At 40.5% G+C, this 72,089-nt stretch overlaps 1 protein-coding gene across 3 annotated transcripts; it reads left to right on the top strand.

Moving 5' to 3' along the window:
* Window positions 1-46,901: 46,901 nt before the first annotated feature.
* Window positions 46,902-71,785, top strand: NPY (neuropeptide Y). Of its 3 annotated transcripts, XM_061414343.1 has the most exons (5): window positions 46,902-46,992; window positions 49,326-49,397; window positions 65,916-66,103; window positions 69,719-69,799; window positions 71,587-71,785. In XM_061414343.1, exons 2-5 carry the CDS (start codon window positions 49,383-49,385, stop codon window positions 71,609-71,611), a joined length of 309 nt encoding a protein of 102 aa, XP_061270327.1. In that variant the 5' UTR covers window positions 46,902-46,992; window positions 49,326-49,382; the 3' UTR covers window positions 71,612-71,785. The 3 variants fall into 3 exon arrangements, with proteins under 3 accessions (XP_061270327.1, XP_061270328.1, XP_061270329.1); XM_061414344.1 differs by lacking the exons at window positions 46,902-46,992; window positions 49,326-49,397 and adding an exon at window positions 64,837-64,986; XM_061414345.1 differs by lacking the exons at window positions 46,902-46,992; window positions 49,326-49,397 and adding an exon at window positions 65,699-65,799.
* The last annotated feature ends 304 nt before the right edge of the window (window positions 71,786-72,089 follow it).

Raw genomic sequence — 72,089 nt, 5'->3', positions numbered from 1 at the left:
CAAACAACTAATCTCAAAAATATATAAGCAACTCCTACAGCTCAACTCCAGAAAAATAAATGACCCAATCAAAAAATGGGCCAAAGAACTAAATAGACATTTCTCCAAAGAAGACATACAGACGGCTAACAAACACATGAAAAGATGCTCAACATCACTCATTATCAGAGAAATGCAAATCAAAACCACTATGAGGTACCATTTCACACCAGTCAGAATGGCTGCGATCCAAAAGTCTACAAATAGTAAATGCTGGAGAGGGTGTGGAGAAAAGGGAACCCTCTTACACTGTTGGTGGGAATGCAAACTAGTACAGCCACTATGGAGAACAGTGTGGAGATTCCTTAAAAAACTGGAAATAGAACTGCCTTATGATCCAGCAATCCCACTGCTGGGCATACACACTGAGGAAACCAGAATTTAAAGAGACACGTGTACCCCAGTGTTCATCGCAGCACTGTTTATAATAGCCAGGACATGGAAGCAACCTAGATGTCCATCAGCAGATGAATGGATAAGAAAGCAGTGGTACATATACACAATGGAGTATTACTCAGCCATTAAAAAGAATACATTTGAATCAGTTCTAATGAGGTGGATGAAACTGGAGCCTATTATACAGAGTGAAGTAAGCCAGAAGGAAAAACACCAATACAGTATACTAACGCATATATATGGAATTTAGAAAGATGGTAACAATAACCCTGTGTACGAGACAGCAAAAGAGACACTGATGTATAGAACAGTCTTATGGACTCTGTGGGAAAGGGAGAGGGTGGGAAGATTTGGGAGAATGGCATTGAAACATGTAAAATATCATGTATGAAACGAGATGCCAGTCCAGGTTCGATGCACGATACTGGATGCTTGGGGCTAGTGCACTGGGACGACCCAGAGGGATGGTATGGGGAGGGAGGAGGGAGGAAGGTTCAGGATGGGGAACACATGTATACCTGTGGTGGATTCATTTTGATATTTGGCAAAACTAATACAATTATGTAAAGTTTAAAAATAAAATAAAATTAAAAAAAGAAAAAAAAAACAAAAAAACATCTAGCTTCCTTTTCCTTCATGTGCTTCTAACAGATTTTTATCATTTGTTGTAAGAGTTGAGATCTTTTTCCTTCTAACTCATAAATCAAAGAAAGTGAGAGGAGAGAAACAGAAGAAAAGAATAAAAGAGGAAATAAAAAAGTAGAATGCCTTGAGATTAGATTAATCAAAAGTGATAATAGAAAAAAAAAGGGGCAGGAGTAACTTGTACGTTTTGCTCTCTGTAATGAGGAAGTGTGTGCATGCTCTATAGCTCAGTCATGTCGAATTCTTTGGGCCCCCATGGACTATAACCCACCAGGCTCCTCTGTTCATGGAATTTCTCAGGCAAGGATACTAGAGTATGTTACCATTTCCTCCTCCAGGGGATCTTCCCAACCCCGGGATCAAACTCACATCTCCTGCATTGGCAGGTGGATTCTTTACCACTTGAGCCACCTGGGAAGCCCATAATGAGGAAGGTGGTGGTGGCGGGGGGCGGGCGGCAAGTGGCTACAGAAAGAGGTGGGAGGAGTAAGAGAAAGTTTCAGAAGATGTAAGGGACATCTTGATATAGAAGTTTAATTGCATGGCAGGTTGTGGTCTTCAGAGGTGACTGTGAACATCTCTCATCTCACATGCTCTTCTCCAAGGTGATAACCTTGCCACTCTCCCGCTGAGGGGAAAAAGATTAAGTCTCCCCTCCTTGTCTCTGCATGGGTTTATGATTCACTTGTCACCAATAGGAGGCAGTCGAAGTGATGCTGCCTGACTTCTGAGATTAGATATTAAAGGAAATGCATCTTCCACCTTGTCTGCTGGGATACCTGCTTTTGGAGTCCAACTCCCCTGAATAAGCCACATGGAGGCTCTCCTGTTGATCGCCCCTGTCCCAGCATTAGACATATGAGTGAAGACGCCTCTAGATGATCCCAGTTCCCCTGCTGCTGAGTTGCCCCCAGACAGTCAAGGCCTCAGACATCATGGAGCATGAATGAACCATCTCTACCCTTCTTTTTCTAAACTTCTGACCCACAAAATTGTGGCTGTCATTTTATAACCACCAAGTCTGGGGTTATTTGCAGCACACATAACTGGAACAAAGAACAACTCATTTTTATTGGAAACTGTTCCCCCTCTTCCTATTCTAACACTATTTGCAAAGCTAGGCTTATAATACCCTTGCCTCAGAGGAGCAAGGATATTGTGCTCAAGCAAAACCTTCTAATCCTGGGGAAATTTGACTCACTACCATTTAATGGCAAAGCTCTTTAGGTGCCTAGACTTCTTGACTCCTTAGTGAAATAATGTTTTATCTATGTAAAGAAGGTATTTATGGGTAAGGTGAAAGGGCTGAACAATTTTCAAATGAGAAGGAATATGAATCAGAGTTACAGTTAGCATCACCACAACTCACCAGCCAGACAGCCAGTTCTCAATCCATTTATAATCTGTGCTGGAATCCACCAGTGTCACTCACTGCCCCAACCTCCTCAGGAGAGCCTGTTCTGCCTTTGGACCTCTCAGACTGGTAAACACTTTTCCTAGCATTGAGCCCAAGCTGTCTACTCGTAGTTTTTATACTTTGGACTTAATTTTACCCTATAGTTCAGTTCAGTCATTCAGTCGTGTCCAACTCTTTGCGACCCCATGAATCGCAGCACATCAGGCCTTCCTGTCCATCACCAACTCCCAGAGTTCACTCAGACTCATGTCCATCGAGTCAGTGATGCCAACCAGCCATCTCATCCTCTGTCATCCCCTTCTCCTCCTGCCCCCAATCCCTCCCAGCATCAGGGTCTTTTCCAATGAGTCACTCTTTGCATGCAGTGGCCAAAGTATTAGAGTTTCAGCTTTAGCATCATTCCTTCCAAAGAACACCCAGGACTGATCTCCTTCAGAATGGACTGGTTAGATCTCCTTGCAGTCCAAAGGGACTCTCAAGAGTCTTCTCCAACACCACAGTTCAAAAGCATCAATTCTTCGGTGCTCAGCTTTCTTCACAGTCCAACTCTCACATCCATACATGACCACTGGAAAAACCATAGCCTTGACTAGACGGATCTTTGTTGGCAAAGTAATGTCTCTGCTTTTGAATATGCTATCTAGGTTGGTCATAACTTTCCTTCCAAGGAGTAAGCATCTTTTAATTTCATGGTTGCAATCACCATCTGCAGTGATTTTGGAACCCCCAAAAATAAAGTCTGACATTGTTTCCACTGTTCCCTCATCTATTTGCCATGAAGTGATGGGCCTAGATACCCTGATCTTAGTTTTCTGAATGTTGAGCTTTAAGCCAACTTTTTCATTCACCTCTTTCACTTTCATCAAGAAGCTTTTTAGTTCCTCTTCACTTTCTGCCATAAGGGTGGTGTCATCTGCATATCTGAGTTAATTGATATTTCTCCCAGCAATCTTGATTCCAGCTTGTGATTCTTCCAGCCCAGCATTTCTCATCATGTACTCTGCATATAAGTTAAATAAGCAGGGTGACAATATACAGCCTTGACGCATTCCTTTTCCTATTTGGAAACAGTCTGTTGTTCCATGTCCAGTTCTAACAGTTGCTTCCTGACCTGCATATAGGTTTCTCAAGAGGCAGGTCAGGTAGTCTGGTATTCCCATCTCTTTCAGAATTTCCCACAGTTTATTGTGATCCAGACATGGAACAACAGACTGGTTAGAAGACAGGGATCAAGACCATCCCCATGGAAAAGAAATACAAAAAACCAAAATGGCTGTCTGAGGAGGCCTTACAAATAGCTGTGCAAAGGAGAGAAGCAAAAAGCAAAGGAGAAAAGGAAAGATATAAGCATATGAATGCAGAGTCCCAAAGAATAGCAAGGGGAGATAAGAAAGCCTTCCTCAGTGATCAATGCAAAGAAATAGAGGAAAACAACAGAATGGGAAAGACTAGAGATCTCTTGAAGAAAATTAGAGATACCAAGGGAACATTTCATGCAAAGATGGGCTCGATAAAGGACAGAAGTGGTATGGAGCTAACAGAAGCAGAAGATATTTAGAAGAGGTGGCAAGAATACACAGAAGAACTGTACAAAAAAGATCTTCATGACCCAGATAATCACGATGGTGTGATCACTGACCTAGAGCCAGACATCCTGGAATGTGAAGTCAAGTGGGCCTTAGAAAGCATCACTACGAACAAAGCTAGTGGAGGTGATGGAATTCCAGTTGAGCTCTTTCAAATCCTGAAAGATGATGCTGTGAAAGTGTTGCACTCAATATGCCAGCAAATTTTACTCTATAAGCTCATTTCTAATCTCTTTTTCAAAAAAAGTAGTGGAGAATAAATACATAGAGAATGTGAGATCAAATTGTAAGTATTATACACATGGATTTTTTTTCTATCCTCTTTCCACCCCCAAGCATCTTAACCATTATGAAGTATACAGTCCAATGGCATTTAGAACATTCACAATGTTGTACAACCGTCACTTCTATCTAGTTTCAATATGTGGACTTTTAAATGTGCTTTTTTTTCCCCCAGCCTTCTTCATTACATTTCCTATCTTTAAGAGTTCCTCTTTTCTCCCCAGAGCTCTCACTTCAGCGCTCCATTTTTGGAACTGAACCAAGCTGATAGCAATATGGGAGAAAAAAATCCTTGACCCCTATCTTACATTATACTAAAAAATCAAAGCTTGATCAAGTCTTCATCATGGTTTTCTTTCAGAAGTATAATTTCTGATAGAGGTCATAAGAGGCACTCCTGGGATAGTAGGCGCATTTTATATCTTGATTTCTATCAAAATTAACCAGGTGTATTAGCTTTGTAAATCTGCATCAAAGTTACTCTTAAGATGAGCTCTTCAATACATATGGTGTATTTTAACACAATTTTAAAGTCTGGATATTGGGTATAATACACCACACTTCCTTTTATACACACTTTAGCCTTTACAGATGGGTTGGGCAGTGGGCATATCTGTCCTCTACAGCCTCTGGGGAGAAAATCACTCTTACCTAATTGATTTCTCCAAACTTAGCTTCTAGTCATATCACCCCTCATTTGTAGCCTTTCCATAGCTTACAGGAGAAAATGGAGAACTTCTCAGCAAGAAATATGAAAAAACTCATTTTCTAGTGGCATCTTAGGTCCCAGATGTATAATATCTGCCCCCTTCAGTGTCGCATTCCCTCACCTGCAGTCCCCTCCTCTCCACTGCATGGGCCAGTGTGTGGAACGGCTCCAAGTGAGTGGTATGTCTGCATCTTTGCTGTCCCCCATATGTAATAAAACCCCCTCACCTCACCTCAGCCTGTCAGGCTCCTACAAGGCCTTTAAAGACCCAGTTCGTAATCTCTCTGTCTCCCAAAGCTTTTTTGATGTATTAAAGAAGAGCAGAGCCTTCATTTTATACTACCACTTTGCCTTATAGTAGCAAAGTGGCATTTTATTAGTTTTATATGTAACATGCATAAGCAACACATTTAACCCTTTTAAGAAATAAAACTATTTCCATTAGATTAGTCTTCTCTGACCACCTTTCCTAATCCATATTCCATCCTCTCTCATGTGCCCAGAGGCAACCTCTGCTCTGAGTTTGGTGTGCATCTCTGGGGACTTCTCCTCTAAGACTGTATGTTTCAGAGAACTATCTGTGTTGATATATTTAGAAATAGACCCTTCTTGTTAACTGCTGCATAAAAACCTATGGTATGCATAAACCACATTTTATTTAGCATTAATCATATTGATGGACATTCAGTTTGTTTCCATTTTTTTTCTAGCCCAACAATGTTACAATAATCATTTTATTTCTGCATCTTTGCACACATGTGTGAGCATTTCCCTAGAGAGCTGCTGGAAATTGGAATTGCTAAGTCATAGGATATGCAGCAGCTTTTAAAATAATTCTATCAGCTAACTAGATAGCTGTTATTTTTGTTTTTGTAACCTTGAGCTTAGCACAAGGTCTGTCATGCATGTACCCTAGGACCTGGCAATCCTACTCACTGTAGTCGTGACGAGGGAATGAATCAACAAATGAATAGATGAATAAATCAATGAATGTCTTTCAAGGAAATGGATTTGGCTCAGCAAGTATTGATATGAGAGTTCCTGCCAAAAATGTGAGAACTAAGGAGGATCAATTGCATGGAAAAAGTAAAAATAAAACTCTGAAATGAAGCCACACTGAAGTGGGTGTTAAATGCATATTAAGAAGATTTTAAGGAGATGAAGTAATGAGACTACAGTTTGTAGGGGGCAAGACCTTGCTGTGGTCTCTAACAAGTAATGATGACAAAACTTGACCTTGGCAATGACAAAGCCTAAAGCAGCATGCTGTGGACAATGAGGCAGGTGCTTAATGTCCCTGTTTCTATACTGGTACCTGGAACTCCAGCCCTGTTCTTTGTGGCTCTGATGTCTGGTCATGCGTTCCAAGAACAAATGAACATGAGTGGATGTTTTCTCAAATGTTCTCTGATTTTTTCACCCTTTCCACTTGCTCTGTAAACATTTAAAAATAAATTACCCAAGAGGATGCTGATGGAAGTAGCCTATTCCTGGTGTAGGTGCTGCCTCCAGTGGGAGAGACAGCACACAGGGAGAAGGTACAACATGCTCTGTGATCACAGCCGGGTATACATTGGATTTTGCCAAGTAAGAGAGAGTAACAGACAGGCTCAGGTGTCCCTGGCCTGGGAGTTCAGAGTCTCAGGTGCAAAATCGAGTCCTTGTTCATTAAGTTAGCACTACTGACATTTTGACCAGATAATTCTTCAGTGGAGCAAGAAGCGGGGGGAAGCTGTTGAGCTGTCCTTTGCATTGTAGGATGTTTAGCAGTCTCCCTGGCCTCTGCTCAGCAGATGCCAATAACATCCCCCAGTTATGACAACCGAAAATGTCTCCAGACGATGCCAGATGTCTCCTGGAATCAAAATTATTTCCATTCGAAAGGCACTGCTTTCACTTCACTTTCCTGATTCCTTCAAAATCCTTTTAAGATTCATTTACAACACTGACATTATTATTTTAATATTGACCTAGCATATCTCAGTTTACAAGATCAGTTTTACAATAATTTTCCTAACATATGCTGTATGGCAGAGGGTTTCCCCATGTACTACCACCAACAATAACTGACAATGTTTGGGAGATAAATATGCACCCTGGTTTGTACTAACTGCTATTCTTTTATATCATTTAATCCATAAAATGCTCCATTGAGTAAGTACTGTTATTAATCCTCATTTTATGCTTGAGATGCTGAGGCAAAGAGAGGTTAAGCAGCTTGACCCAGGGTACAGAGTGCTTGTAAGTGGCAGGGTCAGGATGTGAACACTGGCAGCCCAATCATCAGAGGAAATTTAAACAAAGGGATCATCTTTCCATTCATTCAGAAAAAGCTATTGAACAAATGCTTAGAGTCAAACATTTTGCAAGGTGCTTGGTTGTAAAGATTAATACAATTTGGCTTTTTGTTTCACTGCTCAATGGGAGAGACAGATAAAAAAGTCACATTCATACCAGGTGATTGATGTTTAAGGTAGGTACAAACTAAGAATGCTGAGATATAAAATGATTAAGACTTGATCTTAAGCATTAACTTTTAAGAATTTAAGTTCTTTTAACTTCATGTGATGAATTTCAGGGCTAGAATGTGGGTGCTTGGCTTCCCTATCAAAGGCTCTAACTATAATATTAAACCAGATTTTCCTGCTTTTCATTACCAATCCCCACAAGCAACTCCATCTCTGCCCAATTATATTCTTTCCTATGATTAAGAGGCTGCTTGGATATGTTCTAACAATTACAGGTTATCACCACTGCAGAGTCCCCTCCAGTAAGGAGAAAAACTAGAGCTGTAGGAAATCTGTAGTTGTTAGGTTTGCAGCAAGAGACATGACACTCAGTGAAAAGTCTGCCAGTACCATCCCAGGTCTCAAGGGGTGAATGAAAGGGACAGTGCTGCTGGAGCCTAGAGAGAGCTGGGAGCTCTAGAAGAAGGGCCAGCAGGTCAGAGTGACTGCTGTGGGGAAACAGCCCGTGCTGCGGCAAGACCCTGGGTAAGATGGGGAATCAGACACCCTGGCCTCCCTTTCTTCCCTCCCTCTGATCTTCCCCTGGCCCTTCCTATTTGACAAACCCAACCAACAGCTGGAAAATGAAAGAGGTTCAGTGACACCCTGTGTAGGTGTCAAGTACAAATTGGCACTTACCAAGAGCATTTCCAATGACTGAACAACAAAGGCATTTGCCATCTGCCTCTATTGAGATTGAACCTCATTCTGCTATAGCTGTTGATCTTCAACAATCCCTGAGGGAGTTCAGGGTGAAGCACTCTGTGCTCCAGGGAATCTGGTGGGACAGGTCTTTGGATAGTTGGATGTTTTTCAGAACAAATTTTATGATCTCAACCATTGCATCTCCTCATATCTAGAGAAGCACTAAATCCCTTCGTGGTGACGTCACATCCTCATGACTAACAAAAACCATTTTGTAAAATGAGTGCTTCATGGTATTGAACTCCCCCTTCACCAAAACATTATATATTGACTTTCCCCCACTGCTGCTTTGGAACAGTCTCTCAGAGCTATCTGAGATGCTGCCTCCCGGGCTGCAGACCTCATTTTGCCCCAAATAAAACTTAACTCTCAAGTTGTTCATCTCTTTTTAGTCGACATAGGTCTGCTTCCAACACTCAGAATAGGGCAGAAAAAGACAGAGAATCAGTAGGATTCTGTGAAAACAAGGGTGATCAGCAGAAATGGGCACATATAGGGTGTGGTGGGCTGGGCATTGCTACTGGAGGAAAGGTCACCTGAGACATATCCTGGTTGGGTCAAGAGTAAAGCATAGTTGAAGGTGGGAGTCCAGGGGAGTTGCTGAAATGGAAGGCCTGAGGATTAAAGAAAGCAAGGACACTGCAAGTAAGGGGAGGTCAGGGAAAGGGAGTTTTCCTGAAGGCTAACAACAATTAGGATCTACTTTGAGTGCTCAGGAACTCCTTTCCTGGAAATCCTTTGAGCCTTGCCACTGAGCTGCTCCACATTGGTGACTGATAATCTGGTCCCATTTGGGATTCTAAGTCAATGACTTTTCAAGTGGCCTGGAATGAAGCAGCTTAGATTAGTACCAAGCCACAGTCAGCTGCTACTGCTGCTGCTTTTTAAAAAATAATCCCTCAATCCTTGACAGGACTTGAGAAAGTCAAACTTATTGGACTGGTTCTCTCTAGGTGTGTTTTACTGTAGCATTTCTATTTTCTGCCTTAACCACTGTCCCTCTCTGCAGGCTAGTATTGGGAAACTCAAAATCCAAGAGTTGACTGCTGTTTTGTTTTCTGCTTTCTGTTCCCTAAGGGAGCAATATGTGTAGGAATGTCTAGATGGTTAAATGGAGGAGGGTCAAGAAGCAGAAGAAAATACTGAGAATGAAAAACAGATCAGTTACTATATATCAAGTTATGTTTTAATCACAGGGTGTTATTAGAAGGGCTACAAAGAACCTTGTTGGAAAAGCACCTGGTCCCAAGCCATTGTCCAGACTTTATCCAGTTCCTACCCACCCTGCAGCGAAATCCCACTTCTCCCTTTGCTCATGGTATCTGCTCTGCCCAGGATCTCCCTCCCTTGTCTCTCCTGTTAATTTCCCACTTATCCTTCAAGGCCCAGGCCCCATTACATAAAGCCTTCTTCAATCCCTGCCATCTATATATTGTGCTTATCTATGATCCCACTTTGTCCTTTGGCCTCATGTGATGGTTATTTGTATGCTTGTCAGCAGCAGCTTCTCACTGTCTTCTCTTGCCCACGGGTTGTAAGCTCCCTGCAACTATGTCCTCTCCTGTGGATGATCTCATCTCTGATGAGACTTTGACTTTCATGAGAATGACCATTTGAGTTCTGTGGTATAAAGCAACAGAAACAGGTTCTGGTTAGCTTAAGTAAAAGGTAGGATTTAATGGAATAATACATTTAATCAAAGAATTAGCAGAAGAGATGAGCCATCATGTCTCTCAAAGGGGCAGCTCCAGGCCCCATGAATGGCAGAAAAGTTCAGAGGACCTACTCTCCAATGCCCTGCTGGGAGCATGGCTCCACCCCTTCTGATCCCATGCTGAGTGCCTTTCAGTTCCCAGCTTTATGTTCCTGGGAAGAACTTTACTAGGTCATTTTCAGCCAGGTGCCCCACTGGATCATTCATCATGAAGCCAGGGGCACAGAGTCATATCAGACAGAAAATGTTGGGACCACCTCTGTGTATCCAGGGATACAGTCATGATGTGGGGGGAGTAGTGGTAGATTTCAGAATTTTGGCAGCTATTCTGCAATGTGTCTCTTTCAAAATAGTCAATTAAGGGTGAGTTGAAGAGAATTGCAACAAATGCAGAATCAGAGAATTAAGACCCAGTTTTGAAGTCATCCTAGTTTCAGACGCTCTAACCTATGGAAGCTGGTGCACATGGGGTCTTGCCTTCAGACAGTCCATCCTAAAAAAACATACTATTCCTGGAGTGTCATGTGAGACAATCCTGCAAACATTAGCATACTTACATACTGCTTATTTTTTTATCTCATTCATTCATGACTTTTACACATGAAATTATTTTGTACATGAATATATACTGAGAACAGATTTTCAGTTGGATCCTCTGGTTTCTAACTCCATGACTTAGAATTATTTGCTTAATGACTCTGAGCCTTAGTTTCCTCAACTGCAAAATATGAATAAGGTAATACTTGTTTGGGGGGCCAACTGAGAGGATATTTGTGTAAAGTTCAATGCCTGTAGTTTATTTTTAAAGTCATAATAATTTTATAACTTCACATACACATATATTATGCACTGATTGAAAAAACTACATAATGAATAAAGCCTACTGTGAATTCAATCATATGTTTAAAAGAATTTGTATTTGAAAAATAATAGTATGTATAAGTTCTGTGAGTGTGTGCTCAGTCGTGGCCAGTTCTTACAATTGTTATGTCTTCCTCTTGGATTGATCCCTTGATCATTACGTAGTGTCCTTCCTTATTTCTTATAATATTCTCTATTTTAAGATCTATTTTGTCTGATATGAGGATTGCTACTCCAGCTTTCTTTTGCTTCCCATTCGCATGAAATATATTTTTCCATCTTCTCACTTTAAGTCTATGTGTCTTTAGGTCTGAAGTGGGTTTCTTGTGGATAGTATATATATGGGTCTTATCTGTGCCTTGTCTGAATGCATCACATTCAGCCAGTCTGTGCCTTTGGTTGGAGCATTTAATCCATTTGCATTTAAAGTAATTATTGATATATATATTCTACTGCCATTTTCTTAATTGTTTGGGGTTGATTCTGTAGATCTTTTGTCTTCTCTTGTATTTCTTGACTATATCAGTTCAGTTCAGTCACTCAGTCATGTCCAACTCTTTGCAACCCCATGGACTGCAGCACACCAGGCCTCTCTGTCCATCACCAACTCCCAGAGTTTACCCAAACTCATGTCCACTGAGTCGGTGATGCCATCCAATCATCTCATCCTCTGTCGTCCCCTTCTCCTCCTGCCCTCAATCTTTCCCAGTATCAGGGTCTTTTCAAGCGAGTCAGCTCTTCACATCAGGTGGCCAAAGTATTGGAGTTTCAGCTTCAACATCAGTGCCTCCAATGAACACCCAGAACTAATATAAGCTCCTTTAATATTTGTTCTAAAGCTGGTTAGGTGGTGCTGAATACTCTTAACTTTTGCTTGTCTGAAAAGCTTTTTATTTCTCCATTAATTATGAATGAGATCCTTGCCAGGTACAGTAATCTTGGTTGTAGAGTTTTCGCTTTCAGTACTTTAAATATATCCTGCCTTTCTCTTCTGGCCTGCAGAATTTCTGCTGAAAGATTGGCTGTTAAGTGTATGGGGCTTCCCTTGTACTTTACTTGTTGCTTCTCCCTTGCTGCTTTTAATATTCTTTCTTTGTGTTTAGTCTTTGTTAGTTTGATTAGTATGTGTCTTGGCATGTTCCTCCTTGGGTTTATCCTGTATTGGGACTGTTTTTGCCTCTTGGACTTGACTGACTATTTCCTTTTCTGTTGGGGTCCTTTAATAGACTGGGACCTGGTAGTCCGGAGGTGACGATAAGAAAGGGAAAGAGAAAAAGAGGCTGATACTCCCTGGTTTATGCAGAAAGTCAATGAAGTCCTTGACACAGGACTAGCATCTCTCATGAAGGCACTGGGAGCCCTCTCGAGGGGGGTGAAGGCACAGGGTGCCTTCTTGAGAGTCTTAGAAACCTGGGCAGGAGAGTGAGCAAGACAGGTCCCTGCACTCCAGGGAATCAGCCAAAGAGAGTCAGAGAGAGAGAGAGAGAGAGAGAGTCAGAGAGAGAGAGAGAATGAAAGAGAAAGAAATACACGGGGACCCAAGCTCTGATGGAGCAAAGGTGCTTTAATGATTTTTCTGTGAGTATATATAGACTGTAGTGCAAGAAGTTTCTTTCATCAATGATAAAGATCAGAAAACCAAATGTACAAATAACCGTTACTAAGGGAACAAGGGATCACAAGGTCCGGAGACAATCCATATCTCAAGAAAGGGGATCGAGACTAAGCAGTTTTGTCATAAAGAGAATGTTTACTAAAGGAGATTCAAGCCTGTCTCACACAATGACCCCAGTTCCTGGGAGGAGCGTGCTGTTCCGCTTAAAAAGAAACAAAGGACTTCTGAGAAACAGCACGTAGGAATCCTCCTGTTAAACATTCCCTGATACTTTTCCATGTTGGGGAAATTTTCAACTATAACTCTACAAACGTTTTCTCATACCCTTTCTTTTTCTCTTCTTCTTCTGAAAGTGAAAGTGAAAGTGAAGTCACTCAGTCATGTCCAACTCTTTTGACCCCATGGACTGTAGCCTACCAGGCTTCTCCATCCATGGGACTTTCCAGGCAAGAATACTGGAGTGGGTTGCCATTTCTTTCTCCAGGGGATCTTCCCGACTCAGGGATTGAACCCGCATCTCCTACATTGTAGGCAGACAGTTACTGTCTGAGTCTTCTTCTGGGACCCCTATAATTCAAATGTTGGCGCATTTGATATGGTCTCAGAGGTCTCTGAGACTCTGTCCTCAGTTCTTTTCATTCTTTTTACTTTATTCTGTTCTTCAGAAGTTATTTCCACCATTTTATCTTCCAGGTCACTGATTTGTTCTTCTGCTTCAGATATTCTGCTATTGATTCCTTCTACAGTATTTTTAATTTCAGTAATTGTGTTGTGTGTTTCTGTGTGTTTATTCTTGAATTCTCCTAGGTCTTTGTTAATTAATTCTTGCATTTTCTCCATTTCGTTTTCAAGGTTTTTGATCATTTTTACTATAATTATTCTGAATTCTTTTTCAGGGAGTTTGCCTATTTCCTCTTCATTTATTTGGACTTCTGTGTTTCTAGTTTGTTCCTTTATTTGTGTAGTATTTCTCTGCCTTTTCATTATTTATTTTTTTAATTTATTGTGTTTGAAGTCTCCTTTTCCCAGGCTTCAAGGAAAGTTTAATTCTTTTCTTGAGGAAGGTTGAATTCTTTCTTCCTTTTGGTTTCTGCCCTCCTAAGGTCTCGGAGAAGGCAATGGCACCCCCACTCCAGTACTCTTGCCTGGAGAATCCCAGCGGAGCCTTGTGGGCTGCCGTCTATGGGGTTGCACAGAGTTGGACACGACTGAAGTGACTTAGCAGCAGCAAGGTTGGTCTAGTGGTTTGTGTAAGCTTCCTATAGGGTGAAATTTGTGCTGAGATTTTTTGTTTGTTTGTTTCTCCTCTCATGGGCAAGGCTGAGTGAGGTGATAATCCTGTCTGCTGATGATTGGGTTTGTACTTTTTTGTTTGTTTCTTGTTTAGATGAGGCTTCCCTGGTGGTTCAGATGGCAAAGCATCTCCCTGCAATGCTGGAGACCTGGGTTTGTTCCATGGGTCAGGAAGATCCCCTGGAAAAGGAAATGGCAACCCACTCCACTACTCTTGCCTGGAAAATCCCATGGATGGCAGAGCCTGGTGGTCTACAGTCCATGGGGTAGCAAAGAGTCAGACATGACTGAGCAACTTCGCCTTCACTTTAGATGAGGCATCCTGCACAGGGTGCTACTGGTGATTGGGTGATGCTGGGTCTTGTGTTCAAGTGGTTTCATTTGTGTGAGTTCTCACTATTTGATGCTCCCTAGAGTTAATTCTCTGGTAGTCTAGGGTCTTGGAGTCAGTGCTCCCACTCCAAATGCTCAGGGCTTGATCTCTTGATCATCTGCACAGATCTTTTCTATTTGAGTTCAAGCTGACAGAGAAGTCATCATATCCTTTTTCTGATGATTCTCCACTGGAGCTGCCAGGCTCCCACCACCTTCACTCTAGGAGCCCAGGACTGCCTAAGCACAAGGGAAAGCTGCCTTCCAGAAAGTCATGGCCGATTCTTTGCGACCCCATGACTGTAGCCCCCAGGCTCCTCAGCCCATGGGATTTTCCTGGCAAGAATAGTGGAGTGATTTGCTGTTTCCTCCTCCAGGGTATCTTCCTAACCCAGGGATTGAACCCACATCTCCTACACGGACAGATGGATTCTTTACCACTGGGAAGCCCCACGTGTAAATACCAGGTATTATATCTGGGGTCCTTGTGAGGTCTCAGTTGTCATTAAGTTATCTGAGACCTCTGGGGCTTTGGGAGCTGCAGGCTAAGGGTAGCTTCCTTGCGTGTATTGTTCTTCCTACCTCTTGGCTGGGGCACACGTATTAGGAATTTCTCCTAAAATGAGGGTCAACCTTCCCACCACCTCAGGGAATTTGGGAGGCAGAAGCTTCTGCCCTCATTCCCACCTTAAATCCCTTGTGGGTAGGTAGAGTCTCACAGCTGGGCCTCTGCACTCTTACTCTCATTATCTCTGAGCTCCTCATCCACAAGCCGGGTTGCGTACCCCACAGGGTAAGTTTTCTGAGACTGGGTCTCCATGACCCCCATGAGTGGCCTGCAGCTCTAGGGTTGATCTGCCTGCCTTTGCTTTCAGCCTCAAATCCAAACTGCATTCTCCATCCCAGTTTTACCAGTGAGAAAACTCATTTGGTTCCCATATGGCTCCTGCATCCAGGTCTGGAAGCAGATGCTATCAGTAGTATATCCATATCTTGTTAGCATGTCTACCTACTGAAGGCTGGCTACTGTGGGCACTTGCGACTCTCTGCCCATGGACTGTCAGTCTGTACAGAAGGAGTTATTAGGTTGGTATAAAAGTAATTGCAGTTTTTTGCATTGTTGAAATTTGCTTTTTGATATTGGAATGCATTCTAAATAAATGTGGTTAGATTACACATCATTTTAAGTGCATTTCTCTCTTTATATTTTTTGATAATAAGTTATTACTTGCTGTATGTTATAACTTGCTGTATTTTATATTTATTTTAGACTATGGAAATGATATTAGACAAAAAGCAAATTTGAGTGATTTTCTTATTAGAGTTTCAAAATGGGTTATAAAGCAGTGGAGACCATTCACAGCATCAACAGTGCACTTGGTCCAGAAAGTGTTATCAACCATACAGTTCAGTTATGGTTCAAGAAGTTTTGCAAAGGACATAAGAGCTTTGAAGATGAGGAGCCTAGTGGCTGGCCATCAAAGGTTGACAACAATAATTGAAAGCCATCATTGAGGCTGATCCTCTTAAAACTATAGGAGAAGTTGCCAAAGAACTCAACATTAACCATTCTGTGGTCTTTCTGCATTTGAAGGAACTTGGGAAAGTGAAAAAGCTTGATAAGTGCATGCCTTGTGAACTGGCCAGAAATAAAAAAAAGAAATTGTCATTTTGAAAGGTTGGTCTTCTCTTATGCTATGAAACAACAACAAACCATTTCTTGATCGGATTGTAACATGCAACGAAAAGTGGATTGCATACAACAACCAGCAACAGCCACCTCAGTGGCTGGACAGAGAAGAAGTTCGAAAGCACTTCCCAAAGCCAACCTTGCACCAAAAAAAGGTCATGGTCACTGTTTGGTGGTCTGCTGGCCATCTGAGTCACTATACCTTTCTGAATTTCAGCAAAACCATTACATCTGAGGAGTATGCTCAGCAAACCAATGAGATGCACTGAAAACCAACACCTCCAGCCAGCTTTGGTCAACATAAAGAGCCCAACTCTTCTCCACAACAATGCCTGACCATACTTCACACAACCAATGCTTCAAAAGACAAACAAATTGGGTTTTATCTCTCTTTACAAAGTTTTATCTCATCTGCCGTATTCACCTGACCTGTTGACAACCAGTCAGCGACAACTCTCACCAACCTCTTGCCAACCATTTGACCTCTTGCCAACTCTCACCATTTCTTCAAGCATCTCTGCAACTTTTTTGTAGGGAAAACACTTCCACAATCAGCAGAATGCAGAAAAACTTTCTAAGAGTTTGTAGAATCCCAAAGCATGGATTTTTATGCTATAAAAATAGGCACTTCCTTCTCGTTGGCAAAAATGTGTTGATTGTTATGGTTCCTATTTTGATGAATAAAGATATGTTTGAGCCTAGTTATAATGATTTAAAATTCACAGTCCAAAACCATATTTGAATTTGCACCAACCTAATAGTATCCAAGAAGCAGCATCAAGCACATTAAAGAGGAATTGGTGTCTAAATTCCTCAACTTCTCACCATCCAGTGGGGAGAAAGTTCCTGCCTCCCAGAGATAACCCATAGATTGAACTCCAGTTGCCCTCAGTGTAATAGAATTGGCTACACACTTTGCTTCCTTCCCTCCCTGTCTTCCTTTCCCATGACCATTTGCATTTCCTAGGATCATCTCCCAAGAAAAGTACTTAGAGTCAAATCCTTCTCAGTACTGGCTTCTGTGTGTGCCTGCTAAGTCTCTTAAGTCATGTCTGACTCTTTGTGACCCTATGGACTATAGCCGGCCAGGCTCCTCTGTCCAAGAGATTCTCCAGGCAAAATACTAGAATGGGTTGCCATGCCCTTCTCCAGGGGATCTTCCTGACCCAAGGATCAAACCAGCGTCTCTTATGTGTACTGCATTGGCAGGCGGGTTCTTTACCACTAGTGCCACCTGGGAAGCTGACTGGCTTCTGGAAGAGTCCAAATCAAGACAAAGGTTGTGATTAATTGGCTCCCTCAAAATTGCAGTATTATTTTTTTCTAAACAATTATGGATACAAAAATGTTTTCCAAACTTAACATTAACTTAGGGATAGAGCAAAGCTGGTGAAAGGAAATTAGATTAAATAAAAACAACTTGTAGGCATTAGCTGATTTACAAAAGGTAGTAGAAATGAATGACAAAATCAGGCACTTTTCAGAGTTGGAAAGAACCTTGTCTATGATCTAATCTAACTCAATCATTTTACAGAAATGGCAATGGAGGTCAAAGGTCCCACAGACTCACCCAGTGGAACTAGGTCTCCTTTGGAGCCTCCCAGCTCTGTGACCACCTGCTGCCTCAGACCTCAGGCCATCCACCGATGTCAGCATTGCCTTCCTGGGGTCAACTATCATTTACCTGTGCATCATCTTTTGCTCTGCCAGCTGGAGATCAGGGCATGGTGCCAGGAGCCAAGGCTATTTGTTAGGTTGTATCAGTGAGGGTCAACTTGTTCTACTGTTATGAAGGACCTGAAACTTCAGGAGTTGGACCAGGATTTGGAAGGTTGGTGGTTCAGTTCAGTTCAGTCACTCAGCCACGTCTGACTCTTTGCGACCCCGTGGATTGCAGCATGCCAGGCTTCCCAAGGTTGGTAGTAAGCCCACAATAATCCTATCCAAGGCCCATATCATCTCCAGCTCCAGCACTCCTCCCTCATCCCAAAGAGCCTCCTGTTCTTCTTTTGGTTCACCGGCTACCTCCCCCACCTACAGCTGTGACTACCCGGGCCCTAATCTCTACCCCAACTCCCTCCCTTCCTCATCCCAATCCAAAAGCTTTCAGGAGAAGCTTGTGTTTCAGTGCCTGTACCAGAAGCCACTTTAAATAAGCTTATCTTTCTATCCCCTGAAGCTTTGATAGGTTATTTAACAGCAGTAATTTGTCATTGACTGTGGGCAGTTTTGTATACATTTATCCAGCCTGGGGTTTGAGCTTTTTGTCCTTTTGTGGCTTGATCAAAACTTGAGGATTTTCCTCCCAGCTCACCTTCCTCCTTTCTCACAAATGGTGCCTAGAAGAAAATATTAATACATATTCTTAAATGATGCTGTCACCTGTCACTCAGAGGAAGGAAAAATGAGCCAGAAAGCACTCACTGCTTGTTCTGGGTAACAACTGGGACTTTTGATAGTTAGTATTTTGTTGGCCCTATAGGAAGGTTAATCATTTAATTTGATTTATTGAGTAGTTTTGTGTTTCACTTATATGCTGAGAAGAGAGAGATGACAGAAGAGATTTGAGACTTGAGCAGAACTGCCTCCTAAAGCAGCTTCTTAGCCTCAACACTAGTCACACTTTGTAAAGGATAATTCTTTGTTGTGGGTGGCTTTCCTGTGCCTTCTAGGACACTCAGCAGCTTCTCTGGCCTCTCGATCCCAGGAACACCTCCTACCCAGTTGTGACAAACAAAAATGTCTCCGGACATTACTAAATGTCCTCCAGGGGGCAACATAACCACTGGTTGAAAACCACTGCCTTTTGGGGCACCTAATATGGACTGTTCTGATGCTCCACCACCAATAACCTTCTGTTCCATTTCAACTTTTCCAGAAGAACTAACCCTTAATCAAGAAATGGCTATTTGTTGATTATCAGACATGGTTCTTTAGCTGCACCTGTAAACCCCTATATTTGCTATAAGGTGATATAGCTTATAAATTTGTCTGTGGTTAGTATCTCTCTTGGAGAAGGCAATGGCACCCCACTCCAGTACTCTTGCCTGGAAAATCCCATGGACAGAGGAGCCTGGTAGGCTGCAGTCCATGGGGTCACTAAGAGTTGGACACGACTGAGCAACTTTACTTTCACTTTTCACTTTCATGCACTGGAGAAGGAAATGGCAACCCGCTCCAGTGTTCTTGCCTGGAGAATCCCAGGGACAGTGATGCCTGGTGGGCTGCTGTCTATGGGGTCGCACAGAGTCGGACACGACTGAAGCGACTTAGCAGCAGCAGCAGCAGCAGCAGCAGTATCTCTTAGGTGAGTCCCTTTTCCAGAGACTAATACATCTCAAGGCCAGTTTTTTTAAGTTTCCAAATCTGTAAAACTGATAATCAAAACCTGCACCAAGGAACTTAGGTTGAAAGCCCTCAAACAGCAGCACAAATAACTTGATCTTACATCCTGAGTAGGAAGAGTGGGCTTGGAGAAAGAGACAAGGAGTGATGAACAGATACCTAAGTTGAAGATCACATATTCTCTATCCTGACTTGACATGACATGTATTTCTATAAACTAGCTAGCTTGAATGAGATTGCTAAATGGGGGAATGGTGGCACTATGACATGGAGGTTGTGTTAATTCATGTGTGTTTTTTCCCTAGAGTAGGGGAGCCAGAGAGGAGAGGGACAAGATTTAAAACCATCAACAGGATGAAAGAGTGCTTTGCTTGGCTGTGGGACTAGAAGAGCCCTTTTAGCTGTATAACATTGCATTCGAACAGAAATGCTTATCATCACAGGAAAATAAACCATGGATATATGTAAAAGGTATATCTATATCTATATGCCTACACAAATTAGCTAGCTTACAGATAGGTAATGAAGTACCGGGGAACCTGGCATGCTGCAGCCAGCAGGGTCACAAAGAGTTGGATATGACTCAGTGACTGAACAATAACAACAAATAATATTGTTAAAGGATGTTTTTGTTTAGTTAAAACCAGTGACATCCCTTGTAAAACTTTTTCTGAGCTTATAATCAGGTGAATATTCTCCCCATTTTACCTTAAATTCTATGTTTTTCAAGCTATTTTTTCCCTCTGAACTTGAACAGGTCCCACAAACCATTGTCCTAAACACTGACATGTTTTAACTATTGATAGATCAACTGCTGAAAGCAGGTCTTGTAACTTACAAACTGATTGACAGTGTTCTGGTGGGCCCAGTGTGATGGAGCCCGATGGAGTTAGTAGGACTATGTTCTGGCATGTCCCACGTGGAGCCAGATGGAATTAGTAGGATGGTGCTCTGATGTGTCCTGTATGATGGAACCAGATGGAGTTAGTAAGACCCTGCTTCATGAGGCATAGCCTGAAAGACACATGGGTGACCTTATTTGGTAAGTAGAACAGTCAGGTACTCAAGGGAGAGGAGAGCTGCCCATGATAATTTCCAGTGCTGGGGGACCTCCTCTGTCCCAGATTCAATGCTTCTGCAAGCTAGAGGTCATATCCCCATTTTATAGGAAATGTAGACTTGAAAGGAGTAAGTAACTTTCTCATGGAATACACACTCCAGTTTCCAAGCTCTTAATATTATATGCTATCAAGGAATAGTGGAAGCTATGTATGTGTTTATACAATTGATATGAGTAGGGATGAAGAAAAAAACCTAATGAGGGAATGTCAAGGCTGACAAATAGACCCAATGATGTCACCACATGAAGGTCCTGGTAAGCATGAGGACTAGTGATTATAGACTTTTCTACTTTCTTCTGTCATTTAGGATATAAGTGAAATTTAGTCAATCCCTTGCTCTCAGAAAATCATGCCTGGATGACCAGAAAAAGATGAACCATGCTCCTTTCTGAGCAGTTTGTATAGGAAGCAGAGACTCATCACTGAGGAAATCAGGGCTTCTCTGGGGAAGGTATGTTCATGTCTCTTCCCATTACATATATATTAATATTATGATGTAAACAGCTCCTGGTATCACACTCATTTCAGTTTTGCTAAGCGTCATATTTTCAAATTTTATGGTCCAGATGGTGACAATCTGTGGCCAGGATGCTGCTGGGAGTTGACTGCAGGCAGAAAAGTTTCAGACAGGTCAGAAAAAGAGATTGTCATCCATGTCAATATTTAAATAAATTCTCCCTGGTGCCTGAAACGCTGCCTGGAGAGCGAACCCTTGATTAGCTTACATTCTGTTAACCAGAATTTTCTACAAACTCACTCTGCACATCTGTTCCTCACATATGATTGATAGTTATGATGAAGATGCTGTGGGATTTCAAGAGAGAGTTAAAAATCACCCAAAAATGTTTAAATAAATTTGACAAATATTATAGTTAACTCACTTTTGGGGGGTTCAGATTCTTAAAAATTGGTATTCTAGGAGGTAAAGCACATACAGTGATTTTCATAAACTACTCCATGGTGAAAAGGACCTCTCCGGTTGATAAGCTTGTTTTAATTTTCTTACTCTAATGTTAAGAAAGTAGTTCTAAAGTTTTCCTCTTATAACTACAACAATGACAGTTCAAATTCCTAGAAGTAAAAGTAGGGTATTCTTTGTTGTTCATCTTCACTAAGAAAGGGATAAAAACAAAATACTATTGAGAAGTTGGGAGTATGCAGCCTGAATCATTGTGACAAAATGTGAAATTTAAGGGCCTGATGTTTGAATTGGTGCCTCACAAATCCCTCTGAGTGACTTTCATTGTTTATATTGAATTCCAAATGAATTAATAAAGAGAAACATGACCATGACTACAAAGATAGTTTAGAAACCAGAATGATGCCTTCTTATCAAATGCAGATACTAAGCATTAAAACATATAAGGTTAGAAAGAAAATGATAAATTGTCATTGTATCATTGACAAAGAAGAGTAAAGAGCAACGGTCTGCTGCCTCAGAGGTTGGAAGCACAATCCTGGTTCATTCCTTCACTTCTTTTTCTTTATAAACACTGAAAAACAAATGTATGCAATAAGATCAGCAGAAATGACCACAGGAAGCAGGGTTGGGTAGGAAAACCTGGACTGTAATTGACGAATTGCTGGAGGCTTAGTGTGTACAAGTTGAGAGTTGAAAACTCCTGGTGGACCCAGTCATATGGGGCCCTCCACAGTATTGTGAGATCTACCTCCTGAAGCTTGACCAGATTCCCACAACAAATATGGGAGAAAAACTGTCTCATGTTTCCGGGAGAGGGAGGGAAAAAGAAACCTTTGTGAAAGACCCTAGAACATTTTATTCTTCTAAACAAGCCTGCCCTCAGCAGAAACTAGTTAACCAGAGCCTAACATACTCTTGCCTGGAGAATCCCATGGACAGAGGAGCCTGGTAGGCTGTGGTCCATGGGGTTGCTAAGAGTCGTGCACAACTGAGCGACTTCACTTTCACTTTTCACTTTCATGCATTGGAGAAGGAAATGGCAACCCACTCCGGTATTCTTGCCTGGAGAATCCCAGGGACAGAGCAGCCTGTTGGGCTGCCATCTGTGGGGTCGCACAGAGCCGGACAAGACTGAGGCGACTTTGCAGCAGCAGCAGCAACGTGCTGGGGAATTATCAGAGCCCCTACTGACCTGGGGGAAAGGAAATACCCAACTCAAGCCTGCTCTAGCCATCCTATTACATTTAAGGGGAGAAAAAAATTGAAAAGCACTTGTGAAGTTCACAGTCTTACTTAGAAACCGAGACCTAATCACAGGACCAAAGACTGCTTCCTTTCCCCCATATCTAACCACCACATCACTAAAGGCCTATTTATAGCAGCATCTTTTGCCTGGTACATCATGTCTGGCTATCAAGAAAAAATTACAAGGGCAAAAAACACAATTTGAAGAGATAGAGCAATCATCAGAACCAGACATGGCAAGGATATTGGAATTATCAGACCAAAGATTTAAAACATGGTATGATTAATATGCTTAGGGCTCTAATGGACAGCATGAATAGCATACATGAACAGATGGGCAATGTAAGCAGAGAGAAGAAATCCTAAGAAAGAATGGACAGAAATGCTTGAGATCAATTATACTGTAACAGAAAAGAAAAATGCCTTTAATGGGCTTGTTAGTAGACTGGACACAGCTAAGGAATGATGCTCTGCACTAGAGAATATAACAATTCAGGCTCCAGCCAAAAGATTGCTCTTATAAGGCCCCTGGCTTTCTTAAGAACAGTTGACAATATATTCCTCTCTTAACAGGAGAGTTTGGAGGAATAATTAGTAATAAACTGTGCAAAAGCTAACCACTAATCTTAAAAAATTTTTTTCATGGTAACCATGAACTTTAAGCATGTACTTCTGGCAAAGTAGTACTTTGTTTTGTGCCAGTAGTGCTGGCACTTTTTTCACCAGAAAAGTGCCACACTTTTATCTTGGATAAGTAATAAAGGTTATATGTGCTCAGATAATGTGCAATAGAAGCATTTTCTTTGACAGAAGACTCCTGGAAAAAATTATATGTAAAAACACTAGTTTGTTCTGAGTAAACATATTCCACCACGTGTCTCCCACTGAATGCAGCTGTAAAACCTGGAAAGAATGCAATAAGGAACTGTTGGAGGGCTCTGAAAAGCAGTACTGTTTACAGGAAATTTACACCATTAAATGCTTATATTGGAAAAGAAAAAAAGTTCTTTAATCAATAAACTTTTTTCTTAAGAAACTAGAAAACAAGAGCAAAATAAAACCTAAGCAAGTAAAAGGAAATAATAAAGAGCAGAAATCAATGAAAATTGAAAACAAACAGGTAAACCAGTGAAACAGAAGGTTGTTTTATGAAAGAGCAATGAAATTGATAAGGCTCCAATAAGACTGATAAGAAAGAAAGAAAGAACTTACCATTATCATAAGTGAAGAAAGGGAAATCATTACAAGTCCCACAGACATTAGAAGGACAATAGGCAATACTGTCAACAACTGTACAAATATAAACTTAACAGCCTAGATTAAATGGAACAATTCCTCAGCCATGATAAAATAGATAACTTATAGTACTGTATCTGCTTTAGAATGAATTTGTGGTTAAAGGCCTTCTGAAAATGAAATCTGCAGGCTGAGATTGGTTTCATGGGTGAATTCTATCAAAAATTTAAATAACATTAGTTCTACAGCCTTTCTTCCAGAAAACAAAAGAGGAGGGAATATTTTCCAGCTCATTTTATGAGGCCAGCATTTCCATGGTACTAAAACCAGACAAAGACAATACAAGAAAGCTACAGACCAAAGTCCCTCATGAATCCTCCTCAACACAATCCTCCTCAACAAAATACTTCAGTAATATCCATCAGTGAAATCAAATCCAGCAACGTGAGAGAAAGAACAATATGTAAGTGCAATTTGGCCCTAGAATGCAAGAGCAACTCAGTATTCAAAAATCAATCAAAGTAATCCATCAAATTAACAGTCTAAAGAAGAAAAAACACATGATCATATTCATTTGTGCAGAAAAAAAAATTGTAGAAATGTGTATCCAAAAAAGTAAAGTTTAAAAAAACCTCTGAGCTATCATTTAGGCCATCAGCATTCTTTCAAGTGAGATAATACGTAATCATCTCAGCTAGACATCTCATCTATTGCTAAAGATGGAGATTCCACAGTCTCTCTTGATGACAGTCCTAGGACCAAGCAGCCCTGGCCTCCCTTTCCGCCATCCCTTTCCCACCTCTCTTAGATTTCCTTCCCACCCTCTGTCTCTGTGTGTGTTCACCTTTAAACTTGCCCCCAGAAAATATTCTCATGTCAACCACTGAATATGAGACAGAGAATTACTTTGTCCCAAGCTCTTTGCATTTTAAGTCTTCATTCTAAATATGGAATAAAAGTTTCTTTCTCCTTTTGAGGGATTTGCAGCACCTAGCAGAAAGGATTTGTTTTAGGGACATCCTTCCAATATCTCTGAAACCACTTATTTAGGCACTTATTTGCCCATGGATAATATTTGTCCCACTGGAGGCTGTTTGAAACTTCTCAGCCTTGACTTTTTTAAAAGAGCCTAAGGCTCTTTACCTGGTATCACAATTGACAGCCAGTGAAGGTCAGGGCTCTGTGCCTCCTTATTCATATTCAGCAGGAGAGAATGTTAACCTGTTCCTCAGCAATGGAATGGAATGTACCATTTTCAGGAGACCCTAGAACAGATGGTTATCTCTAAACCAGTAACAATTGCCAAAGGAAGTAATGGGTTGAATGGTTTGGATTAATCAGCAGAGGGGAACTATCCCTATAGTGTCTTTATTAGTAATGATGATTTTCATACCTCCTAGCTGCTGCTGCTGCTGCTGCTAAGTCATTTCAGTCATGTCCAACTCTGTGCAGCCCCATAGACAGCAGCCCACCAGGCTCCCCCGTCCCTGGGATTCTCCAGGCAAGAACACTGGAGTGGGTTGCCATTTCCTTCTCCAATGCATGAAAGTGAAAAGTGAAAGTGAAGTTGCTCAGTCGTGTCCGACTCTGAGCGACCCATGGACTGCAGCCTACCAGGCTCCTCCTAGACCCAGGTCCTAATCCTGGCTCTCTCCTAGCTAGTTGAAAGCTGATGATTTTTTGTTTAAAATATGTTATCTATAAATTGAAGTTATCTATAAACAATTTGGTAGCTGGGAGGTACTCAGTAAATGACAAGGTTATAACTATCCCGGGACCAGCTCAGTCAGATTAGAAAGCATTCTAGTGATAGAAACAAACATGAAGGGGAAGCAATGCTGTGACATTCATGATGGAATTTGAATGGGGAAAATAAGATATTTCTAATTCATTATTCTCTAAGGTAAAACTTGAGCAAAAACATTTGTAGCCCATTAATCCCTGGATTTTTTTTAACAACCCCTAGTGTACAAAACAGATTAGAGAAATTGCTTCTCTGTCTACTCATATGTGTAGAAATACATTAGTAGGGGCATCCTGAAAGTATCAGTCAGTCAGTTCAGTCGCTCAGTTGTGTCCAACTCTTTGCGACCCTATCCTGAAAGTATGGTGAGTCACAAAAATCTGCATAAACAAGGAGACTCGAATTTTATTTCTTCAGCCTGAAGGGGAAAATAAAAACTTTCTATAGCAGAGGATCCCAGCCTTGGCTTCCTTCCATTAGAATCATTTGTGGACCTTTTAAAAGCCCTGAACACTAGGCTGTATCCCAAACTAATGATATCAGAAGTCAGAACGGGAGCCAATGGGTTACAATGTACTGCCAAGGTTTAAGGCTCATGCTCTCAAGGTATATGGTGCTTTTTGATGATGGAATGAATCCTTACAGGAATGGACCACATTATTAAAGAACTACCGTTGAAGTCATTGAGGTGATGTATTGTCTCAACTGCTAAAGACCCTTAAAACCATACCCTACTGGGAACCTCAGAGAAAATACAGCCACAAATGGTTTTTAGGTGCTCTCAAGAGAGCTGAATGAATATATTTTTGGTTCCAGTGAAGAAGTTAATATTTTTTGCCCCAGTAAGAGTTCCATCACTTTTTCTATGACTTGTCTATTTGCCACCAGTGAGTGAATTTTACATTCCCAGAATTGAAGGCAGTTAAGGAACATCCTGAGAGATGGAAAGATTATGTACAATAAAACAGAAAGCCCTATGATTCAAATAAACATTTGTAAAACAAATAAACAGTCACTGTATCAACCTAAAGAGAAGAGTGTAGAAAGTAACTGTCATCAACATTTAATTTAAATGGAGAGCCTCATTCTCTCATTCATTGTCTTGCAGGAAGAAATATATATCTTAAATAAGCCAAGATAATTCATACCTGCCTTTGTAACTATGAATTTAAATAACAATGGCATTAGCTTGTCATCTCTAATTTTCTCACTTTCACCTCTTTCTGGAAGCCCACTTTAATATTTGTCAAATTCATGTCTTTTAAAGTAATTACTGTTGTTACAACTTAATCAATGGGTCTTTTAAACAGTTTTGCTGAATTATGGGGTTAGTTTAATTATACTAGAATTAACTGCTGTAATTCTACACATAAACCGAGGGTGAAATAGAAAACTTAATCTTTTCTACTAAATTCTCACAACATTCTAATAGATAAAGTTATTACAGCAAACATTGCATTTCTAGAGCATTTCCCAAGCCATTACAAAATGTTTTTTATAAGGAGAAGAAGGATATTACCAGTTTACCTTGAGAAAGTACTATGTGTTGCAAGAACTAAAAGAAGCAGAAAAGAATCCTCAATGGATGCTAAGTGGATATTTATATAGTCTCAAAGTTATTGTTGTTCAGTCACCTAGTTGTCTGAGTATTTGCAACCGCATAAACTGTAGCACACCAAGCTTCCCTGTTCTTCACTATGTGCTGGAGTTTGCTCAAACTCATGTCCATTGAGTCAGTGATGCCATCCAACCATCATTCATCCTATGTCATCCCCTTCTCCTCCTGCCTTCAGTCTTTCCCAGCATCAGAGTCTTCTCCAGTGAGTTGGCTCTTGGCATAGGTGGCTAAAGTATTGGAGCTTCAACTTCAGCATCACTCCTTCCAATGAATATTCAGGGTTGATTTCCTTTAGGATTGACTGGTTTGATCTCCTTGCTGTCCAAGGAACTCTCAGAGAGTCTACTCCAGTACAGTTTGAAAGCATCAATTCTTCAGTGCTCAGCCTTCTTTATGATCCAACTCTCACATCCATCCATAACTACTGGACACATAGCTTTGACTATGCAGACCTTTGTCAGTAAAATAATGTCTCTGCTTTTTAATACACTATCTAGGTTTGTCATAGATTTTCTTCCAAAGAGCAAATGTCTTTTAATTTCATTGCAGCAGTCATTGTCTGCAGTGATTTTGGAGCCCAAGAAAATAAAGTCTGTCACTGTTTCCATTTTTTTCCCCATCTATTTGGATGGGACTGGATGCCATGATCTTAATTTTTTGAATGTTGAGTTTTAAGCCAGCTTTTTCACTCTCCTCTTTCACCTTCATCAAGAAGCTCTTTAGTTCCTCTTCACTTTCTGACATTAGAAAGCTGCCATCTGCTTATCTGAGGTGGTTGATATTTCTCCTGGCAATCTTGATTCCAGTTTATGCTTCAACCAGCCCAGTATTTCACATGATGTACTCTGCATATACGGAGAAGGCGATGGCACCCTACTCCAGTACTCTTGCCTGGAGAATCCCATGGATGGAGGAGCCTGGTGGGCTGCAGTCCAAGCAGGGTGATAATATATAGCCTTGACATACTCCTTTCTCAATTTTGAACTAGCCCATTTTTCCATTCTAATTGTTGCTTCTTGACCTGCATACAGGTTTCTCAGGAGGCAGGCAAAGTAGCCTGGAAGAAAATCCCCTTATCTTTAAGGATTTTCCACAGTTTTTTGTGATCCACGTAGTCAAAGCCTTTAGCATAGTCAATGAAGCAGAAGTAGATGATTTTCTGGAATTCTCTTGCATTTTCTATGATCCAACAGATATTGGCAGTTTGATCTCTGGTTCCTCTGCCTTTTCTAAATTCAGCTTGTACATCTGGAAGTTTTGGTTCACATAGCAAAAGACAAAGGAGAAAGGCAAATATATACCCGACTGAATGCAGAGTTCCAAAGAATAGCAAGTAGAGATAAGAAAACATTCTTAAGTGAACAATGCAAAGAAATGGAGGAAAGCAATAGAACAGAAAAGACTAGCAATCTCTTCAAGAAAATTAGAGATACAAAGGGAATAGTTCATGCAAAAATGGGCACAATAAAGGACAGAAATGGTAAGGATCTAGCTGAAGCAGAAGAGAGTAAGAATACGTGGCAAGAATACACAGAACTCTACAAAAAAATTCTTAATGACCCAGATGACCAAGATGGTATGGTCACTTACCTACAGCCAGACATCCTGGAATGTGAAGTCAAGTGGGCCCTAGGAGGCATTACTACCAACAAAGCTAGTGGAGGTAGTAGAATTCCAGCTGAGCTATTTCAAATCCTAAAAGATGACGCTGTTAAAGAGCTGCACTCAATATGTCAGTCAATTTGTAAAACTCAGCTGTTGCCACAGGACTGGAAAAGGTCAGTTTTCATTCCAACCAAAGAAGGGCAATGCCAAAGAATGTTCAAACTACTGTACAATTGTGTTCATTTCACATGCTAGCAAGATAATGCTCAAAATCCTTCAAGCTAGGCTTCAACAGTCTCAAAGTACCTCCCCACAAGTTACTTATTAATTTCAAGGGAAGAAAGTAACATCGCAGTGGAAAACCTGGGAAACACCTAAACTGAGTAATCAAAGAGAGCAATACCAGTAATGGAACAAGCACAAATCTCATGTCTCCTGTTATAATGCACTGAGAAGGACATGACATCATCCTCTGGTCTTCCTACCTGATATACATAACTTAAGTCTAATCATGAGGATACACTCGGCAAATTCAAACTATTGGCACTCTACAAAATAACTTACCAGTACTCATCAAAATTGTGAAGTTCATGAACGTTTAAAGAATTTTAAAATGTGTATACTGGATTTTTTTTTCTGTAAATACACTAGAGGATAGTGTAATGATAATTTTCTGATTTTGTCATTTAAACAGTGGTTATATAATGTCTCTCTTTCAAAGAAAAATGCAGCTTGAAGTATTTAGGAGTAAATGCCGTTAACTTGGTTTCAAGTGTTCATTAAAGTATATACTTATATATTTTACATATATGTATGTATACAGAGAGAGGATGATAAAGAAATATTGGTAAAATACCAACATTTGGAGAATCTGGGTGAATGGTATTGAGTCGTTCTTTGTAACTGCTGTCTTTTATGACTATAATTATGTTGAAATACAAGTTAGAAAATAAAGGAGGCAGAACTGTCCATGCTTTAAGGGCAGTAAGACCCGAAGGCATAATGGCAGTTTCTGTAATGCTTAGCCATCTGGGACATCTGGAGAGTGTAGGAAGGTCTTGCTAAATTGGGAAAGACTTTAAGAGGAAAGCTTGACCGGTGCACAGTGGAAGCACAAGAGTGTAAACCTTCTTTTGATTTACAAATCAAGGCACTGAGAGTTTGTGTAACTCCCTGAGCATTGTAGAAATTTGAATTCAAGTTGCTATAGCCATTTTTCATCTTATACCTCCAATGTGTTTAGTCAAAAGAAACACACTGAGATTTTCCTCTAACACATCCTGTTTGGATTATATCAGTTAAAATAGTATGATTTTTGATACTGTGAACTATATAAGGTATTTGGATCTTGTGAACATCCACGTAAATAAGTACACAATTCAATAAATAAGAATGTTTTACCAGTCAGTCATGGTCTATAGAGGGAGGCTTCCCTGGTGGCTCAGACGGTAAAGAATCTGACCGCAATGCAGGAGATCCTAGTTTGGACCTGGGTCAGGAAGATCCCCTGGAGAAGGGAATGACAAACCCACTCCAGTATTCTTGCCTGGAGAATTCCATGGACAGAGGAGCCTGGCAGGCTACAGTCCATGGGGTTGCATAAAGTTGGACATGGCTAAGCATGCACACATGGATGGTCTATAGAAATACACTCATAATAAAATGAATGAAATTACTGCTCTCTTCTATGTGGCCAGAATATATTTTTATCCATTTCTAGAGGTGAGCAGTCTTTTCTGTGCCCAACTTATTTTCTAGATGCTTAGAAAAGTTGCTTTCATAGAACTGACCCTAAAATCTGTTAGGAGAGATTATCTTAAGTGTGCATTTCTTTCAACTTCCTTAGAACCTGTAGGGACCAATTTCTGGATAAAATAGATCTCTATCCAGTGGAAAAGTGATTCAGCTGCTGATCAATTGCTCATTGGTTCCAGCTCTTGCATGTTACCTTGACTCTGTATAAACCCAAATCTCTTACATATCTTTCTCATCAAGTCATAGCTGTCAATATCATCCCAAGGTTAGTGTGTAAGTAAGATTTATGACAGACTATTTAGTTTAACAAATATGTATCATCTACTATATGCTTAGCTTTGTGTGAGTTTATATGAAATGTGTTTATGTAAAAAATCATTTAAAATGGAAAAGAAAAAATATACTTAGAATGATAAGTCTCACATGCCACCTTCTATAGGTAGAAAGTATAGCTTCAAGTATCCACCAGATATTTGCCAGACCTGGAATAGAAGTTTCCATCCAGCAAATCGAAGGCAGTGGGGTGGGTTATGTTAGCAGAGAAGGGTTGTAGAGCACATATCTATCATCAATCCCATTAGAGGGGGAGGGGGTGCAGTGAAGAGAGGAAAGGGAGAGTGATATGCCCACGGATAGTAAAGTTAGAAAAAATCTTTTTTCTTATTTGACTAAGGATAAGTCTCTAAGATTTAAATAAAATAAGGGAGGGTAAGTGGCACAACAATCCCAACCACCAACAGAAGAAATTAGGTGAGTTATAGAGAATACTTGGGCCCCAAGTGAAATTTGAAATTTTAAGTATTTATGCTTGGGGAGAAGATTCACTGCTATCATCCTCCACTTCTCACCCCCATCCCCCGCTCCATCTCCCCTCACCATTAGCTAATTTTTGAAGGTATTTAAGTAGGAACTTGGAGAAGGCAATGGCACCCCACTCTAGTACTCTTGCCTGGAAAATCCCATGGACGGAGGAGCCTGGTAGGCTGCAGTCCATGGAGTCTCGAAGAGTCGGACACGACTGAGTGACTTCACTTTCACTTCTCACTTTCATGCACTGGAGAAGGAAATGGCAACCCACTCCAGTGTTCTTGCCTGGCAAATCCTAGGGACGGGGGAGCCTAGTAGGCTGCCGTCTATGGGGTCGCACAGAGTTGGACGCTACTGAAGTGACTTAGCAAGTAGGAACTAGTGACAAATGAGTGCCCAAAACAGCAGATGTTACAGCTACACCATGAGATTAAACATGGAGAGTCTCCTCCTTTCGGTTCTGTTGAAACCACAACACAATAAATGAGGTACATATTCAGAGAAAGAGGAGAATGACTATCTTCCTGTTTCTGTAATGTTAGGCTTGTAGGCAGTGTACTTTCTGGGTAATGCCTCATGTCTTAAAAACAAAACACACAAAAAAACTGCTTGGGGCTATTGTGTCATCAGAAAATTATACTTACACTGTGTAATATGTGATTACTGAAAGCTCTCATGGCCATGAGCAGAGCCCTGGCTTGTTTATAGCACCTTTATTTTCTTATATTTGTCACAATTTACTCTCATATGGAAGTGTATTTTTGATAAAGGTAACCATACTATTTCATCCACAAGAAGGCTTTATCAGTAGAGCTATAATTGTTGAGTGGACCTCTAAAATTACTCATACATAGAACTATTGCATTAGTGTTGCCAGAATGCAAACCCACTCACCCGGAAAACGGAAATTACTTGGGGCAGAAAAGTCCTTCTGCTGTGGTAAGGATGAACCTTTTTCTCATTTCAGCTTTCTTTCCCATTTAGCTTTAGTCCCATATCTCTGAAAAGCTCTGTTCATTTATTTTTAAATCACCAAAATATAATGACTTTAGGTACTTGTCCCAGAGTACCAATCCCATAAAATTTCCATATGTATGTACATTTTGTGGTCAACAGCCAAATGCAAACTTTAGTTACAGGCAATCTATGAAGCTACAAGGAGAAATTTCTCTCCTCATTGATTAAGGAGTCAAGCCTTTTTCTCTTTTTGTTACAGTGGGTGGAAGAAATAAGAGTAGCTCAGTTCAAGCCACAAGAGTTCCTGTATTAATCTTTTTAAAATTATTATTATTTTTACAAATTTGATTGGAGCATAGTTGATTTATAATATTGTGTTAGAATTCAGCAAAGTGAATCAGTTATACATATGTCTACTCCTTTTTTTAGATTCTTTTCCCATTTAGGCCATTACAGACTACTGAGTAGAGTTCCCTGTGCTATACAGCAGGTTCTTGTTAGTTATCTATTTACTCAGATGTTGTTCCCCTAATCTATGTAAACAAAACTATTTGTATGGTATCTGCCCTTTCTACAAAATTCAAGTCAATCCTTTTATGGCCTGGGATGAATCTGGTGCCAAGATTATCCCAAAATACATCTTATGGATGAGGGGCCTGGTGCCATTCTGAGTTTTAAGACATTCCTTTCTTTCATTAACAGACTGCTAGTGACAATGGCACCCCACTCCAGTACTCTTGCCTGGAAAATCCCATGGACGGAGGAGCCTGGTAGGCTGCAGTCCATGGGGTCGCTAAGAGTCCGACACGACTGAGCGACTTCCCTTTCACTTTTCACTTTCATGCACTGGAGAAGGAAATGGCAACACACTCCAGTGTTCTTGCCTGGAGAATCCCAGGGACAGCAGAGCCTGGTGGGCTGCCACCTATGGGGTCGCACAGAGTCGGACACGACTGAAGCGACTTAGCAGTGTGTATATGCAGAGAAGGCAATGGCACCCCACTCCAGTACTCTTGCCTGTAAAATTCCATGGATAGAGGAGCCTGGTGGGCTGCAATCCATGGGGTCGCTAAGAGTCAGACACAACTTCACTTTCACTTTTCACTTTCATGCATTGGAGAAGGAAATGGCAACCCACTCCAGTGTTCTTGCTTGGAGAATCCCAGGGATAGGGGAGCCTGGTGGGCTGCCACCTATGGGGTCGCACAGAGTCGGACACGACTGAAGCGACTTAGCAGTGTGTATATGCAGAGAAGGCAATGGCACCCCACTCCAGTACTCTTGCCTGGAAAATCCCATGAATGGAGGAGCCTGGAAGGCTGCAGTCCATGGGGTCGTGAAGAGTGGGACACAACTGAGTGACTTCACTTACTCTTTTCACTTTCATGCATTGGAGAAGGAAATGGCACCCCACTCCAGTGTTCTTGCCTGGAGAATCCCAGGGATGGCGGAGCCTGGTGGGCTGCTGTCTATGGGGTCGCACAGAGTTGGACACGACTAAAGCGACTTAGCAGCAGCAGCAGCAGTGTGTATATGTCAATCTCAATCTTTCAATTTATCCTTCCTCCCACTTACCAACTGATGTCCATATTTGTTTTCTATATCTGTTCTATATCTATGATTCTGTTTTGTAAATAAGTTCACTTGTACTCATTTTTAAGATTCCACATAAAAGCAATATCAAATGATATTTTTATTTCTCTTTCTGACTTACTTCACTCTGTATAAAAGTCCCATCCACATATCTGCAAGTGGTATAATTTCCTTCCTTTTTATGGCTGAGTAATATTCCATTGTATATATGTACCACATCTTATTTGTCCATAACTCTTTGATGGCCCATAACTTTCGATTGCTTCCACGTCCTGGGTATTGTAAATAGTGCTACAGTGCACTTTGGGATGAATACGTCTTTTTGAATTATGGTTTTCTCTGGGTAGGTACCCAGGAGTGGGATTGCTGGGTCATGTGGTAGTTCTAGTTTTAGTTTTTAAGAAACCCCCATACTGTTCTAAATAAATTTACATTCCCACCAACCGTGTAAGAAGATTCTCTGTTATCCACACCCTCTCTAGAATTTACTGTTCGTAGATTTTTTGATGATGACGATTGTGACTAGTGTGAGGTGATACCTCATTTTAGTTTTAACTTGCACTTCTCTAATAATTAGTGATGTTTAGCATCTTTTCTTGTGCCTTTTGGCCATGAGAATGTCTTCTTTGGATAAATGTGTATTTAGATCTTTCATCCATTTTTTTGATTGGGTTGTTCTTTTTGTATCGAGCTGCATGAGTTATTTGTGTATTTTGGAAATTAATCCTCTGTCTCTTGCCTCATTTGCAAATATTTTCTTCCATTCTGAGGGTTGTCTAGTTTTGTTTATGGTTTTCTTTGCTGTGCAAAAGTTTTTAAGTTTAATTAGATCCTATTTGTTCATTTTTGTTTATATTTTCTTTAGGAGGCAGATCAAAAAAGATCTTGCTGTGATTTATGTCAAAAAGTGTTCTGCCTGTGTTTTCTTCTAAGAGGTTTATGGTGTATGGCTTTATATTTAGGTCTTTGATCCATGTGAAGCTTATTTTTGTGTATGGTGTTAGAGAGTATTCTAATATGAGACCTGGGACTTGTTGTGGCAGACAAAGGCTTTAATGCCATAGTCTCCTGGGAGAAACACAGGCCCTTGTTAAGAAACTCTCTCTCTTACATGTCTATCTTTTGTCTTATATATTGGGTATAAATAAAAAGCTGCTTAAATCAAATTCCATTTTTTAGTTTGATTATTATTACTTATTTTTCCTTATATTTTAATTTTTTTGTAAATTCAAAAGGAATATATATGTGCTACACACTAGAATAAATCAAAGATAGTTTGAATTCATCCCCACTCCTTTAAGCTAAGTATAATAAATTTCCTCTTTCATGATCAAACAAAAATACAAGCATAGGGTGTTTTTCCCCTCCAAATTAAACTGTGGTGTATATATATATATATATATGTATATATATAAATATATATATACATGTATATTTATATGAAATATTTTGCAGTGTTGTGATTACATATCACAAGATCGCAACATATTTCATCTATCAGTATTACATGTATATTCTCTAGCTGTAGCTATGCCTTTTTAAAAAGTAGCTGCCTAATATTCTATGCTCTATATTGTGTACAGTAATTTAGTCCCCCATTTCTCTTTACTGGATATTCAGTTTTCATTCTTTTGCCAGTATAGTGTTGCAGTTAAACATAAATTCTTACATTTTCTTATAGTTCTTTCCTTCTCTTAGGTTCCCAAAAAATGGGCTTGCTGAATCAGAAAGAATGAATACTTTCTTGTTCAGTTGCTAAGTCGCATCTGACTCTTTGCAACCCAATGGACTGCAGAATGCCAGGCTTCCCTATTCTACATTATGTCCCAGAATTTTCTCAAACTCATGTTCATTGAGTCAATGACGCCAACCAACCATCCCATCCTCTATACCCCCTTCTCCTCCTGCCCTCAATCTTTCCCAGCATCAGGGTCTTTTCCAGTGAGTCTGCTCTTCACATCAAGTAGCCAAAATATTGCAGCTTCAGCTTCAGCATCAGTCCTTCCAATGAATATTCAGGGTTGATTTCCTTTAGGATTGACTGGTTTGATCTCCTTGCTGTCCAAGATACTCTCAAGGGTCTTTTCCAGCACAGTTTGAATGGATCAGTTGTCCAGCACTCAGCCTTCTTTATGGTCCAACTCTCACATCTGTACTTGGCTACTGAAAAAAACCATCACTTTGACTAGATGAACCTTTGTCGGCAAAGTAACATCTCTACTTTTTAATGTGCTGTCAAGGTTTATCATAACTTTTCTTCCAAGAAGGAAGCGTTTTATTTCATGGCTACAGTAGCTGTCCACAGTGATTTTGGAGCCCAAGAAAGTAAAATTTGTCACTGTTTCCACTTTTTCTCCATCTATTTGCCTGAAATGATGGGACCAGATGCCATGATATTAGTTTTTTGAATGCTGAATTTTAAGCCAGCTTTTTACTCTCTTCTTTCACCCTCATCAAGAGGCTCTTTAGTTCCTCTTCATTCTCTGCCATTAGGGTAGTGTCATCTGCATATCTGAGGTTGTTGATATTTCTCCTGCCAATCTTGATTCCAACTTGAGCTTCACCCAGCCCAGCATTTCTCATGATATATTCTGTATAAATTAAATAAGCAGGGTGAATATATACAGCCTTGACATACTCATTTCCCAACTTTGAACCAGTATGTTGTTCCATGTCTGGTTCTAACTGTTGCTTCCTGTCCTGCATACAGACTTCTCAGGAGACAGGTAAGGAGGTCTGGTAGTCTTATCTCTAAAATTTTTCAGTTTGTTGTAATCCACACAATCAAAGACTTTAGCATAGTCAATGAAGCAGAAGTAGACTTTTTTTTTTTTTTAATTCCCTTGCTTTTTCTATGATCCAATAGATATTGGCAATTGGATCTCTGGTTGCTCTGCCTTTTCTAAATCTAGCTTGTATATTGAAAGTTCTCAGTTCGCATGCTGTTGAAGCCTAGCTTGAAGGATTTTTAGCATAATCTTGCTAGCATGTAAAATGAGTGCAGTAGTTTGAACATTCTTTGGCATGGATATTTTAAATATTAGTCAGTACTTTGAAGGGCTCCCCTTGTGGCTCAGATGGTAAGGAATCTGCCTACAATTCAGGGAACCCAGGTTTAATCCCTGGGTCAGGAAGGGAATGGCTACCCACTCTAGTATTCTTGCCTGGGTTCCATGGACAGAGGATCATGGCAGGTTGCAGTCCCTGTGGTCTCAAAGAGTCAGTGAGCATAATGTAGCAACTAACATTTTCACTTCTTCACTTCAAATACCTTACAGTTCCATCCCAAAACATTATAAAAATTCAGCTTCAACCAGCAAGCTATGAAAGTATTTGACTTTCCACATTCTAGAAGTCATTGGATCATATTACTCTTTTAATTTTTATCCATGTCTGGGACAGGGAATATATCCAACGATATTAGGACATCTTTAAAACACAGCGAGGCTCTCAGAGACTTATGATATCCTGGCAAACAGTCACTTAAGCTGGTTAGAAAGATGTCTCACTAACAAAATTGGGACAAATTAAGCATCAAAAAGAGTAATAGCTGTAATAAATTGAAACATTTCATATAACATACATATGTATGTATATCTTCTTCAATTCCTTCATCAAAAGGCTATCAGGAACACCTGTAATTGAACAAATTGAGTTAATTTTTCTCACTCATTGCAGCAAGGAAGAGTATACATCACGGGGAAGCAAGGTGTGAGGGGGCAGTAAAGGAGGCACCTCAGGAAGGAAAAAGTCAATAGTAGTATGGACTTCTGGCTTTGGGTAGGTAATTTGGGGGCAGGTCTAAGGATGTTTGTTCTAGATTGGGTGTTGTCAGAAAGTGGAGGCAATGCTATAATTGAATATCTCATAAATTTTATCTACAGGGAAGGCAGAAGAGCGAAGATAAAAGCTGAAATGGCTCAAGAAGCAGAAGTCACTCATACTAGCTGCCAGAGAGGAGTGTTTGGTATTTTATGGATTACATGGAGATTTTGAAGTGGATGTTCTATGAGATTGTTTATTTCTAAGAGGAGAGCAGTATGGCTCTGCTGTAAGCATTAGGTCCATCTGTAATGACATGAGGCCTGGCTATGGTTTTGGGGTTATTCTCGGACATCAGGGGCTGCTTGATTTCCAGGTAAATAGGTAGGCAGAAGGCAATGTTCCCCACTCCAGTACTCAGAGCCTGGAAAATCCCATGGACGGAGGAGCCTGGTGGGCTGCAGTCCATGGGGTCGCTAAGAGTCCGCCACGACTGAGCGACTTCACTTTCACTTTTCACTTTCATGCATCGGAGAAGGAAATGGCAACCCGCTCCAGTGTTCTTGCCTGGAGAATCCCAGGGACGGTGGAGCCTGATGGGCTGCCGTCTATGGGGTCGCACAGAGTCGGACACAACTGAAGTGACTTAGCAGTATCAGCAGCAGGTAGGAGAGAGCTAGGTGGATACAGAAAAAGAGAAAGCCATCTTTTTTAAAGTAAGAAAGAAAAGAGGAACCTCATGAGTCATCACTGGAGGTAGTTATTAGACTCACTTCTTCCTCTGAAAACTGCTGATAAAGCAGGAGGAATTAGAGAGTTTTCTTGCCTTTTTAGTATAAACTCTCTACAATTTCCCCCACTATCCAAAAGCAGAGCATTCCCATGAAACCTTTCCTAAGCTGAAATGGTATAAGGTGGAGAAGCAATTACCTAAGGATACATCTTTCTAATGGATGCACAAAATAAATCAAGATCAAGCTCTGATGCTCACAGACACAGTTCAAAGCTAAAGTGGCCTAATGGTGAGATACTGACTGGTTCCAAGAGAAGGAGCTTGGTGGTGCCTCTGGAACCACTGACTGTGAAACACACTAAATGTGTTTTCATTTTTCACTTTTTCCCTAAAGGCGAAAATCCTCTTCAGATCTATCTGTATTAGTCAAAACAGGTACCATTATAGATCTATCATAAACGTGAAGTGGCTTAAAGTGAATTTTCAAAAAGCAGGAGATACCTGTATAGGGATCACCTTAATGAAGAGGGACAGGTCTTAGAGAAGAATTCCAGGTAATAAATGTTGTACAAATGATAAAAGTTTTGCCATTTTTCAACCCATGATGAAAAAATTCATTCAGGTTAAGTTTATCAGTAGATGCCAAAGCAATTGGGGAGAAGGTGAATGGAGAACTGTGTGTTTAAATGTTGCCAGAATACTGCTTCACAAATAACATACTGATCACAGCTGGGAAACACAACTTTACAGCGTAGAATGATGTTATTGCCACCTTGACCCAATGAATAATCCTAGAACCAGTAATAGTGGACACCAGACATTATCTGCTCCCCCTGGTATGGTGTCACCCCTGTGAAATCCTCTTGCCCAATGCTTAGCCTAAATCTAATCAACCCTTTGGATCTAATTTCAGTTTACAGAGAGCACAGGGACAATAAGGAAAGCTACAAGGAAATAAGCCAGGAGGTGGGACATTCTGTGATGCAACTGGCTAGTCTTCAGCAGATCACTACCATGGAAAAAAGGTGCGGGGATACCACTGAGGATTAAAAGAGATTCAAGAGACATAATAACCAGATGAAATAAGTGATTTTTATTGGGTCACACTTTGGATGAATCAGTTGTAAAAGATACTTTAGGATCAGTTGAAGAAATTAGGCTAGGTATTAGATAATACGAAAGAACTACTGTTTTTTCTGCTAGTTGAAACAGTATTGTGGTTATTTAAGGAAATAAGATATGATAGAAACTACAATAAATTAATTTATCAATTTGAGAAGTATAGTATGCCTCTTCATGTTTTTAGAACTTGTATTATATCTCTCAACAAAATTTTATAATTTTTTTTAACACATATGTTAAAACTTTTTCAACTTACATAGATAACCGTCACTATAGGGAATAAAGCACGCTCTCAGCCTCACTTTTTCATAATCTAATTTAGCATTTCTAAGGCAGACAACTGCTGTGGGCTTAATATATCAACTCACAGTTCTTTCTTATCTGTGCTCTTGGAAGCATTAAGAGAAGTCCAAGCATGAATGGAAGTAGGGTATAGAGGAATGAGGAAGTAAAATACCTTAAAGAGAGATGTCATTAATAGCATTTAATAGATAAATGAAAGTTGAATCCTGACAGATGAGAAGGAAAGCTATGCAGTAGAAGAAAAGAAAAACGTAGCTGATCTTCCAAATTAATTTGGAAAGGAAAGAAAATAAATAGCCCGTGGATCAAAAATAAAGTAAAATTATATATTTTCTAGAAAGAGGTAAAGTATAAATAGCTCATAGAAAAGACTATTAGCACAGATACATTTCTAGTCTAAGGAAATTTTAAAGTTGCAAAAGTTTAAAAAAAATAAGGAAATTAAATAATTTTCAACCATAAGATGTTATAAAAAGAAAAAGCAAATAAAACAGAAGAAACTAGACTATGGTAAATGATAAAGATAAAAGCAGAAATCAACAAAATAGAAGACAAAAAATGGTAGAAAGGAAAAGTAAAACCAAAAGTTGATTCTATGGGAAAAATAATAAAATAATCTTCTGACAAGTCTGATTGAGGATAAAAAGAACAAATATATACTATGTGAGAAATGAGAACATGAGACTAAATCCTGGATGCTAAAGAGATTATATAAATTAAAAGATAATAGTATATGTAAGTATAAGGTAATAAATTTAAAAATCTAGGGGAAACAATTTTTTAGTTTAAAAAAGTCTACTAGAAGTGATTGAAGAAGAAATACAAAATTTGAACAGACCAATAGAGATGGGAACAATACAATATTTATTTTTAAAAAAAATTGGAACTAGAGGGTTTTTATAGCTGAGCTCTATCTAATCTTTAAGAGAAAACCATTTCAATATTTAATTAAAGCATTCCAGACCGCAGGGACTCTGCTGCTGCTGCTGTTGCTGCTGCTGCTGCTAAGTCGCTTCAGTCGTGTCTGACTCTGTGTGACCCCATAGACAGCAGCCCACCAGGCTACCCCATCCCTGGGATTCTCCAGGCAAAAACACTGGAGTGGGTTGCCATTTCCTTCTCCAATGCATAAAAGTGAAAAGTGAAAGTGAAGTCACTCAGTTGTCTCCGGCTCTTAAACAAAATCTTAATATTAAAATCGTAAAAAGACAGAACATAAATATAGAAACAAAACTGTTTCACTTATGAATAAAACTATAGGATTACAAAATAGAATATTATCGTATCAAAGAATAGTAGTGATGATAAAATAGAATTTATTCTAGAATGTAAGGATGATACTGTATTAAGAAATCAGTTGATATAATTCATTATATTAGCAAATTAAAAAATAAAAACTCCTTGATTAATAGATGCTAAAAAGATATTTGAGTCATTTCAAGAACTATCCTTTGTTTTTTTTTAAAAAAAATTTTTTTAAAAAGAATGAAAGAAATATACAGTTCTTAAAATTGAAGAAGACTGTACCAAAAAAAAAAAAAAAGCAAATGTTTTATTAAATGAGGGAATTTCAAATCAAGAATAGGAGAGATCTTTGCTACCACTACTATTATTGAATATTAGTTTTGGAAATTTTAATAAAAGCAATAAGACAAGAAACAAATTATCAGTAAACAGGAAAATCTGAAAATTATGTTTTCATCATTAATATGATTATTTACTAAGAAAACTATCAGAAAGCCAAAATCTGTTTAAATTAATGACATAATTTAGAAATTGGCTATAATAATAAATAGCTGTTTTAAAATCCATAGTAACTGTCTGCCCCAGAAATGATAAATTAGAAATGAGAAGGTGAGGGTTTGGAACAAATGCTATGGTTCTCCTTTCCTCCTACTCTCTCTCCCTTTCCAGTTCTATCTATCAAAGTATATGAACTTGCAAATAGGATTAACTGTTACCCATTGCTTGTGTGTTTGTTTTTTCCAATGGAGAGCGTATAATTTAAGAGTACAGATAGAAAAGCAAACTATCTGTTTTTAAACCCAGGCTTTGCCTTTTGCCAGCTCTGGGAACCTGGAGGGTAATATTTGGAGATATTTATCTAGATTTTCTTTTGTGCATTTATATGTATAAGTATATGTGTATGTTGTATTCACTTTACCCTTGCTGTCCTTTATAGATAGATAGAGAAATTCCCTCAGTTGTGTCTGACTCTCTGCAACCCCATGGACTATACAGTCCATGGAATTCTCCAGGCCAGAATACTGGAGTGGGTAGCCATTCCCTTCTCCAGGGTATCTTTCCAACCCAGGGATCAAACTCTTCCTTTCAAAGTGAAAAATGACTTGGGTGATCAAGAAGGCTGACTGAGGAGGTAAAATTTAAGCTGAGAGCTGAATATTAAGAAGGATTGGACCCTGAAGGTACAAAGAGAAAGCTAATAGTCCTGTCAGAGGGAATAAAGAGCCTGAGAAACCAGAAGTGACTGGGAGGGTGGTGAGCAAGGCAGTGGTATGAGATAAGTCAGCAAAGTTACAGGGGATCAGGTTATGTAAGATTTTGTAAGCCTGGCTGAGAAGTTTGGATTTTGTTCTAAATGCTTCTTATTCCAAGAATCTATAGTACTAAAGGGTTTTTAAGCAAAGGCCAATCAAATCCATAGATTTCTACAGAAGTGCTGGTCAGGGAAGAGGCAAGAGCAGAAGCAGGGAGGCTAGCAGGAATTTGCAACAGTACAAGGGAATGAGCCATTGTGGCTGTGGGAAAGGACACATTCAAGATTGGTTTGGGAGGCATTATTAATGAATTACATGATTGGAATGTAGTAAAGTCAAAGATTCAAGAAAATCCCTACCCCGAAAGAAGTTTTAAGAAATCTAAGAGCAGAAAGCTTCTCAGAGGTATCTTCTTAATTTTTCTCCTTCTTTACTCCATACAATCCGTCACCAAGTCCTGTTCATTCTGCCTTCAAAACATATTCCCAGTCCTACTGCTTCTCATCACTTCCACCACTAGGCGCAGCTTCCAGCAACCTGGATTATTGTAACTACCTCCTAAGAGGTCTCCTGCCTTTACTGTTATTCCACCTTGTCAACTTCGTTGAAGCGGTCAGCATGATCTTTTACAAAGGTAAATCATATCTCAGTTCTCAAAACTTTCCAACTTCCTATCTTTTAGAATACAATGTAAAGTACTCACCATGGCCTGCAGGGTCCTTCACCATTCAGCGCCTGGGTCTGTTAGCCTCACCCCCACTCTCCTCCTTGTCACTCTGCTAACACCGGCTGCACTATTTGGATCACAGGGAGAATACAGCTGCCTCAGGGCCTTTGCACTTCCTGCCCTTTCTGCCTGGAATGCTTTTCTCAGAGTTATTCACCTGGTCCCCAGCTTCATTCAAATATCTCATCTCCAGAGACACCTACTCTGACCTAAATTCCTCACCCCCTCACTATCTAGCCCCTTAACTCTCTTTTATAAATCTTTATTGAACAAATTACCCACCTGAAATTATATTTCATTTGTTTATCTGTTAAATGTGTATCTGTTATTTATTTAATATACATCTTGTCTATCAGCATGTAAACTCCATAAGGAAAGCAGGCTGACTCTCTGGCTCACTGATATATACCGTGTGCCCAGAACTGTGACTTGGTATAGTGACATTTGTAGAAATGAACAGAAGAATAAATGTTAGCTATTATTACATTGTTAGTATTATTATGAGTCACTTGCCATATGCTCTTTTTTCCCTTCTAAATACCTTCTTTTCATACCCACTGCTATCACCTGAATCCAGACCTCTCTCACTCCACACATGACAACCACTGAAGCCTTCTTCCTGGGCTTCAGAAATCTAGTTACTTTCCTTCTCCAGGCATCTGCTGTGTGACTGCCTGGTCACTCTTTCTGAAACACTGCTTAATTATTTCAAATCTCCTTTCTAACAGCCTGAGTCTAATCACAGTATAGCCTTCCAGTCATTTCCCTCATAGCTGGTCTCTCTCAATCTTCTTTTCCAGCTACATTTCCCATTACTTCCTTGTATGAACCCTCACACCCAGACAGATTGTTACACTTGCTTGTCTGTTAGTTGACCTTCACCATTTGGCCCATCTATCCCAAACCTCCACTGCTATTCAAAGTCAGGTTCAAATCTCACATCCTTGGTGACTGTCCCAGGAACAAGCACACATTCTTCTATATATAGTCTTACATTTATTTCCCTATTTGGACCTTGTATTGGCTCAGTCTTGTATTATATGTCTATACACTTTGTGTATGAATGTATAGGTATTCTCAGTCCTATCTTCACAGGTATAGAGCCAGTATGTCCAATCTGTATACTTTAGCTTAAAGTTTTAGTTATGTCCACTTTAGCTTAAGACTCTCATTTATATTCCTGCCCTGTCTCTTATTATGTGTACTTGGACATATTCTATAATCTTTCCAAGTTTCTGTTTCCATTTCAGTAAAATGGGGATAATTGTCTCTTTCTCATAGTGCTGTCATTATAATTGGATGAGTTCAAATGCAGTGCTTAATATACAGTGGGCCCCAATTAATTGTTATTTCTTTTTGTGTTTCCCATGGTGCCAGTTCATAGTATGGTTGATGGCTTTGCAAATAGGCAGGGAAATATCTACCGTAGGCATTATACGACCCATTAGCCATGTCCTGCATATTTCATAAAGACTACTGCTTTAAATAAATGTATATTCCCAGTGCCTTCCTATTCCTGTCTTGCTTTGGATATTATTGTTTTCACTAGATTGATGACACCTGAGTCCATCTGGGTGACTCTAAGCTCTCCCTAAATGTTCCCACTTCTGTGGGAGCACCAATCATGGTGTCTTTCCCCACAGAGGGCATCTCAATAATGTATGAGGATGGGAATGTGGATAGGAATGACTACTTTTGCAACCAGATTTCTGGAAGGTAAATGATTCACGCAATGTGGTTTCAGAAATAAACTTAGATACAAGGGAAATGTAGCTGCCAACATCAGTATGCTGCTGCTGCTACTAAGTCGCTTCAGTCATGTCCGACTCTGTGCGACCCCATAGACAGCAGCCCACCAGGCTCCCCCGTCCCTGGGATTCTCCAGGCAAGAATACTGGAGTGGGTTGCCTTATACCCACAGGCTAATGGAATCTGGAGCAATCCAATTTAGACTGAAATCATTTTTGCACATTAGTTTATGGTTATTTCTTTTGTACTGTAGTTAGCATGCTAATCTGTTTAAATTTTAAAGCATGTTCCCCCCACCATCTTGTTCTATATGTATTTTATAAATTATATTCAGAGTAGAGGTCTTTGAACTTATTTTTGTGATATAAACTGCTTTGGTAGTCTGGTGAAACCCCTCCTTAGAAAAATGTTTTTAAATGCATAACAAAAAACATAGGATTCCAAAGAAAATTTTTCATATTGAAAAGCAGTAATAAAAGCTTTCAATGTTTTAATGTGATATAAAATATATGTGTTTGTATATATATATACTTAATGAATTAAGTAATGAAATCTAGCAGTGGGTCTAATAAAGTGGTGTGTCTAGTAAATACCACACTTTTGAAGTTTTAAGCACTGTGTTCTTTTGAAGTTTCCATATCAACTTTCATGTGATATGAAACTTGTAATTTCTACTATTGTCAAAGTCAGATGTACTGCTAACATGGCCATGGTCACTGCCCACCTTGATAAATGAAGGAAATGGCAAATTGAAGTTAAAGATTAGTGATAACAGAGGTGTATTTTTCATTCAAGTTCATGTACATCCTGAATTCTATCTACAAACCCCTTATTAAGAACTCTTGCTAGAATCTCCTAAGCCCTCTCCCAACTGAAATAGTAACAAAGGCAGCATGAGACTAAACTGTTCAGATGTACAGTTTCACAGGAGTCAGATCATATCACACCTCCTAGCTCCTCATCTCATGCCATGAAAAATTCTAGATAAAGATTAATGGGCCAGAGAGGAAGAGCCACTCCATAATGAGGAGATGAGAAGAATGAGAAGAATGTTCTAGCAGACTCCAAGAGTCCTGAAGAGCTAAGCTGGCTCCAGGCTTTCCCTGAAGCCATGGCCATAGCATACCCCCTCCTCCACCCACAAAGTTGGCCTGTTACACACTGAGCATTCAGTCTTTGGAGACACATTCTCTGGTCAATGCTTCAATCATCTGTCTCGTGCACTCCTCCTTCTCACATGGAACAAACACTAGAAGAGAGGGCTTGAACATCTCCCAGAGTAGTTAAAGTTCTACCTTTTTGACCAAAGTTGACTGAATAGAATTGATGTGATATAGGTAAAGATGCCCAGGCCAAAATAGAGTCTAAAGAGGACACTAATGATGATAGCTACAGAAAATACCTGAAAATTAAATACAAACCCCACCCAGATGGGTGCCAAGTTATTTAGAAGAGTTATAGTAGTTGCAGTCAGCTGCATACTTGGATACCTCCAGCTTCAGTAACACTGCAGGATTCTGGACAGTTAAGCAAATCATGGGAATAATTTACAGACTGAAATTATGCTTGCAGGTGTGGGCCTAGTAAAGCCTTGTTATTATCAAGAGTGGAGGCTCTGGCTCCAAGACAGCTTCCTGGGCAGTGTTGAGCCACGAGGTAATGAAAAGCTGGCAGAAGATAGCATTTCAGTGGCTTGACCTCTCAGTCACTCTTGTGATCCCAGAGAAGACACACCTATCTGAAGAGAGAATTGTAATTCTAGTAACAAAGATTGGACTTATTCAGTCCTTTAAGGGAAAAGTGACATAGGGGCAGTGAGAAATGTAGTTTACTACACAGGTCCTAAATTCCTCTCCACTCTTCCTAAGTGCTAGGAGGTCCTAGGAGATTACTGGGGGAGAGAAGAAAATGAGGTTGATGACAGCATGGTGAGGCCTTCTCACTGGTCCCAGCCTCTTTGAGTCCTCATGGGAACATGTGTGAAATTTTCTCTAACAGTAGACATTTGAGACCCTACATAAGAGGGGAAAGAAGAAGACTGAAGCTCAACTCCTCCATTTTGGATATGGGAGACTAGGACTCAGAGGTAAAGTGATTTGACTTAGATGTGACATTTTAGGACAAATAATACAAGACTAAACTGCAGGTTTTCTGATCTCTGATCATTGTGCTCTTTCCATTATTTAGAAAAATGTCTGAGCAAATCACAACCACTGTTTACATCTTGGCCTTCATTGCTCAATCTCAGCAGCAGTAATGAAGGATGAAGACCAACCTGGAGCAGATTGGATCAGGTTCCAGAAAGCACAAACCTACTAGGTACATATTGTAAACTGGCTCACTCAGAACCCATTTGCATATCTTGTCTTCCTATACTATAAAGCTGGAAAGTTAAAACTTTCCTTCCCAGACTCCCTTGCAGCTAGAAGAAACCATGTGAGATCTGGGGAGTAAGATATAAGTTCAAGTCAGCTGGTTCTGTCTCTTCTGCTTCTTCTTTCTCTCTGACTAGAATGTGAGCTTGATATTAGAGGGGTATCTGTCATCCTCAGGATGCTAGGGCAAGCCCCTTGATGATATTTCAAGGTAATGTACTAGCCCTGATTTGCTTAAACCCAGACTTCTTCTCACCAGGGTAAAGAAATCCCTTCCTTTAGGGAGAAAGTCCATACTCATTAGATTTTATGATACGTGTGTCGAGCATAACCCTAACTTGTATCTCAGTCTATGAATCAAAAGTGGACTCAAGGATGGCAAATATACACTAAAACAGATTTCAGCAGGGTAAATCCATGTGCCAATTGAGTTTAATGTTGAATGTTATGTAATATTAGTTAGCAAAGAGATCCAATTAAAGAAGGTAACAAAACTGTCTAGATTTGAAATGCTTTTTGTATGAAGTGGCTTTGAAGGCATACAGTGTGACCTGTGGATATGTCTTGGTAGGATAACTCTCCCGCATTAAATAATCAAGGAACCATGATTCAAGACCATCATTACTTATTTGGGGCCCTCTATCCTTGTTCCTCTTGTAAAAATGAAATAAAATGGCCACCAGAAGGTGTGGGCAAGGAAATACTGAGGTGAAAACATGCCTGCAAACCAGATTGCTCTAAGGATGTTGTCACAGTGGGACCTGAGGTAGCCTATGGCCTGTTGGAATAAGAGGGGATAAAACACAGCCTTAGAATGAGATTAGAGAACTTTGGTTTCTTGGCCTAATTTCATCCCACTGGAGACAATTATCTTATGAGGTGATATTAGCTGTAGCATTAACGTTTAAAGAATCATGTTCTCATGGGTAGACTGCCGTGGGTTTCTGAGTCAGAATTCTCTAATGGTTTGATGAGAGCAGCTGAAGGTACACAGAGTGTGTACTTTCTTCATTTATCCTGAAGGGCTTTTTACTTAGTTGTATATTAAACAGCCTCCACCAGGGACCAATAAGATTAAAAAAAAAAAAAGTACAGAGTGAATTTGAATTGAAAAAGAGACTTTGATCAACTAAAATAAATGTTTCCAAATGTAAAATCAACAACTATTTTAATATCTCCAGAAAGGGGGCAATTAAAAAAGATAAAATTAAGAATATCATGCAGTAACATTCCTTGGAAAGCTTGTAAACTGATCCATTCTTATGGTACTAAAATATATTTATAAAACCTAACCATTACTTCCCAATACTGCAAAACCCTCAGATATAAGGGGAAAAACAGGTATTTTAAAATTTGAACTCTAAAATTTTTGAAAGTAAAAAGGACTTCCCTCGAACTAACACTGAACCAATTAGAAGCAAGGGTACTCTGAAAAATACTTCTGATGAGCTCAGCAGAGTTTGAAAGGTCTATGAAAACAGCCTTCGGGTAACTCCTATCATCTTAATTAAAAAAAACAGGAATTCTCTAGCCTTATTTTGGGTTTATTCATGAAATATGCTATGCCTTGTGGCTCAGTTAATTTTCACTTCCCTGGGATTACAGTCCTACTAAGGACCAAGCATGTATTTTCACTTTGGAAAGAGCCCCATTCATCCTGTCTTGAGGCAAGATGGAGGGACCAGAAATTTAAGTGGACACATTCATCAGCCTAGCCTTAGGTAAGCCTCTGATCCACCACTCACAGAGGTAGCCCCTCTACCTCATCCATAAAGGTACATACCCTCTTTCAGAAAACATGTTCTCTCATTCATTACTAGTTGACACATCTTTGGAGAAAGAAATATGGCAAGAGCTATCAACATTTCAAATGCATGCTTTCTTTGACCAAGAAATTCCATTTCTAGGGATCCAACAGTTGCATCTGCCTACATGGGCAAAAATGAATATCCAGTTACTCATTGATATATTTTTTGTAGTAAAAGGATATAGAGGGGGGAAAGTAAATGTTCAGTAAGAAAAGACAAAGTAAATAAATTTTCTTCTTTAAAAGGATGTCAGTATGTCTGGATGCAGACTTGGGGCTAGTCTCTAGTTCAAACTCATCACACCTAGATGGTGTAGCAGACGATGCAAAGAATCTGGGTCTTGGTGACATAACTGAACTGCAGAATTAACTTTTAGTAGAGGTGTCCTATCTTTTGGCTTCTGATTTTGTGAGATTATAAATTTGCATCATGATTTTAGACAACTAAACCTGATTTCTCTTACTTTCAGCAAAATCATCCCAAGAGGGTATCCTATGCAGAGGAAGGTTTGGGGAAAGGCCCTGAGATGATGCTCCTACAGGTAAGATGGAAGGAGTTCCATGGCTCTGTATCCACTGTCACACTTTGAGATACCAATTGCTATCTCAACATCTTATATCTCTAATAATGGTCCCCTATTTCCCACATGACCATTTTCCATCAGTTTAAATGAACCCACAGAAGTAAGTAGATGAGGGGAAACACCTCACAGAGGCCTGCATTTTCCATCTCTGAGACTCAAGAGACCCAATCTGTGGCAGCTAAATTCCTGACTTAGCATTGTTTCTGCCATGGTTTCACTCAGAGTTTTTACTTTTAGCTCTCAGGATTTGTTCCAGTTACTTCACTCAGAAAAGAATTATTAAAGGGTAGACTCTTTGGCAATAAGTGCTAAAAAAATAGACTCTAGATGGAGCTTCAATAAACAACCCCTCAAATATCATCATAGAAACAGACCACCAAGAACACTGCTATCTTTGCCTCAGTCAGGAAATTGCAGAATCTGGAATCTTCCATCAGGGCCATCTGCTCCAGGCCACTCTGTTCCTGTTCTGTTTGGGTCAGGAAGAGAATATTCACACTTGTTTTCCTCCCCACATAACTTAGTTCTTTCATAACTCAAGGTTGTTTAAAACTTGTATTATGTTTAAAAAAAAAAAAAACTTTTATTATGTTTAATAATATGCCTGGAGAATTGAACATCTTTATTCAGTTTTGAGGCTTCCCTGGTGGCTCAAACAGTAAAGAATCCACTTGCAATGCAAGAGACCTGGGTTCAGTCCCTGGGTAGGGAAGATCTCCTAGAGAAGGAAATGGCAACCCCCTCCAGTATTCTTGCCTGGAGAATCCCCATGGATAGAGGAGCTTGGCATGCTACAGTCCATAGGGTCACAAAGAGTCAGACACAACTGAGTGACTAAGCCCAGCATTCAGGTTTGAATCAAGATCTCAAACAACTGAATCTGAACTAAGCCACATCTGAACCCTAGTAGCAAGTGAGGCTGGGAAGCTAATGATTGCCTGCCAGCCTCTGGAGTCCTGGGAGACTGGAGGTATCCTGCAGTGGGTTTCCAGGAACATCCAATCCACAATATCCACGGTCCCCAAAGTGCAAACAATATAGCCTCACACCAAAAATGGAACTGCCTTCAAACTCAGCTCTATCAGGAATGAAGATAAGACTCCTCAGTGAGCCCACCAGGTAGTCAATGCTATCACCTGAGGGGCATATTGCTCTACACTGCATTTTAACCAGCTACAAAAAAAGAAATCAATACTTTCCTAGAAAGTCTGCTTTCAATGTGGTAAAAAGTGCTCTTATCCCTACAATCACTTTTAAGGTTCTCTTTTAGCAAATAAATGTTCTGCTATTGCACAAGTTGTTGTGACTAGAAGCACGGGACTTGAGTTAATAATAATAACAACAACTTATTAGAAACTGTGGTGAGAAAAACACAAAGCCAGTGTCAACTCAGCATTGTGGGTGCTATTTTGGAATCTTCAGTTTCTTCCCACATACGCAAAGTGGAGGAGAGATTTGCAGCAATTATCAAAATACTTTCAAATTTTAAAAATTATATTTTCCTGCAATTATCTAGATATTTCAGATAAATTTGGGGGTAATTTTGGTCCAAACAGTCTTTATAATTGCCCAAATTCTCTTGTACTTGTACTTCTAGACACTGCTAAAAATACATAGCAATCAAAGCAGTGCTGTTGGTAAACCCTGTTTCAATTTCACAGAGAAGCTGGGAAAGATATACAGGAATCAAGAAGCTTCTCTTCTCTCAAATGTAATAAAATGCAGACAAATCTATAAGAATAGCAAAAAAAAAAAAAAAAAAAGTCAGAAACATCCAAACTAAGGAAGAAGCACAGCCTCATAATGTCACCATTTTAAAATAATGTCTATTGAGAAAAGAGTCTGGAAATTGACTGTAGCTTCTACTTGAATCCTCCAGAAGCTGAACAATGGATAAAAATGTGAAGAAATAAAGTCCTTAAAAAATGAACTCTACCTCTCATTTGGAGGGTAGTGGGCCAATGATGTGAGGGATAGGGTTTGGAAATGAAGCTCAGAAGAAAAGTATCAGGAGTCTCTTTAAATGGTTGCCTGTCTCAGTGTGAGAGAAAAATGACTCATTCATTAGAGATGGTAAGAACTACTAAGAACTGGCACTTTGTTTTACTATCTAAAAGAAACACAGGATATAACTAGTTAAGGGACACCTCTGATGAATTCCTAGTTTGTGTATTTTTCTTAATGCCTTTTCCACCCATATCCCAGAAGGAAACAGGGGAGACAAATAGAGAAGAGGGGAGGAAATTACCACTAAGGCAACTTGTCTTTGAGAAATGAAGAGGCCCTGGATTTCCCCAGCATCTGGTGAACAACCTAAAAACCAAAGATTTTTATCACTGGATCAGATGCACCCTTAACTAATCAGAGTAAAACTCAGTACAGAACTTTTAACTAAGTCACAGCAAAAGTCTTCAGTGGCAAAGCCCTCCAACTGTGATACCCACAGCCCTGGTTCCATCCTCCCACCCCAGACTCCCTTTGGTCCCATCCTTGCCCTCTCCTCAGACAACTGAAGAGCAGATGTAACACAACCCATGAATACAACAGCCTAAGTTAGGCCTAAGAGAAATGCAAAGAAATTGATTACAAATAGAAAGATAAATACAAGACTCAAATAGAGGTTTTCCTTATCTTGGGAAAGGTACTCCTTTCCCAATTTGGAACCAGTCCATTGTTCCATGTCTAGTTCTAACTGTTGCTTCTTGACCTTGTTGCATACAGGTTTCTCAGGAGGCAGGTAAGGTGCTCTGGTATTCCCATCTCTTTAAGAATTTTCCACATAATTTTCCACAATATCTAAAAATAAAAAAGAATGAAATACCAAAAGAAATAGAGGAAAAAAGTAAAGAAAGTCAAGAATTAAAAACTGAGTTCTAATTAGGAATATTTTTGACTGCAAGTAGCAGAAAACCCAGCTAACAGTGGCTTAAACTATGCAGACATCAATTGTTAAGACATCCAGAGGTAGGCAGTCCCAAAATTAGTTTGGCATCACTGAGTTCATCAATATCTAGGCCTGTCTTATGTTTACATTCTGTCAGCTTCCATATATTTGCAATATTGCTCTTCATGACCACAAGATGGTTGCCATAGCTCTAAGATTCACAGCTGCATGCAACAGTATTCAAAGCAGAACAAGAGGGGAATCAAAGCAAAGGATATTCCTCTTCCTTTTGAGAAAGGAAATACTTTCCTAAAAGCTCTCAGCTTATTTATCCTGGTATTTCATTGGCCAGAAGTGGTTCATATGTTCACCCCTAAACTAATCACTGGCAAAGGCAAGAGAATAAATCCATCCCTTGCTAGAAATATTAATGTCAGAACTAAACTGGGATCTGTTAGCAAAGAAGCAGCAGGCAACTAGGTGGGCAGTCAAAATAACAATCATTATTGAATTCAGAGTATTCTAACTTGTTATGAGAATCACTGAAAGAAATAAAACAGATCATACACTTTCTAAAATGCTAGAAATAGCATATAAAGAAACTACCATAGGTTCCAACAACACAAGAGATGATTCTGCACATGGGCATCACCAAATGGTCAATACCAAAATCAGATTGATTGCATTCTTTGCAGCCAAAGATGGAAAAGCTCTATATAGTAAGCAAAAACAAGACCGGGAACTGACTGTGACTCAGATCATGAACTCATTATTGCAAAATTCAGACTTAAATTGAAGAAAGTAGGGAAAACCACTAAAAAATTCTGGTATGACCTAAATCAAATCCCTTGTGATATACAGTGGAAGTGACAAATTCAAGGGATTAGATCTGATGGAGTGCCTGAAGAACTATGGACAGAGATTCGTAACATTGTACAGGAGGCAGTGATCAAAGTCATCCCCAAGGAAAATAATTGCAAAAAGGCAAAATGGTTGTCTGAGGAGACCTTACAAATAGCTGAGAAAAGAAAAGAAGTAAAAGGCAAAGGAATAAAGAAAAGATATATCCATCTGAATGCAGAGTTCCAAAGAATATCAAGGAGAGATAAGAAAGCCTTCCTAAATTATCAATGCAAAGAAATAGAAGAAAACAATAGAAGGGAAAAGACTAGAAATCGCTTCAAGAAAATTAGAGATACCAAGGGAACAGTTCATACAAAGATGGGCATAATGAAGGACAAAAATAGTATGGACCTAACAGAAGCAGAATATATTAAGAAGAGGTGGTAAGAATACACAGAATAACTATACAAAAAAAAGATCTTAATGACCCAGATAACCACGATGGTGTGATCATTCACATAGAGCCAGACATTCTGTAATGTGAAGTCAAGTGGGCCTTAGGAAGGATCATTACAAACAAAGCTAGTGGAAGTGATGGATTTCCAGCTGACCTATTTCAAATCCTAAAAGATGATGCTGTTAAAGTGCTACAGTCAATATGCCAACCAATTTGGAAAACTCAACAGTGGCCACAGGACTGAAAAATGTCAGTTTTCATTCCAGTCCCAAAGAAGGGCAATGCCAAAGAATGCTCAAACTACCATATAATTGCACTCATTTCACATGCTAGGAAGTGAAAGTCACTCAGTTGTGTCTGACTCTTTGTGACCCCATAGACTATACAGTCCATGGAATTCTCCAGGCCAGAATACTGGAGTGGGTAGCCTTTCCCTTCTCCAGGGGATCTTCCCAGCCCAGGGATCAAACCCAGGTTTCCCACATTGCAGGCAATTCTTTACCAGCTGAGCTACAAGCAAAGCGCTACTATATGCTAGCAAGGTCATGCTCAAAATCCTTCAAGCTAGGCTTCAACAGTATGTGAACTGAGAACTTTCAGATGTACAAGCTGGATTTAGAAAAGGCAGAGATCAAATTGCCAACATCTGATGAATCATAGAAAAAGCAAGAGAATTCCAGAAAAACATCTATTTCTGCTTCATTGACTACTCTAAAGCCTGTGATTTTGTGGAAAATTCTTAAAGAGAATTGGGAAAGGAGTATGTCAAGGCTATATATTGTCACCCTGCTTATTTAGTTTATATGCAGAGTACATCATGTGAAATACTGGGCTGGATGAAGCACCAGCTGGAATCAAGATTGCTAGGAGAAATATCAATAACCTCAGACATGCAGATGACATCACCCTTGTTGTAGGAAGTGAAGAGGAACCAAAGAGCCTCTTGATGAAGGTGAAAGAGGAGAGTGAAAAAGTTTGCTTAAAACTCAGCATTCAAAAAACTAAGATCATGGCATCCAGTCCCATCACTTCATGGCAAATAAATGGGGAAACAATGGAAATAGGATTTTGGGCTTCAAAATCACTGCAGATGGTGACTGCAACCACAAAATTAAAAGACGCTTGCTGTGACAAACCTAGACAGCAAAATCTATGACAAACCTAGACAGCATGTTAAAAATCAAAGATGTTACTTTGCCAACAATGGTCTGTATAATCAAAGCTTTGGTTTTTCCAGTAGTCATGTATGGATGTGACAATTGGACCATAAAGAAGGCTGAACAGTAAAGAATTGCTTTTGAACTGTGATGTTGGAAAAGACTCTTGAGAGTGCCTTGGACTGCAAGGAGATTAAACCAGTCAATCTTAATGGAAATCAATCCTGAATATTCATTGGAAAGACTGATGCTGAAATTGAAGCTGAAGCTCCAATACTTTGGCCACCTGATGCAAAGAGCTGACTGATTAGAAAAGACCCTGGTGCTGGAAAAGATTGAAGACAGGAAGAGAAGGGGACGACAGAGGATAAGATGGTTGGATGCCATCACTGACTCATTGGACGTGAGTTTGAGCAAGCTCTAGGAGATAGATGGTCAATGACAGGGAGGCCAGGCATGCTGCAGTCCATGGGGTCGCAAAGAGTCGGACATGACTGTGTGACTGAACAACAACAACAACCATAGGTTATAAAGCAAAAGATAGCAAACAAAAGGAAATAACCTATATCATTAAAGATATTAACCTATATCATTAAAGCAGTATGGTACTTGTATTGATACTTGTATAGACAGAAAGACCAATTGAATAAAACAGAAAGTTCAGAAATTGACACAGATATTTATGGAAATTTATTTCTGTACACATAAAGGTAGCATCCCAAAGCTATGGGAAAAATTACAAACTTTTCAATAAGTTGTATGAGAAAACTAATAGATAATCTAAAGAAAAATAAATTTGAAATCCTAATTTATTCACCATACCCAGGATAAATTCCAGGTCTTAATATAAGAAAAGAGAGAGAGAGAGGAGGGAAGGAAGGAAGGGAGGGAGAAATAAAAGAAGGAAGAGATTATGAAAGTACAAGACAAAAAAGGGCAAAGTCTTTTTTTTTTTTTAATTATAGAACAGGAATTGGCAGTATTTTAACTGGTTGGTCACATAGTAAATGGGCTTCCCAGGTGGCACCAGTGGTAAAGAATCTGCCTACCAATGCAGGAGACATAAGAGACGTGGGTTCAATCCCTGGTTTGGGAAGATCCCCTGGAGTAGGGCACAGCAACCCACTCCATAATTCTTGCCTGGCGGGCTACAGTGCATAGGGTCGCAAAGAGTCAAAAGTGACTACAGTGACTTAGCGCACAAGCATGCACATAGTAAATAGTAGCTGCAGCTACAAAATTCTGCCACTGTAGCAAATGAGCATAGCTGTTTTTCAGTAAAGCTCTATTTACAAAACAAATAAAGGGCTGGATATAACCCTTGAGCCATATTTCACAAGCCCCTGATATAGCATGTGAAAGTGTTTTAAACTAAGACCCAAAACTCAGAAGCCACTAAAAAAAATGTTGATACATTCAACCACAAATTAAACACTTCTACAAGGTAAAAACAACACATTCAGTTCAGTTCAGTTCAGTCGCTCAGTCATGTCCAACTCTTTGCAACCCCATGAATCACAGCACACTAGGCCTCCCTGTCCATCACCAACTCCAGGAGTTCACTCAAACCCATGTCCATTGAGTCGGTGATGCCATCCAGCCATCTTATCCTCTGTCCTCCCCTTCTCCTCCTTCCCCCAATCCCTCCCAGCATCAGGGTCTTTTCCAATGAGTCAACTCTTCACATGAGATGGCCAAAGTATTGGAGTTTCAGCTTTAGCATTATTCCCTCCAAAGAAATCCCAGGGCTGATCTCCTTTAGGATGGACTGGTTGGATCTCCTTGCAGTCCAAGGGACTCTGAAGAGTCTTCTCCAACACCACAGTTCAAAAGCATCAATTCTTCGGCGCTCAGCTTTCTTCACATCCATACATGACCACTGGGGAAAAACAACACATTAAGGATAGTCAAAAGATAAAATGATAAACCATGAGTAAATATTTGCAGCTCATTTCAAAATGGGATAAAATTCCTAATATATAAAACTTCTAGAACTCTCTCCATTATTTTTTGCTCTTCCCTAATTATTCCCATTAGCAGGCCAACCTACTCCTTTTCCCAGTCTTAAAAAACCTTTCTTTTGACCCCATTTCTGTCACCAATTACTACCTCATGTTCTACTCCTTTTTGCAGTGAAGCTCTTGGAAAGAATTGTTTCCAAGATCTTTCCTCTCTTTCTCCTTTAAGCTCTGCTGGTCCACCAAAACTGCTGTAGTCAAGATTCCTACATTGCTCAAGACAGTGGTCAATTTCAGCCTGTATCTCAATTGACTTTTCAGCAGTATGTGCTGTAGATATTCACTTTTTCTTCCTTAAAAAAAAAAAAAATTGCACTTGACTGTGAGAACACCAAGCATCAAATTCTTGGTTGTCCTCTACCTCCTTGGTCCCTCCATCGCAGGCTACTGTGCTCATCCCTTGTCATCTCCTGAACTCGTCAATTTTCACTCACTGCAGGACTCCACTGGGGGCCCTTGTCTTTCTTAACTGGGTTCCTGGTCAGTCTGACAAATTGTCACAGCTTTAAACGTCACCTAAAGGTAAATACCTCCGGAATTTAAGTCTCAAAGCTAGATCACTCTCCTTTACTCTGGATTCCTACATACACCTGACTTCTCTCCTTGCAGTCTAATAAACATTAAGATCTTACCATATTTTCAGCTGAGCTCCCAATGTCAACCTCAAATATACTCTACCCAAGGTTACTTCCATTATAATGGGAGGTAACCCCATCCTTTTAGTTGCTCAGGCCAAAATATGTGGGACTATCTCCTCTTTCTTTTACACTCTTCACTCTACCTTTAACATATATCTGGAATCAACCATTTCTCGCCTCTCCTCTTCTACCACCTTGGTCCTAGTCACCATGATGTCTCATTGCATTACTCTACTGGCCTCCAAACTGGCTTCACTACTGCTGCCCAAGCCCTCATCAGGTTCTCAATGCAGCAGCCAGAGTGATTCAGTTAAAAATAAGTCAGATTATATCACTCCTCTGCTTCAAAACCTGCAGTGAACTCTCCAATTTGCTAATGGAAGTGCCAAAATACATACAAAGCACTCTAAGATCTTTTCTCTTCCATTTCTCTCTAACCTCATCTTTTATTATTCTTTTACCCTCTTACTTTGCTCCAGCCCCAATAGCTTCCTTCCTGATCTTTGAAAATACCAGGCACATACCTGCCCTAAGGTCCTTACATCAGGCTTTCCTCTGCCTCTGTGGCTCTGCTCCTGTCATTTGCATGGCTCACTCCCTCACTTTCTTCAAGTCTTTGCTTAGTGTCATCTTCTCAATGAGATCTGCCCTGACCACTTGTGTTATAACAAGAAATATATTTAATCTTTGTTCCTGGTTCCTAGAACAGAGTTCCTAAAACCCTTGTTATTTTGAGTGATAAGGGTGTTAGGTGCATATTGTGTTCTAATATTTGGTCTTTAACTCCAGTTCCTGACACAGGAACTTCTAAGTCCTCTGGACTCTCCAGAGTGAGAAGGGTGTCTTTTGTATGCTAATGAGATGATTGGTGTCTGGAAGGTCCTAGAGGGCTTCAGGTTGGGGGCTGGTCACAGAAAACCAAGTCATAATTAGAGGCTTGGAACTTTCAGTTCCTACCCTGCAACCTGCAAGGAAGGAAGAGAAGCTAGAAATTGAGTTATCACACATTTCTGATGAAATCTCCATTGAAAAACCCCCAAACTGTCGGGCTCAGACAGTTTCCAGGTTGGTGATGATCTGGAGGTGCTGGGAGGATAATGCATCCAGAGAGAACATGGAAATTTCACGGTGCCCCTTTCCCATACTTTGCCCTTCATTTGGCTGTTCATTGTGTCCTTTACAAAACCCCTTGTAATATACCAAAAAACTTAAGTAAATGTTTCCGTGAGTTTTGTAAGCCATTCTACCAGATGTTTTGTGAGTAACTGGTGGCTTGTGGGAACCAAGTCCAATATAAATTGGTTCAGGTTAGAACCCTAACCTGAACCAATTTATAGCTGGTTGGCCAGAAGTATAGTTGACAATCTTAGACTTAAGGTTGTCATCAGAAGTTGGGGGCAGTCTTGTGAGACTGAATCCTTAACTTGTGAGAGCTGCACTAAGTCCAGGCAGGTAGTGTCAGAACTGAGTTTAATGGTAGGACATACAATCAGTGACCACTGAGAACTGAAGGATTGCTTGGTATAGAAAAACTCACACATTTGCTATCAGAAGTGTTGTGAATAGAACTTTCCTATAAACCCCCCACTTGTACTTTCAATCTCCCTTCTCTGACAATTAGTTTTCTCCATAGAACTCATTATTCTATGTTATGGGAGTATTTTTTTGTTGATCTTTATTTGCTAAGTTGTGTCTGGTTCTTTTGCAACCCCATGGACTGTAGCCCACCAGATTCCTCTGTCCATGGGATTTCCCAGGCAAGAATACTGGAGTGGGTTGTCATTTCCTTCTCTAGTGGATCTTCCCAACCCAAGGATGGAACCCATGTCTTCTGCATTGGCAGGCATATTCTTTACCACTGAACTACCAGGGAAGCCCCATTGGAAATATAATGATGAACAAAACATATGCTCTCATAGAGCTTACACTTATGAAATGTCAGAGACACCAAGCAAATAATAATACATATACTAATACAGCTAATTTGACAATGACAGCTATGAAAGTATCTTTAAAGGGAAAGATTAAAGTGCTATGAAAACATACAATGAGGCAAGATGGAGAGAAACCTATTCTAGATTCAGAGATTATAAAGAAATTACATGCAGAGTAAAATATGAAGGATAAGTGGGAGTTGGCCAGTAGAGTCAAAGGAAAGGAGAGTGTTCCAGGCAGAGAAAGCATATGCAAGAGACCTGGGATGGAAAGTAGTTTGGCATATTAAGGACCCTCAAATTGTGGTTTATGCCCAGTTGTGTCCAACCCTTTGTGACCCTTTGGACTGTAGCCTGCCAGGCTCCTCTGTCCATGAAATTTTTTAGGCAAGAATACTGGAGTGGGTTGCCATTTCTTCCTCCAGGGCATCTTCCCGACCCAGGGATCAATCTCTTGTCTCCTGTGTCTCCTGAATTGCAGGCAGATTCTTTACCAATGAGCCATTAGGGAAGCCCCTTATGTAAAATATTAAAGTTCTAAACCAGTTGTCTGCATACTTTCTATTGGCTTCCCTGGTGGCTCAGTGGTAAAGAATCCACCTGCAGTACAGGAGATGCAGGTTCAATCCCTGGGTTGGGAGGATCCCTTGGAGAAGGAAATGGCAACCCAGTATTCTTGTCTCGGAAATGCCATGGACAGAGTGTCCTGGCAGGTTATGGTCCATGGGATCACAAGAGTCAGACATGACTTAGTAACTTAACAACAAAATACTTTCTATAGAGAGCCAGAGTAAATATTTTCGATTTTGTGGGCCAGGATTACAACCCCTACAGTACGTCTGTCGTAATTTCTCAACTTTGCCATTATAGCAGGAAAGTGGCCTTAGACAATATGTAAATGAATGGGCATGGCTATGTTCTAGGAAAACTTTATTGATGGAAGTGGCTCAGACTATAGTTTGCCAATCCCTATTCTTAATAATAGGCTCCTATGAAACTCAATTTCATAAAAATATTTCTGATCAACATGTATTCTTTAGGGGTCAATTTAGTGCTGGGAATCACACTGCTGCTAAGTCGCTTCAGTCGTGTCCGACTCTGTGTGACCCCATAGACGGCAGCCCACCAGGCTCTCTCGTCCCTGGGATTCTCCAGGCAAGAACACTGGAGTGGGTTGCCATTTCCTTTTCCAATGCATGAAAGTGAAAAGTGAAAGTGAAGTCTCTCAGTCGTGTCCGACTCTTCATGACCCCATGGACTGCAGCCTACCAGGCTCCTCCATCCATGGGATTTTCCAGACAGGAGTACTGGAGTGGGGTGCCATTGCCTTCTCCGGGAATCACACTAGGGATACAGAAATAAATAAAAAGTGTGTAGTTCCTTCTCTTATGGCATTAATAGATATTAACAATATCAATATAATAACTAGATAATACACTCAAACTGTAGCTAGGGGCATTTAGTAAGTTCAAGGTCCTCTGAATTTATAATAGGGGATCTAATCCAGCCTCAAGGACTAGGAAAATCTAAAGTGACGTTTCAATGTGAAACTAGAAGGATGTGTAAGTGTTGGCCAGGTAAAGAGTTGAGAGAGAGAATGTCTCAGAGGAAGAATATAGCACTATGAAAACCCAAGTTGAAAGGTTATTTAAGGATCAGAAAGAAAGCCCATGGGCAGGAATATAGGAAATTAAGGAGAAAGTTAGGTTAGATAAACCTAGGAGGTACATAGGGCTCAAAATATGTGAGCCCTGCGTTTCAATTTAAGGATTCTGAAAATATTTTGGACTTCCTATGAAATTTAAGAATTTCAGAATTAGAAAATTAGAAATTTATGTTCATGGAAGCTCTATTTTAGATAATCTGTACTCGTGGCTTGATCAAGATTTTCTGATTTGGACATTTAGCCCCAGATTCCAGGTATGAGCCTTTAGCTAGAGGTAGAGATTTCAGACTCATAAACCACGGAAGTAGATGAGTTCACTTGTTTAGTGTGTGCAGAATGGAAGGGTTAAGGGTGGGGCTGTAGTTACAGAAGGGAAAGTTAGCAGAGAAGACTGTGGCCAGTTCAGAGGGAAAGAAAGTGACCCAGAGGACAACAGTGAAGGCAACAGTCAAGAGAAGTTAGATAACTAGTAAAGGTCCTTGCAGCTTGCAATTTGGAGGTCTTACTGATAGCAGGTTCAGTAGCTAGATTCAGACAAACTTATATTCCCATGGTTTTATGACCAAACCAAAGTGAAGAAAAAGAGACAATGAGTATAAACATCTTTTTTCCCCCCAAAGCCTCACTATGAAACTTCTACTTCTGGGTAAGAAATAAAAAGAGGAACTGGATTTGCCCTCGTGTTTGAATATCTGAAACACCAGACAAAAATACATGAAACAACATTCAAATACATTGGACATTAGGCAGCAAAGGACAGTGATCTCTTAGAGATGGGAAACAATTGAGGGGAGCTGTATGACTGTCTCAGCCCACTGCATGAAGAAATTATCCAGGTTGCAGTGTAGAGGGGGAAACTGAAACAGCTGAAGTTTATGAGTAGAGTACCAGATAAGAGAACACTCAAAATCTTCAGAGTGTCCAGCTCAAATATATAATGAATTGCTGATCAGATCGTGCACATGAAGAAATCACCTGAGACCAGGAAAAGAAATGCTTAAAAGGATGAGAGGAAACAGTGTCCAGTGTCCACAATATAATCCTGTTCCAACAGCCAGAGGGAAAAGCTTCATAATTCAGGGGACATCAGCTATCAATTAAAGTAAGAAGGTGCTTTCCTTGAAAGTGGGGAAAATTAAACCTAGACTAAAGCCAGCTCTGGGCACACGTGAAAAAACCTTAGATGCAATGGATCAAACTACTCCCAGTTTTTTAAACTGTGTCCCATAACAAGGCTCAAAAAAAGTTTTAGGACTGTAAAAACATCCAACAAAACAGCAAGGTAAAATTTACAATGGCTGACATCCTTTCCAAAATTATCAGGCAGACAAAAAAAGAAAATACAAGTCATAGCGAGGTAAAAATAATCCTAAGTAGCACAGAAGTGATACCAATGAGAAATAGTAAACATATTATTATAATGTACATTCAAGAAGCCAAAGAAAAGATTGGACATATTAAGACATGAAAGAAATAAAAAAGGATCCAAATTGAAATTCTAGAGATAAAACTATATGGTCTTTGTAGTGATTACACATTGCAGAGGAAAATAATAGTCAACACACACAAAGAGCAAAGCATACAAAAACAAACAGACCAGCAGTGAACTGTGGGACAACATATACCTATGATGTGACCTAGCCATTCTATCCCAAGCAGTTCCCTAAGAGAAATAAAAGCATATGTTGGTATAAAAGTTTATAACAAATGTTTATAGAAACTTTATTTGTAATAGTCCAAACTGGAAACAACCCAAAATCCATTAGCAGTTGAATAGATTTTTTTAAGTTTAAATTATATCCATATAACAAAATCCTACTGAGCAGTAAAAAATGAATTATTGATACATGCAACAACATAGGTGGATCTGAAAACAATGATTCAGAATGACAGAAGGCAGACAAAAGATACATACCATGGAATTGCATTGATACAGCTCCAGTAAATGCAAACAAATGTATAATGACAGGAAGCAGATCAATGGAGAAGGGGAACAGGGACAAGCAGGAGGTAGGAATTACAAAGGGACATGAGGAAACTTAATTGTAGTGATGACTTCACTGGAATATGACTAAGAATGTACCCAATGGGATATGCTAAATATTTGTAGCTTAGTGTTAGCCACTCAGTCATGTTTGACTCTTTGCAACTACATGGACTGTAGCCCGCCAGTCTCCTCTAACCATGAAATTGTCCAGGCAAGAATATTGGAGTGGGTAGCCAATCCCTTCTCCAGGGGATCTTCCTAACCCAGGGGTCAAACCCGGGTCTCGCCCATTGCAGGCAGATTCTTTACCATCTGAGCCACCAAGGAAGCCCCATTTGTAGCTTAGTATATCTCAATTGTATCTCAACAAAGCTGTTAAGAATAAGCATAAATAAATGATTTTGAAACAAAGGAAAGAAATGGTTCAGCAGCTAGAAGTGCCTCTCTTTTTATCAAGAATGGAATAAGACTTAGAAAGTGTTTTGCTCTAACTTTAGCAAAGGCTCTTTCATATAAGCATTCCTGAGCAGCCCCGAGAGCCTGGCATTTGTGTTCCTGGCATATCTTTGTTTAATGTGGCAAGAGGACGTCACCTAAGTGAAAAGGATGTTGGTCTTCAAAACCACACACACACACACACGGGATTGCTTGCTGCACAGTGATTTATATTTAATTCAATGCTGTTAAAACAGCACAAAAACAACATGTCAGTTTAACAGAATCACTTGTCATTTTAGCATGGAAATAACTTGTAACTTAGTGCTTTAATTCTTTAACATGCCATTTATTTAGGAAGATTCAGACTTCTAGAAGTATTTATTCAGGGAACTTTAAGACCTAATCCACTACATGAAATCCTGACCCTGTAAAAATAGTTTATGAATCTTTCATATTCATTCTGTAGGTTTAATGCGATGGGCAAATGATTTTTTTTTAAACCTGTTTCAATTAGAACCCACGTTCTCAATCAATTAATCAAACCTATTTGGCACTATTCAAAGGCCAGCAGATAAAAGAAAATTGCTGTTCATTTGACTACCTGGTCGATTTGGACCAAGAATTTTCGTTTGCGCTTTAAGTAGTCTCTCCGAGCTTAAAACTCCGTTCTTTTTCAGCAAACCCAGAAAGTGTCCCACCTCTGAGTAGTTCTCAGTCGCTACACACTGTAGGTAACGACTGGACTCCAGGCGTTCGGGCGAGTTCTTGGAGAGGGCCGATCTCCACCAAAACCAAACTGGGAAAAGGGACAAAGCCACAGAAGGTTTTGCTCAGCCCTGGAGGAGTGGGGTGTTGGGGTCCTCTAGCTCGGGACTTCGGGCAGGCTTCTGGGAGCTGCTTTAGGCGCAGGAAAATCCCGGCACCAAGTTTTCTCCCCCGAAAACACTCAGGAGTCGTGTCCGCGACCTAGCCACACGGATCCCAGAAAGCCTTTACCACGTAGCGGATACGGGTACCCCAACCCTGGTGCCCAGCTGGTGGTAGTCCAGGTGACGGGCGACAGAGAAGATCTGGGCTGCTCCTATCTCTGGCAGGACTAGACCGGGCGTGGAGGACGGCAAGGTTTGGCCGCCGCAGGAGGGCAGGAAACTTGTGCTTTGGCGTGGTCCCGTGCTCTCGGAGCACGTTGCTGCGCTAGCATCCTGCTAGCTTCCCTTTCCTGGGGCCTGGCTGGCGCTGGCAAATTGGGGTGTGGGTGGCTCCCAGAGCCGAGGCTCGCGCGGCAGTAGCTCTGGACCCCCTCCCTTATCCCCCGCCAACGGGGGCGGGAAGCTGCGGGGTGGGAGTAGCGGAGCGTGATTGCCCGAGGCCCCTCCTGCCGTGGCTAGGGAGAGCCATAAAAACCCTGTTGCAACCTGCTCCGGACACCCCCTTCTGCCGGCTCTCACCCCTAGAAGAGGCTCGCCAGACTACTGAGCCCTAGCCACCCAGCCACGCCTGCCAGCCAGCCAGCCCGCCCGCCACTGTGAGTGCCGAGACCCGCTTACTTGACGCGAACCAAGGGAGAGGGGGCGCCTGTGAACTTGCCGGGGGCGCTGGGAGGGTCGCGCCCGGATCCCTAACCCCTCTGCGCCGGGCTTTCAGGCGCCTCGACGCGCGCTAGCCCCTTTTGGCGGCTAAATTCCACCTGCCCCTTCCTGTTCCCTCTGATGGTACAGCTGCCCTCTCCCCGACCCTCCTGGCTGCGCCGGCCCTCTGGGTTATCTTATGGTGGATAAGGAGGGAGAACACGAGCCCCATCCCAGGGCAGCTGGCAGTTTCCTCAAGGGTCGCCGCCTGGAGGGAGGTTTCCCAGGCAGCGCTCCGGAATGAGGAATCCCCGGAGCTTGGAAGAGCCGCTCCCTGCTGCCTCTTAGGATCTTTCGGATCCGATCTGAGACCCACCGGCGAGGGAGCCGTTCTCTCCCCTCTCCCCGCCACCCGAGTACTGTTTGCCATCACTGTCGAGCTCCTGCAGCGGGGCAGACCAAAACTGAAAAAGGAGAAACCTCTTCCCTCTAACAGGACGTTTGGGGAAGAGGGTAGGAAAGGGATAAGTTCTCAGTGCAGGGGGAGGAACTTCTAATCTGTTTTTTAAAGTGTTTTAAATTGGCGCCGGAGCCTCCCCAACTCAGCGCCTCTCACCTCCGAATCCTTGGCTCTGCTACTGGACCAAAGTTGTTCAGAGTTTTCGGGCGGAGCAGAGGGGCCGGGCCAGAGCAGATCTTGACCTGAACCCACAGGATGGTCTCACCACTCTCTGCTCCCTCTGCGTGACTGGGTCGAGCGTAGATTGAAGGTTGGGGTGTGGGGGTCGTAGGAGTGGGATGGGCGCTGGGGCCAGAGAAGGAAGGTTCGGAGCTTGGGTCCTCTGAATCCCCTAAGCCCCCTTCGCTGCACCTTCGGTGTCCGCAGATGCTGGGTAGCAAGCGACTGGGCTTGTCCGGACTGACCCTCGCCCTGTCCCTGCTCGTGTGCCTGGGCGCCCTGGCCGAGGCGTACCCCTCCAAGCCTGACAACCCCGGCGAGGACGCTCCGGCGGAGGACTTGGCCAGATACTACTCAGCGCTGCGACACTACATCAATCTCATCACCAGACAGAGGTAGGTGGGCTGCGCGGGACTCACGACTCCGGGAGCGCCCCACTTGCACACCCGGAGATCATGGGCATCTTGAAGGACAAGGTCTTTTTCTTTTTATTTTTTGTGTCCCAGGGCCAGACAATATCAGGCACATACTCAGCTCTCAGTAAATGTTTGCACAGGGAGCAACTACCTCGGCCACTACTGTCACAAAATCCTGATCCCCAGACTCAGGTCCTCCAGTCTGGGGGTCTGACTGGCCATTTCCTCTCACCCATCCCTTTGTCTTTTTTGTTCTTAGAGCAGTCGGGGGACTGTTTGGAACCTGGATAGGAAAGTACCCAGTGAAAGGGGTCAGGAGGGCGCTGGGAGGTGGCTATTAGCTGAGAGGGCTGCAGGGTATCTAGAAAAATAACAGCACAAGCTAGGGAGGAAACAGCTGGGTCACCAAAGACATTGCCAGATTTTTCAGCCTGCCCAGACTGAAGTGAAAAGACGACTAGAACTATTTCCCCCGTACAGTGTTTTATTTCGGTCTGAACCCCTTACCTGAAAATCCTGCTCCTAATAAGTAGAGATTTAGCATGAAAACATTAGTCTAAAATGCTGAGACTTTTCCCATTTCATAGCAGGTGAGTTCGGAAAAGAAAATGCCCACTTGGTGCTTTTTTAAGGAGAAACTTACAATGATCTGTTCACTTTAGGATGAATCCAGGGATTACATGTACTTTGAGAAATTGTCATCTTTATTCTGAACCCCTAGAAAGCTAAAATGAAAGGCCACATTTCATTCTCAACATCAAATCTTAAGCAAGAAATCAAATCCAAACTATTTTAGAAGTAACATAGGATTTAAAATTTGTTTCCAAAATTAATTCATCTTAGTTTTGAATCTTTCAATTTTTAAAATTACTGAGATCAAATGTCCTTAATAAGCTGAAAACAATGAGCTTTATTACTGAGATCAAATGCCCTTAATAAGCTGAAAACAATGAGCTTTTTACAAAGTTTAATGTTATTTAACATATTTAAGTTATGTTTTTAAAGTATTGTTTTTTCTTTGCTGTTTTACTATATTTCAAGGAATAGTTGGAAAGAATTAAAAGTGGGGAAAAATTTGTATTAAAGAAAACTCTAACTTTGATGAAACTTTCTGTTTCATCAAAAAGCTTTTAAAGAACCAATTTATATGAAATTAGAAATATATGAAAATGCTAGAATTAAATAGCATTGGTTTATGATCCCTGAAGTCTGATACTTTTCATTAGTGTAAAGCAAGAATGTCTTATATCTTAATAGACCTTCAGAAAGTTAATTGCTTCATATTCTTGCTTATGCATCATAAAGACCAGAGAAAAAACTGTACAAATTGTTCTTTTTCCCCCTAGGAAAGACTTTGTTAGTTATTTAGTCCGTTAATTATAGCATATAGTGGAACTTAGTTTTACAAAGATGATTCATATAAACCTTTACCATTGTGTAAAGCTTTGGCATTTCAAAATGTTTTCCTAGGCATTACTTTGTTCAGTCTTTACCTCAAAGCTTTGAAGTGAGTATAATTATCCCCAGTTTACAGATCATGAAATTAAGGACATTTCATGAAAACTTTTTTTAGGGGTGATTAAATTGGAGCCCTCCTCTTGATCTCTGGATGTTGTCACTACTATCAGCACTTAGAGTGATCTTCAATACCTTTGAGGAGGAGAAAATAAGGGAAAGGGCTAAGATTCAGGTTAGCAAGTGTTCCTGAAGCAGTTTCCTATCTCCTTTTCATATAAGTTCCTTCTTAGAAACACTCAGAGGCTCATAATCTGCACCCATCACCTGCATTCTATACTCTCATCATCTTCCCACCACACACATCCACTCATCTGCACATTTGTATTTTTGAAAATTACGTTTATACACATACATTTTAATTTGGTATAGATGGTACTGTGATATTCTCTTTTCTCCCCTTTTCTACTTGGTTCATGTTCTAAAGCTATATACTCCTCGTTCATTGCTTCCAAAGGTGGCATCATTTACTCTAGAGCATAGATCTACCACATTTTATTTTTACAGTCATCTATATCAGTGGTTCTCAACTGGGGTTGACTTTATGCTCCCCAAGACATTGGGCAATATCTGGAGAAGTTTTCAGTTGTCATAATGGTGGGATGGGGTGGGGTGGGGTGGGGTGGGGTGGCATGGGGGCTACTACTGGCATCTAGTGAGTAGAGGCCAGGGACGCTGCTGAACATCCTGCGGTCCCTAGGACAGCCCTTGACAATAAAGAATTATCCAGCTCAAAATGTGCACAGTGCCAAGACTGAGAAACTCAGCCCTGGACTAGAGTTTCTTCCTCCTAGTCTCATTGTTATCATCTGGGGAACTTTTAGAATATACTGATGCTGAGCTGCACCCCTGAGGAGTTAAATCAGAATCTCCCAGAGGGTGGGACATGGGCTTTTTCAAAACCCCCAGGGTGATTCTAATATCTAGCCAGGTTTGATTTTCCTAGAGATGCTATCTTTGAAAGATAAAGCATTGTCAAGAAGAAGGATAATCCAGAATTAATTCGAGATGGGAGAACAGTCATTGATGCTGCTCTGGGTACCTACTACTTTCTGACTACAAATTCTGCTATTGCAGACTTAAGTTCTCTAATGGTAAATTGGGGAAAATATTCACCAGTTCTTTAATTCACTGGAGCATGATGAAAATAAACGAGTTAAGGTTGCCCAAGAGTTTTAGGATTAGTAAAATCAACTGATGGACAGAATAAATACATATAAATTGCTGCCTACAGTCTGATATCACAACACCAGAAAATCTTTGAGGAAATCTCACAAATGATGGGGGCGAGAGAGTTGGCTTTGCTTTTGTATTCCTTGAGTCCCTGCAAAGGAGCAATAATAGGAACGTTTTCCTCCAAATTTAGATTTAATTGTGCTTGATAGGCAGCTAGCATATACTCTCTATCAGCTTTACCCCACTGTTTTATCTGATATCTAATCAATCCACAGTAGACTATTTTTTTATTTGTGAAAAAAAGCAGCTACTGATGTCCAATGCTCTTTTTGAGAAAGGGAAAAATAGTGTCTTCAAAAAAATACAACTTGGTGTAGATTTCTCAGCTCCCTTTGCAGAGAGAGACAGACAGACAAACAGACCAGGTCCTCACTCACCTGGGGCCAGCAGCATATACTACCCTGGCAGGAAAACATAACCTTGAATCCAGATATTGTTCTACCCATACCCTGCTATGGGAGAAAAGAGACCAAGAACATTTCTATGGACCAGTAGGTTTCCTTCATATTTTCAGGGCAGTTTAAAATCATGTTAGGAGAGAAGACTTTTAGCTTTTGGCACCCCAAATAAACATGGAAAATATAGGACTCAGAATCTGTTGGTAGCTGTGAGAATGGATGCATTTCAGCAGCAGTAATGTGCATTTTTGTATATCACTCTGTTGCTTTCAGAGCATTGTGACTTACAGTGGATATTCATCAAGATTCTAATTTAAGCAGGAGTTATGATTTTGTTGATGTTTTATATTTAATACCACAAATCTTTCTTTTCTAAAGGTGTTTATGGTTTCTCCAAACTTGCCTTAAAGGACTTTTACTCCCCCAACCCATTTTTTTCTTCCAGATACGGGAAACGATCTAGCCCCGAGACCCTGATTTCAGACCTCTTGATGAGAGAAAGCACGGGAAACATTCCCAGAACTAGGTATGAAAAGACTTATGTGGGAACACTGTTGCAGAGCTCAAGGTGGTCAGGGAAAGGAAATCAGAGAGGACTGCTGGAAGAAGGTGTTGGGATGGGGTTCTCCAGACCAGGTAAGATTTGGACAGAAAGAGTGATGGGGAACAGAGCATGGAGGACCTTTCTCTTCACATACTCATTTACAAATCTCTGAACTTGTGGGATAATATTTTCTGATTCAACTTAATTTGATGCTCCTTTGAAATTTTCAAATATAAATGATTTTTGCCTCAAAAATTACTCTATAGAAAATTTCTGATTGACTTAGATTGGGGAAGCATAGGGTATGCCCTAATATCTACATTGAAATAACCAACTGTCTGTCTTTGGCTGAGGTAATCTTTAGTTCTTATAGTCTACGCAGAGGATTTACACATCCTTGGAAATGTTCCCTCCTGGCTTCACTCCAGTCACGCTGGTTTTACAAGAAGCTGTAGATAAATCAAGGGGTGCTCCTGTTTACTTTTTGACTTATTTTAGTTCATCTGATGTCACATTGTAATTTATCACATTCAGTGAATGAGCATTGAACAACATGTTATTCTTAGGGCTTGCTTGGAAACTTGGGGCTTTCTTGGAGTGTGGAGCTGCCTTAGGACAGGTGCCCTCTAATATCTAGGTGTCAAACATTGGGCTGGGGTCATTCTAGGTAAAGACTGAAAGTGAAAAGACGCCTGCTCCTCCTCCTTTTCCATAGCTGGCTCTCCTGTCCCAGGCCCACTGTCCCTTCCCCCAGTAAGATGGCCTGTCTACCTTAAACCCAGAGCTCTACAACATCAAGAACCAAGCTCCCCAGAAGAGGTCACTAGAACACTTGCTCAGTGCATGTGACTGGCTTGTCACTCTTCATTGGGTTCTCCCTCTGTTCTCTTGTGGAATGGCCAGGCAGTGTGAAGGTGCAAGTCTAGAGTTGTCAGGTTTGTTTTCTCTGAAGGACACACAATTTGGATTGGAATAAAACTCAGTGCTCTTGTCCCTGGTGGCACTAGCAGACTTGAACAGCAAATGCAAGGGAAGCAGGTGAAAACTCATAAAGGTGGTTTTAAAATACTAAGCAATACATGCTTTAATGTTTCATTAATAGGCATATGATGTTTGTCACAGTAATAAGTTTAGGATATGCTATATCTACTCAAGATTAGAAATATGATCATCCAGACCAACCTACAGCCTTAACGCTGTTCTTTGTTTTGTGGCCCAAAGTCACATGGCTGGTGAATGAAATAGAGTTAATTGTACTCTGACAGCTTCAATCATGTGCACTTAGAAGGAGACAAAACCTGACAGCCTTAAAATTGCCTGTGAATGTGATTTTATTCAAAAGGGTTCTTTATAGTCTATTAAACAGCATCTTACTATATAAAAAGCCTTGCAGGAAAACACAGGAAGCATATTCAGAGTTGAATAACAATAACTTTCTTTTTACAGTTTCGTGTGATTCCTATAGTTTTGATCTTCAGAAATATTGCAGAGTTCTTTGGCTTCTTTGATAAATACCGAGCCTTTTAAATATTCCCTCTGAGATTTGCCTGAGACTCTCGTTAACATGAGTGAAGCTACTCAGCTGGGTCTCTGTACATTATGCCACTGTCTCCCACTCTGATATTCTACATGGTCTCCTATTTAGAATGCCAGCAGCCTTTTCAACAGTTTCTGATCATCTTTAAGTTCTGAGCTGGATGTCTCACCCTTGCAAGCCTCCCAGGAAGTTAGAAGCTTCTCTTACGTGCTTTGCTTTTTGTGTTTGACAGGCTGGAAGACCCTTCTATGTGGTGATGGGAAATGAAACTTGCTCTCCAGTCTCTGCCTCTTTTTCAGCCCCCATTTCATCCTGTAAAACTAGAGTCTGCCAGTCCTCCCAATGCATGCAGCCCCTGTTCTCACCTCTGCAGTTTCCCTTTGTCATCATTGTATATATGTGTGTTTAAATAAAGCACTATGCACTCAAAAGTGTATGCTCCTCAATGCAAAATCTGCTGTTGCAATAGTAAGAAATATTTGAAGTTATTCATTAAATCACAATCTCCCTCAAGTAGCAGATTCAAGGTTTGTTTCACCAATATTAAAGCAGTGGCTATGGAAGATATAAAGATACGATTTATGATGACTAAGACTCAGCTGTGGGGGGGTGTGTGTGTGTATGTGTGTGAACAGGAGACATATCTGAAACACTGGGCAGAGCAATGCTAATTTGGAACAATTTTGCTGAACTTTTCCCCCATTCACAGGGAATTCTTGTTAGCCTTGTTAGCCT

This window comes from Bos javanicus, chromosome 4 (assembly GCF_032452875.1).
Source record: "Bos javanicus breed banteng chromosome 4, ARS-OSU_banteng_1.0, whole genome shotgun sequence".
Lineage (NCBI taxonomy): Eukaryota > Metazoa > Chordata > Mammalia > Artiodactyla > Bovidae > Bos > Bos javanicus.
This window is presented reverse-complemented; position numbering and strand designations above follow the sequence as displayed.

Bases quoted from the DNA above. Each gene is read 5' to 3' on its own strand.
- NPY (XM_061414343.1), top strand. The intron at 66,104-69,718 runs GTAGGTGGGCTG...TTTTTCTTCCAG, and splicing joins AATCTCATCACCAGACAGAG to ATACGGGAAACGATCTAGCC. The intron at 69,800-71,586 runs GTATGAAAAGAC...TGTGTTTGACAG, and splicing joins GGAAACATTCCCAGAACTAG to GCTGGAAGACCCTTCTATGT.